At 40.1% G+C, this 62,667-nt stretch overlaps 2 protein-coding genes across 2 annotated transcripts; both read right to left on the bottom strand.

Annotated features, from left to right (window-relative positions):
- Positions 1–25,962: 25,962 nt before the first annotated feature.
- On the bottom strand, positions 25,963–38,825 carry si:ch211-266g18.9 (transforming growth factor-beta receptor-associated protein 1). Its single transcript, XM_061233924.1, has 11 exons — positions 38,129–38,825; positions 37,441–37,635; positions 36,990–37,144; positions 36,188–36,270; positions 35,760–36,101; positions 35,020–35,077; positions 33,990–34,133; positions 32,068–32,205; positions 30,214–30,373; positions 28,493–28,914; positions 25,963–27,758 (listed from the first exon to the last, which is right to left on the bottom strand). Exons 1-11 carry the CDS (start codon positions 38,823–38,825, stop codon positions 27,609–27,611), a joined length of 2,544 nt encoding a protein of 847 aa, XP_061089908.1. The 3' UTR covers positions 25,963–27,608.
- A 2,566-nt stretch (positions 38,826–41,391) lies between these two features.
- Positions 41,392–50,521, bottom strand: fhl5 (four and a half LIM domains 5). The gene is made up of 6 exons (XM_061244884.1): positions 50,430–50,521; positions 46,658–46,829; positions 45,620–45,794; positions 45,034–45,203; positions 44,738–44,924; positions 41,392–42,680 (listed from the first exon to the last, which is right to left on the bottom strand). Exons 2-6 carry the CDS (start codon positions 46,814–46,816, stop codon positions 42,529–42,531), a joined length of 843 nt encoding a protein of 280 aa, XP_061100868.1. The 5' UTR covers positions 46,817–46,829; positions 50,430–50,521; the 3' UTR covers positions 41,392–42,528.
- Positions 50,522–62,667: the final 12,146 nt, after the last annotated feature.

Below are 62,667 nucleotides of genomic sequence, written 5' to 3'. Positions count from 1 at the left end.
GGATGACAGAAGAATTCTTTCCCTGGTAAAGAAAAACCCTTTCACAACAGTTGACCAGATCAAGAACACTCTCCAGGAGATAGGTGTATGTGTGTCAAAGTCAACAATCAAGAGAAGACTTCACCAGAGTGAATACAGAGGGTTCACCACAAGATGTAAACTATTGGTGAGCCTCAAAAACAGACTAGAGTTTGCCAAACAACATCTAAAAAAGCCTTTACAGTTCTGGAACAACATCCTATGGACAGATCAACAAAGATCAACTTGTACCAGAATGATGGGAAGAGAAGAGTATGGAGAAGGAAAAGAACTGCTCATGATCCAAAACATACCACCTCATCAGTGAAGCATGGTGGTGGTAGTGTCATGTATGGCTGCCAATGGAACTGGTTCCCTTGTATTTATTGATGATGTGACTGCTGACAAAAGCAGCAGGATGAATTCTGAAGTGTTTTGGGCAATATTATCTGCTCATATTCAGCCAAATGCTTCAGAACTCATTGGACGGCGCTTCACAGTGCAGATGGACAATGACCCGAAGCATACTGCGAAAGCAACCAAAGAGTTTTTTAAGGCAAAGAAGTGGAATGTTATGCAATGGCCAAGTCAATCACCTGACCTGAATCCGATTGAACATGCATTTCACTTGCTGAAGACAAAACTGAAGGGAAAATGCCCCAAGAACAAGCAGGAACTGAAGACAGTTGCAGTAGAGGCCTGGCAGAGCATCACCAGGGATGAAACCCAGCGTCTGGTGATGTCTATGCGTTCCAGACTTCAGGCTGTAATTGACTGCAAAGGATTTGCAACCAAGTATTAAAAAGTGAGAGTTTGATTTATGATTGTTAGATGGTCCCATTACTTTTGGTCCCTTAAAAAGTGGGAGGCACATATACAAACTGTTGTAATTCCTACACCGTTCACCTGATTTGGATGTAATTATCCTCAGATTGAAGCTGAAAGTCTGCAGTTAAAGCACATCTTGTTCGTTTCATTTTAAATCCATTGTGGTGGTGTATAGAGCCAAAAAAATGAGAATTGTGTCGATGTCCCAATATTTATGGACCTGACTGTATGTTATCATCTGGGACAATGTTAGTTTCCACCTGGCTGCTCTGGTCCACAACTGGTCCTTGCCCACCCCAGATTTTCCAACATTTGTCTCCAATTGAATAACTTTTCTCTGCAAGTTTACTACCAGAATCCACACACGCAGATGCCCCTTCTGCAAAAGGCATAAGCCTACAGATAAGTAGAGCTCTTCATAGCAGTGTTGAGCAAATCAGTGTCCAATTGGTTCACAGTAAGGTGATGCATGTGTGTGTAATTCTGACACAACTATTGTGATTTTCAGAAGAGGTAATATGGTTTTGACGGAAAAATTCCATTTAGCCAGAGATGTGTGCAATTTTTCCAGCATGGTTAATGGTATTGTGGTTTTTGCGTAGAGTTTTGAGAACTTGAGGTATGGTTTCAGAAAACCATTCATGGCTGTTACCTAGTTGTGTTTGCATTTTGGATGCTTCTATCAAATCATACCAAATCAAAATGCATTTATGTAGTGCATTTTTCAGCATTACACAGTACAAAACATTTATTATGCTTCACTGCATATGCTGGCTTAAAACCCGGCAAGTAGTGCCAATTTGCCATCAGTTGGAAAAACAGTGGAAATTATCGAAGCATATACACAGTAAAATGTCCAGTGTTAAGTCAACTCTAAGAGAGTACATATGGGACCATTTGGGGCCTGACATAAAGACATTTACTGTGTAGAGCTTATCTTTTTAAAGGAAAAAAAAAACACTTTCATATATAGTATACACAGGTGAATGAAGAATGACCATAGACATTGTTTCAGTGATTTATTTCTCATTTATTTATAATCCAACATTTATAACCCTACAGTCTTAATCAGTTACACTAGAAAAACATTATTATATCATATTATGAAATACTTTTTACAAATAATCAATGGATTTCTATTGCCATTGGAGTAAATTACTTGCCAAATCTACAAGCCTGAAGTTACCTAAGATCCAATTCTAAAAGCAATACTCAACTCTCCACAGCTATGCAATTTTCTGCTTTTCCTAACACTGAAAAAGATATATTCATACATTTTGAATTGAAATTCATATATTTTTGTGCTTGTCAGGCTTGATATTTAAGCAAAACTCGATTTTCGGCGGATTCATTACCAGAAAGAAAATGACCAAGGTCTATCATATCACAGCAAACTGTATATAAAAGTAATCAAATCTTAAACTATCTGGATCGATAGATAATTCTCTTTGTAAGCGGAAACATTTTTTTATTTGATAACATTTGCAACTGTGCTGTGGGTTCACTTTTATTGGCATCTATGGTGGTATAGTTGGGTTGAAAGATCTGAGCACTAATCATATGAGTCTCTATATTCATCCATTCATTCATTCATTATCCTAACCCGCTTATCCAGAACAGGGTCACAGGGGGGCTGGAGCCTATCCCAGCATACATTGGGCGAAAGGCAGGAATACACCCTGGACAGGTTGCCAGTCCATCGCAGGGCACACACACCATTCACTCACACACTCATACCTATGGGCAATTTAGACTCTCCAATCAGCCTAACCTTGGACTGTGGGAGGAAACCGGAGTCCCCGGAGGAAACCCACGCAGACACGGGGAGAACATACAAATTCCGCACAGAGAGACCCCGGCCAATGGGGATTCAAACCCAGGACCTCCTTGCTGTGAGGCGGCAGTGCTACCCACTGCGCCAGTCTCTATATTATTTAATATAATTAGTTAAAAATGATATATATTTTTAATTAAAGTCTTCTCCGTATAATAAGAGAATAGGTATTGCAAGCACATCCCATCAGATTGTGGCATTCAGAATTACATTCATTCAACAAAAAGCCATTCAGATGGCTCATGACAAAGCTATTAGGATGACATGCATTGCATTAAATTATCAATATTATCAATGTCTCTGTTATCAATTGTTAAACTCACTGTTTCCGTCAAACTCACTGTTTTCCCAGTGCCGGCCAGTAGCAGATGGGCTCCCCCTCTGAGCCCGGTTCTGCTCAAGGTTTCGTCCTGTTAGTCAGGGAGTTTTTCCTTGCCACTGTCGCCCTAGGCTTGCTCTGGGGGGTCTCAGGCCTGGGTTCTTTGTCAAGCTGCTTTGCGACAATTTATGTTGTAAAACATGCTCTAAAAATGGAATTGAATTGAATGGAATCAATGAGAAATACAATTTCTGCACTTTTATATATCAGGATCTGAAACAATTCAGGTGAAGCATCTTGCCTTAAAGGGCACATCAACTCCGCCTCATCTGAGAATTCAACCTGAAATTCTTAGTTCCAAGCCTCTTAACCACTACATGCTGATGCCACTTGAAAATGTTTTCCCACTCCATAGATATAACAGCTGCCTCTAACGTGTATTCACACACACTTATGATGATGACTACGGATCATCCATGCAAAAAACCAGTATCGCCCTGAGGTCAAGGACAATGAGCCCTGCTCCCCCAACATAAGCATGTCTATTCTTCCACAGACAAGCCAGCTGACCACAATTTGAGAGAAGGGGGTTATGAGTCAGACACACTGTAATTTCTGCTAGCACCAAAACTCTACTTAATGACTACTGTCAGGGAACTTTTAATCCTGAGAGATCAACAAGAGAGGCTTTCTCTTCCTCCCAACGTCATCATTAGAACATGACTTCAGTGGCTTTCTTTTTCCTTTTTTTCCTTGAACAAAACTCCTACTGGTTTTATCACAAGCCACAGTTGAAGACAGTGTTTTGTGCTTGCCTGTTGATGCTTCGTTCCACACTGCGGCTACAGTAGCTACCGTGTACCTATCTAACTGTAAAATGTCATCAAATTGACCCAGAGCCTAGTTCTATTTTCCAAAAAAAGAGGTGCAAATCCACTAATTTATTCCAGTGTACCTCCAATACTGCTATAGGTTTGACTATGTTATATATTATATACATATATTTATACTGCATTGTTGTTGTATATCATGAAATATGCACAGTAAGTAAATTGGTGAATTTAACCATAAAATGAGAATAGTGAGTTGATCCTACCCTGGCACAGTTAAACACCACAGCTGACCACACATCTCTTAACAGTTTATGAGCGTATCAATGTGTGACAGTTTGCTTACCAATGGACCACCACCAAAGATGGCATGGAAGGTCAAACCATGTATATCACTGCTGAAGAACCATAATCGCGCTCACACTTGCAGCCGTGAGATGGCTCAACCCGGTAAAAATACATTTTTTTTCCAGGAGCGTGTTACACAAGTCTATGATATGACCTTTCTCCAAAAAATGAGATTTAGCTCCTGTGACAGGACCTTCACCTTCACACCTGGACCATTCTGAAGCAGATCAGACCAATGTTCGATTAGCAGCATCACCCTGTGAGACAAACTCCTTCAGTCCTCCAGGCTGACTAATGAATCCGTCTCTGCAGCTTCATAAATATGAAAAAGGTCACCACATTTTATAAAGTTATGCCTGTAAATGTTTTTCTCTTGTGGAAGCAGTCCTTATCCAGTCGCCTGTTTGCACTCATATGCCGCTAAGCAAACCTGAAGATCTAAATCCATCCTGAGGCTCTGAGACAAATGAACTAAAATACTTAACCTAGCAGACCGAGAAGTGCTTTTAAAGACCCAGAGAGTTCACATTTCGGTGTGTTTACAGACTTGTGAGCGTGAGTCTAACTGATATTCCAAGCACCTTGGCTGCTTTTTGCAGTTTTGTGCGGTTAAATGAAACGGTGGGTTATTACCGCAGATGGATGCCGCTGGCTATTTTAAATTTGTCTCTAAATTCAGATGAGAGATCTCCGTTGTTCTGTCACTTTAAATAAAGGTGACTTTTTCAGTCCTTTCAGAAGAAAAAAGATTCCATGGCATGTTAAATGGCAAGTTAAATTCCAGACACGGAAAAACACTTTCCAGCCCGAGGCCATTAAAGGTTGCAACAAGAGAGAATGAAGGGTATTATCTCACACCATCACAGCCATTCCATACACTCTTTAGCTAGAGTAATAATGTGAATTAAAGGATTTTATCTTTAACTATTGTGGTCACTTTAATTGGATTTTTTTTGCTCCCCGTTGTTAATGAGCTGTTGCATCACTTCAAAAAGCAGCTTTCAGGACTTCTGTTTTTCTGCTCAGGCTTCAGACACCCTTTGTGATGCTGTTCCTATTTGGGTCATTCTGGGTTGTAGGTTTTACAGGGTCTTTGTTTCAGAACTCATGGGTTTAAATGTTTTTTTTTTTTTTGTATTCACATTTGTTTGTGAGAAGGATGGATTTTCCATTTTCAAATCACAAAGTGCTTTGCTCTTAGTTGCAGCTTTCTGCAGCTTTTTAATTTAATGAATTTGTCAGAATTACATAAAATAAGTCAACCTCTGTTAAACCTGGGATGGACTTAAAAAGGGAGAGATGTGGCAAAAACTTTGAGGCAAAGCATATTGGGAGGTACAAAGGTTCGTAATTTATAAACTCCCATCTCCCATCAGCTGGAAAGGTGCTTTTCCTCTCAAACTAAACTTTTATTCTGCTTGCAAAATTTAACGCTACATTAAACCTACAATACCTACACATCAGATTCTATGGTACAGTTCTTAGATTATTCTGTCTCAGCTGTTTCCTTGCATCCCTTCTCCAGTTCCTCCTGCTGTGAATTTCCGATAGATGTTCACTTCTTGACTTACAGGATCACAGGATGTTTCAAAGGTCTGGCTATTTGAGTCAGGAGCTCATCAAGCACAGACAAGGGTGTTTCTCAAAATCCCAGGCTCTGGGTTTCATCTCCTATGTACATAACATATATTAACTAATTTATAAAGATCAGTGTACTTACAATTTGCTTATTGCATATAGTAAAGTAATATAGCATATAGTATTGCATATAATAAATTATTGTAATACGAATAGAACATATTACATTCAAAAAATGTTTATTTTACTGTTTTTCTTCCCAATCATGTTTTAGATTCCAGTCCCAGTTGCCTTAGCGCTAGCTTCTTTGCTTTTTGTAACTCCCAGCAAATACTTGGCTGCAAGTTGCAAGGTTGAACTTGCAGTTTTTTTTTCACATTTACACACTAACACAGTGACTTGAAGCAATGATCACAACTTTATCCGTATGTAGTATTTCTACAAAGCACATTACTATATATATATATATTTTTTGTTTGTTTGTTTGTTTGTTTGTTTGTTTGTTTGTTTCACACTAACATAATAATAGGGCGGCACGGATGGTGCAGTGATTGAGGTCCTGGGTTCGAATCCCCGTCGGCCGGGGCCCTTCTGTGTGGAGTTTGCATGTTCTCCCCGTGTCTGCGTGGGTTTCCTCCGGGTACTCCGGTTTCCTCCCACAGTCCAAAGACATGCAGGTTAGGCTGATTGGAGAGTCTAAATTGCCCATAGGTATGAGTGTGTGAGTGAATGGTGTGTGTGCCCTTCGATGGACTGGCGACCTGTCCAGGGTGTATTCCTGCCTTTCGTCCAATGTATGCTGGGATAGGCTCCAGCCCCCCTGCGACCCTGTTCAGGATAAGCAGGTTAAGATAATGGATGGATGGATGGATGGACTAACATAATAACCAAAACCTTACACTCATGTATCAAACCCCTATACTATTTCTGCAAAAATATAAGCACATTCTTTTTTCCCTCAGATCACAATTCTAAATCAGACTTTTTGTGAAATTTTACACACAATTCTTCTCTACTTTTGGCACAATTCTCATAAATGTAATTTCTTCTATTCGCACTACTATTCAAAATGCTGAAGACAAATTGCAAGTTGACTATCTTATCTCCTTACCAGTTTAGACACTAGTCGCATACATTTTCTATTCGCACAACTTACACTTGAATAAAAGGGCCACAGGTACGTAGGCTCTCCTGTATTGGTGAACAATTGATGCCAATGCTGCAGTGAGAGTCAGAGAAAGCATAAGAGATGGAGGAGGGGTAGGCGTTCTCCAACACCATGCCCACCTTGGCCCCTACAATACTGCCCATCTGCTCACCTTTTGGAAACCCTCAACAACATCATAATTTCACCAGCATTGATGGCTGGGCCAGAGCAGCCAATGTATGTTATCATCTGGGACAATGCTAGTTTCCACAGGGATACTCTGGTCCAAAACTGTTTTCTTGCCCACCCCAGATTTTCCAACATTTGTCTCCCACCATATTCACCATTTTTTAATCTAATTGAAGAACCTTTCTCTGCATGATGATGGAAAGTTTACTACCAGAATCCACACACACACAGATGCCCCTTCTACAGGCAATGGAGGTGACATGTGGTGATATTCCTATAGAAGCATTCAAGGGTTGGTTACGTCATGCCAGGAGATACGTTCCACTGCTTGGCCAGGGAAAATATCACCTGTGATGTGGATGAGGTCCTGTGGCCAGACAGGAATGAAAGACAGGATGCAGCCAATGTTTTTTTATTTTGATAGTTATAATTTAGTCTAGTGTGTACAGTATTTGTATTCTCTTGTGTAGAGAACACCTTAAATACCAAGACCATGTGTTGAAATATTTACATTAGTTTTGCAAAATAAAAAATATTTTGTTATTTTATTGGTGTGTTTGTTTTATATTTATAATATACAGTAACATGTTCTAAAATCAGTTACTGTCCATAGTTTGTATGCAACAATGAAAATGCATGAAAAAACCCTACTGATTAGTGAAGATATTCATAATAATGTTTTTCATTGAGTGTTCAGTGTCCAATTGGTTCTCAGTAAGGTTTATTCATATGACATAACATTACATTACATTATTGGCATTTTCCAGACGCTCTTATCCAGAGTGATGTATAGTTGATTAGACTAAGCAGGAGACAATCCTCCCCTGGAGCAATGCAGGGTTAAGGGCCTTGCTCAAGGGCCCAACGGCTGTGCAGATCTTATTGTGGCTACACTGGGATTCGAACCCCCAACCTTGCCTGTCCCAGTCATTTACCTTAACCACTACGCTACTAAATAATAGAAAAAACTGCAATTTCAACCATTCCAGCACACTATGTACTTTTGAAAAGTCAATGTACTTTTAAAAAAGATTATTTTGTCGTACTTGTGAAATATAGGCCGAGAGGAGTTTTCTCTTTAAGAAAGTGAGTTGATCTCAAATGAAAGGTCTGTCTACAAGGTGTGCTCTTAGAATCCCTCTAGGCCAACCCAGCAATTTTCATGAAATTACAGCTGCTTACTTAGTGGGCTGAGTTTTAAAATAGGTGCTCAGCAGTTAAATGCGAAATAATCAGAACAAATTCAGACTGCACCCAGTATTACTCTTAATCTTGTTTATGAAGTAAGCCCTGGGCCTAGCAACCTGTTTTCCTCATGTGAAACCCTGTTTCTTTCCACTCAAAGTTTTAAGCAAGTCCCCCAAAAATTATAACACAAATTTAATCTCATGTTTTTCCACAGTGGAGTTTTATAATACTTCACAAACACATCTGATGCCCGTATCTACCATTTACCAAATGGGTTTTCGACACGTCTACACTTCCTTTTAAGTGACAGTTTTCTGATCTTATTTTCTGTCTTATTTTCACTATCTGGCAACCTTCATAATTTATCTATTATAGATACTTACTCTATATTATCCAGCTCAAATATAGCCCTGTAGCTTGTTAGCATTGTGTGCCATATGCATTTACATACCCTCCAGCAAGGGGTGAAACACAAATGATATTCCAGAGGGGAGAACGTCAGGCTTGGCCATGCCATTCTGTTTTTCACTTGAAGCTAGTTGGGGAGGGAAAGGAAGAGGAAGGTCTTCACCCTGAGTTAAAGCATGGCACAATCAAAATTGGTGTTTTTTAAAGGCAGGTACAAGTTACAGCCAATCAGAAGAATGCACAACTTCAACTGGTGCAGAAGGGGGCGCCAGAGTTTAGAAATATTTCCACTTTCACGGTGTCCTTCTGAACCCACCACCTGTCTCTGTCAACAAGGAGGTGGGAGGGGTGGAATTATTCTGAAAGATGGACACGCTGGCTGTAGCATTCAAATAAGCACATTCTGTAAAATCTGTTTTAACCTTTCCCATCGGTTACAGCAACAGAGTGGCCCCCAGGAAACATAATCTCCCATTTCTGATACTATGAGATACATGTGATCTGAAGGTGGTACTTTGTCTTGAATTGTAATTTGCAAGAGTGCAGCATATGAAACTGAACAAAAATACTACTTTGTGATGACACAGAAATGCAATGCTTGCTATTTTTAGGACAATTAATTGTACCATTCCCTGTGCAGATAAGGCATCCACGTGCAAATTAATCAGAAATGGCTATTAGCAACTGAATTAAACATCCATCCATCCATCCATTATCTTAACCCGCTTATCCTGAACAGGGTCGCAGGGGGGCCGGAGCCTATCCCAGCATACATTGGGCGAAAGGCAGGAATACACCCTGGACAGGTCGCCAGTCCATCGCAGGGCACACACACCATTCACTCACACACTCATACCTATGGGCAATTTAGACTCTCCAATCAGCCTAACGTGCATGTCTTTGGACTGTGGGAGGAAACCGGAGTACCCGGAGGAAACCCACGCAGACACGGGGAGAACATGCAAACTCCGCACAGAGAGGCCCCGGCCGACGGGGATTCGAACCCAGGACCTCCTTGCTGTGAATTAAACAGAACTAAAATAAATGTGTTTCTTTTGATTTACAAAAGAAAACCCGGAACATAGGCAAACAAAGAGAAATGTCTGATTACTGATGATTATATTAGAATTTCTAATAACACTCAAGTTCTACCATCTCAGTGCATCAACCTCTCTTAATTATAAATATACTGCATTGTATAGTTTTATGAACTGAAAGCTGTCTATTTAAAATTTTTCCAGGGCAGTAACGTGGTTCACTAAAAATAATGGGGGAAGTTTTTTTACATGCTCTAAAGTTTAGGAGCTACACTGTGAAGTATGAAAGTGGAAAAAGTGAAATATGAGGTTGTTTGACTTTCAATCCATATGCTTAATTGAAAGGAGAGCTCTTACACAATTAGAAACTCATATTAAGATAATTAAAAACTGATTAAAGTTCAAAGGAGGTGCCCCTCCAGCATCTGGATGATAAACCCAGGCAGTTGGTTTAAATGTATTTCACTGCACATGCGCAAAGTAACATGTATTGCAGTTTATTCAGTGAGTGTAACTCTTGTACAGTATTATTGTAAAAAGCTCAACGAAATATAACGAAATATAAATTAAGGTACACTGCTTAAAATAGATTTTTGGCTGATTTGTAGATGGCTGTATTGAGATACTGATACTTTACTATATGTTGCAATTTGGGCTTGGCATTTATTTGGAAAATGTATTAAAACACAATAAGAAATTTCATGGAATTAAAGAAACGTTGGCCACAGTGAATCCGAATGTCATTCTTTTGGCAGCCTTTTCTCTGGGTGTTCCCAATTATTGCTCAGCATGCACTGAGACAGCTTGCCCATGCATTACCTCTACCTCTACGTGAGCTTCAACTGCACTGGATAAGCTCTAGTAATTTTATGCAACAGTGTATTATTAGACAGACATTAAAGTTCTCAAAAATGCATGCACAAGGTTGGGTACAATGATCAATTAGCAGGCACGAGTACAGCCTCAAGCGCCGTTTATAGTAACAACCTGAATATCCTGAAATGGTATTCTAGTATGGATAGAAGTACAGACTGCAAGAAGCAGTTTAAAATACTATTGCAAACATGTACTTTGGAGTGTTTAAGTAAGCATTCCCTTAAATCTTTTAGACAGAAAATTCCAGTTTTCCGCTGAAAAATCCAGCTGTGTAAAGCCTTGGAAGGCATTTTGGATCGCAATCAAGCTGTTAGGCAAATTAAACATATCGGTAATTGCGGTGTTTTTAAAATAACATTTCTATTTTATATCTGAATCTACTTTGAGTCACATTTTTTGTGGTTAAAGAAGATATTCCCTCATTTATACCCCTGTCAACGGATTGGGCGTAAGTGGTTTGCGCCATTGAAATTAAACAAATTATATTCTTGGCACATTTTCTCCCCATCTGCTATCCCACTGACAAAAAGAGCAAGCTATACTTTCACCGCCTATTATCATTCCAGGTTCAGTCGCTTTGCTGAAACAAGCATGTCAGACTTAAAAGTGATGAGACAAACCAGGGATCATAAGGTATGCATTTTCTGAATTTTGTACACCAACATGGCCTCTTCAGCCTGTTTTAACTTGAGGTTGGCAGTGGGAACTCATTGACTGTCGTGTGGGAGATGACAGATCCTAAATCAGTACTTTGGGTTCCGCAGCAAATGATGTACAGACAGGTGCCTTGTGTAATTTTCCCAACAGGTTGAGCCTCTTGAGGGTTAGTTGTACACAAAATTCCACTAACGTCAGCTGTAAGTGATGGCATGAATTCCAGCCAACTCTTTTGCACAATCATCAACATTCCTATCACAGCCATATCATGTATGGTGCAGTGGGTAGCACTGCCACTTCACAGCAAGGAGGTCCTGGGTTCGAATCCCAGTCGGCCGGGGCCTCTCTGTGTATGTTCTCCCCGTGTTCATGTGGGTTTCCTCCGGGTACTCCGGTTTCTTCCCACAGTCCAAAGACATACAGGTTAGGCTGATTGGAGAGTCTAAATTGCCCATGGGTAAGAGTGTGTGAGTGAATGGTGTGTGTGCCCTGTGATGGACTGGCGACCTGTCCAGGGCGTATTCCTGCCTTTCGTCCAATGTATGCTGGGATAGGCTCCAGCCCCCCTGCGACCATGTTCAGGATAAAAAGGTTAAGATAATGCATGGATGGATGGACGAAGGCAAGTGTTTCTATATAAGTACTGACTGGAAGGCGGTGACTGTAGAAAGGTTACAATTGCAGTAACATGGAATCTCATACTTACCTGGCACATGATCTGTAAAGTGGCTGCTGACCTGTAGGTGGCAGCGTGGAGTAGAGAATGTGTCATGTCATCAGAATCTTCAAGAACAAAATTAAGAATAGCTTCATGATTTTATATGACGTTGAAATGGTCACAAACTAAAACTAAAAAATGGCTGTGGAGACATGGAAGAGTCAAGCTACCACAAACCAGTTGCTTTTGGAGAATAAAGAAAAGCAAAAGCTAAATGAAAAAAGGGTCTGTATGTTATTTCTGGATGAAAGAAGAAAGTGAAGTATCATTTTCATCACATTCAAAATGTGCAGTCTTCAATACATTGACCTGGGTTCAATAAACATCTGTCCCTAACTTTACACACAAATTATGTGTTTATTTTTTCTTCATAAACAATAAAGTTCAAAGCAAATGTTGATCAATTCCAAACCATACACATCAAAGTTGAAGTCTTTACTGCATGATTCCAACAAACTGTGTACATAGAAGAACACACTTTACATTTATTTAATAAAAAAATGGTGCATGCAATGTCAATAAACGAATACTGTCTATATTTATCCAGGAGTGCAGACTGTTATGTCTGGTCATGTCAGTTTGTCTGTGGTCCTCAGAATTTGTTTGCTAGTTTGGTACATGGGTTATTTCCATGTTTTATTTTGCATGCAGTGGTTGACAGATTTAGCGCATAGTGCATTTAGTTTTTTACCATCATGCCAGCATTCAATTGCTACAAGTCTTGTAGCATGTGAGATTTGTCTTTCATTTCACACCGATGGAGCGGAAACATATGCTGTATATGACACATGGGTAAAGATGACAGGGTGAACAGTGCAGATTGGTGTTGGGTTTTGGATCTGGCGCAGTGAAGAGATGATTCTGGAAACCCCGGAGGTTTCACAAAAACGACTTCCATTTAAACAGTCAAGACTTATGAATTAAAAAAGGACCTAAATAGAGGGTAATCTTATCTGTATACTTTAGCTACTGCAGTATTCCAAGACCTTCCCAGAACATATTGAAACCTGGCCTCACAAGTGACTCAGTTTCCAATGGTCGGCAGCAATGAGATTGTGAGTTTGAGTTTCGGTTGAATACTTAACCAAATGTGGAGTCCACAGGGCCGGACACAATTGGTTATGTTCTGCTAGTGTGTGGTGCATTTAAAGGGATATTTCGGCATTTAACTTCAACTCTATGTGATAGTTCAATAAACATCCTCAACATTAATCTATTTTTATCATACCACAAATGTTGCCATCCATAAAGCCTCTAAATCTGGGCACTAGTGACATAATATGATACTACAGGCTAGTTTTTTAGTTTTTAGTTTCCTGGTTTACTCCAACTTTAAAGGAGAATGGTCTGTTGCTAGGATCCTCCTCCCTCTTGTTTACTTTGTGTCAGCTGATAACCTATTTAGCTGACTAGTGTTAAAATGTGAAAAAATAAAGTAGCAATTAAGATTGTCCTCCCCTAAACCCGTTCGCCCCTCCTCCACAACTTGTTTTATTTATTTCAATTATTTATTTATTTTATTCTCTTTTTTTCATTTTTTCATTTTGTGATATAGTTTGTTGTATTAGTGCCAAGCAGTTTGATATGTTATTGTATATGCACATTTTTAGAATAAACTAATGAGACACCAGCAGTTGTAGTAACTTTAGTTTGGTTCATTTTTGGTGATTGTGAAACCAAATTTATCTCTGTCAATACTATACCATTTCTACACTCATTGAGCACTTTATTACACCTACTTATTAATGCGATTATCTCATCAGCCAATCATGTCACAGCAGTTCAATGCATAAAATCCTGCCGATACGGGTCAGGAGCTTTGTTCACAACAACCATCAGTATGGGGGAAAATGTGATCTTCGTGACTTTGATTGTGGAATATTTGTTGGGGCCAGGCAGGGTGGTTTGAGTATCTCAGAAACTGCTGATCTCCTGCAATTTTCATGCACAACAGTCTCTAGAGTTTGCAGAGAATGGTGCGAAAACAAAAAACATCCAGAGAGCAGCAATTCTGCAGACAAAAACACCTTGTTAATGGGAGAGGTCAGAGGCGAACGGCCAGACTGGTCAAACCTGACAAGAAGGTGACAGTAGCCCAAATAACCACACATTACAACAGTGATATGAAGAAGAGCATATCTGAACACAGAACGCATCAAACTTCTAAATGGATAGGCTACAGCAGCAGAAGACCAATTAGTGTAATTAACACCTAATAAAATGCTCACTGAGTGTATATGTGACTGCTTGTTTGGATCATGGTAACTAACTACATTGACTTTAGATCCAGTTAAAAAAACCCCAAAGTATTCTCTGTTCTGGGGGTATAGAAACAAGAAAAGTCGAAAAAAGGCTCAATAAATATTTGTTCTAAAGTCTCCAAAGTAATGAGAGAGTTCTTTTCTCTACATCACTCTAGTTTAAGCAAGTTCATTTTGATGTTTGCACAACTCAGCAAGCTGTGGAGGGAATGGGGGAAGAAATAATATTTGCATTTATTTGAAAGTAAAAACTACAGACAAACCTTGGTTGAATTCAGGCTATAATGGTTCAGCTGAACAATATGTGTTATTTACAGTGAGACTCCCTGTTTGTCTTAGCAATCACAGCTCTCTTTGATTATCCCAGAATGATTCAAATGACTGCTGCGGTTGCATGACCTCATTCTACATCTTTTTTAATAGTCCTATCCCCTATTATTGTGGCAGGGTGTGTTCATCTGTGGAACGTGTTGGCGGTAAACTTGTAATTGCACACAAGATTCTCAAGTTTTCATATTTTATGTATAACACAGACTGTGTTTTGGCCTAGTCTAATGGTGCCAAGCCGGTGATGGGGAAGATGGAAAGAGAAAAGGGCGAGGGTGAAACATAATTTGGACGAAAACGAACTTTTTGGCTATTGTATTACTATTATGGAATCCCCACTTAAATGAGCAGGTGTGCATGAGAATTGAGAATTAGGATAATTGACGCCCCAAACATGCTAGGTGTGTCCGGAAGATTAATTCCGAAAAATGGCATCGAACCCCAAGCTGTCCGTTTCATGGGCGGTACTGTAAATGGTAAAAAGTTGGCATTTATATAGCGCCGTTATCCAAAGCACTGTACAGTTCATGCTTCTCATTCACCCATTCATACACACACTCCAACGGCAATTGGCTGCCATGAAAGGCACCAACCAGCTCGTCAGGAGCATTTAGGGGTTAGGTGCCTTTCTCAGGGTAACTTAGACACACCCAGGGCGGGATCGAACCAGCAACCCTCCAACTGCCAGACAACTGCTCTTACCACCTGAGGCAATGTTGCCCCACTGTAGGTGGGTTCTGTCAGACAGATGGCTCAATGAGATCATTATGAACAAGGGATGCAGTCTACCATGGAACACTGGCAGCACCTGCTTTTGGCAAAACAATATGGCAGACCGTTGATAAACTGTCACTTATTCCTCCCATACAGTCCACTATAATACGTCTCTGAAAGGTGAGAAATAAGTTATGCATTTGCTGAATCTTGATTCATATTTGATCTGCAATGCCTAGTTTGAAAGTTTGAAGTTATGTCAGCCAGGTGAGCTGTGCTAGATATATTTCATTTGTATTCATGCAATTACAGAACCATGAACATACCACAGCACTTGCTGGACTGCGCCCATCATGCACTGCAAGCCTCAAAATAATTTAAATTAGTCATACAACAGGTCGGGACAACAAGTTTTATTCCTACCTACGAAACAATTCTAAATATGAGAAAATTGGTGAATGTGCCAAGCTTTCTTAAATCACTCGTACAAGTGATTTAAGAACAAATATGTTTGTACAAGTGGTTCTTGCATGCGGCCCAGTGTGTCACTGCAAATTTGACTGCAGTTTTAAGGTCAGACATTTCTGCCATAGTGTAAGGGAAACATGAATGCACGTCAATAGCAAAGGGCTTTTATATGAATTAGTGATAACATTTCTGAAGATCAGAGTATTAGAAAATATGAAAGTCATATGTATAGTGCTCAGGGAGAGAGGACTAAGTCTGGATTGATGCAGTCTTAGGATCCAGACCCATCCAAGTGGTCACTGGTTTGGTACTGGTTTTTATAATGGTCAGTGGTGAGCTGCATGAATTCCACTCCTGCAAGTAGCAGAAACGCATTGGTATCCCTGTAACCAGCTGTGTCTAGTGGTGAGTGAAAATAAAAGAACCAGTGCCAGGATGTTGCAGATCTTGGTGAAACACAGCTATTGTGCCCTCGAGTTAGATCTGCTTACCGTAATATGCTTAAAAAGTATTTTATTTGCCAAAAGAGACATTTCCACACCAAGATTTTAAGATTTCCCAAGATATTAAACCTTTGAGATCAGGTAGGCAGATACGTGAACACTGGACATGATACTGTACATCCTAGCTTGTGTCTCAAGCTGAGAAGCAGGCATCGACTTGGAGGTAGTTTATTTTTTTCTTTCCTGTTCTCCATACTCAAAAGAGCATGCTAATTTTCCTCAGTGGCCTGGGTCCAAATAACAGTCTTGTTAAAAGAGTTAAAAAATAGATGTTTTGATCACATATAAGCCTATTTATTTATGTTCCCATGCTCTGCACAGCTATAAAATTAGTTGCTTTAGGAGAACCAGAATTTTTAAAAACATTTTTAAAGGGTCTGTCCTTTAGGTTTTCTTGTACCTTACCATTATTGGTACCACGAGTCACAAAATAAGATTCTCGTTGCCTTTCCCCGACCACTGAAACAGAAAATGCGTCATGAGGGATGCGACGCAGTAATTTGTGGCCACTTTTCTAAAAATGGCACAGGTTCCAATGTAGTGTGTCTCATGGATTTTTCTTCTCCCAAGAAATCCTGTTTATCCACCTGCACTTAAAGGGATATTTTTAAAACGATGTGGTCCCTTCCATGAACACAAGGAAAAAGATTATTATAAAGACTGTAATGCCTTTTTTCTTATTTCTTATTTGTGATGACAGGAGGTATCTGCTGGCAATCCTGGACCAGCCATTTAAGACTGTTTTAAGTGAAATGTTTGCATTTGCTGAAAGCCTGAAAAGATAGAAAATTAAATTGATCAGCCTTAACACTAACATCAACCTGGGTATATCAGTCAACTGCTATACAATCTTTTTTATTTATCAAAATAATAATATGTTGCCATTTTGCTATGCAAATAATTGGATATAAATGAGAAAGTATTGTTCTTCACAAACTGAATATAAACTACAAGGCTGTAGTATTGTCAAAGATCTGTACTGATACACCTTGATGGAGAGCAGGCTGATGTTAGTGTTATGGCTGATCAATTTAATTCCCTTTAAATGCATTTTCAGTCAGGCTTTCAGCAAATGCAAACATTTCACTCAAAACATAGTTTTTTTGTGATTCATTTCCTTAGATTTTACACCGGGAGGTTCAATTAGTACTTGATAGGTCATGGTAAATATGCATTCAAAATAAAACCCTTGGCTGAGAATGTATATTAAATAATCTATATTAAATAATCTACTACTAAAGTAAATACCATTCTTCTCATTTTCTCATTTTTGCCAGTAGATGGCATCAGCAAAGTAGTATTTTGCCATTCATTGATGATACATTCTTGGTTGAACTGAGTTCTCAACCCAAGGCTTTGTTTTCGTAGCAAGTATGCATAATGATGCATGATTTAAAAGTATAGTTAGCGTCATTGTTTTCCATTTCAACAAGAATGCTGCTGTCTGAAACTGTCATTTCTTCAGTCAATTCGTAAGGCACCAGTTGTCTGCCATCAACACTGTATTTGCATATTATTATCTTTCTGGCTCCTGAGGTTGATCACTAACTACTTTTAATTTTAATAGTAATCTAATGAACCAACAGAGCTGGCGATTTAGCTGTACGTTTTATGTTTATGTACGCCAACCTAGCTGGTCTATTTTTGGCTGCCCTTGCTTTACTGTATCCGATACATTTTCACAAATTGAGTGCATGCCATGTTGGACAGTCAGTGTGACTGGCTGCTGCTAGCCTGTCAGTGTGATGTGTAATGTCATCTAGCTAGCTACCAACTGCACGTGATATTGTTTCTGAAAAATAACGGTCTCATGTTCATTTAGAACTTTAGATTAGCCTCATTCATGTTAGCATTGTGGGTCAGTTTTGTCTATGGACAATTTAGCGTCGAAATTTAGAATTTTGAGGTCTAATTCAAATGTAATAAAATGTACTGTCATGAAATCAGAAACAGCATGTATATTTCAGAATTTCCAACAGAATGAGCGGTCTTCTGTTGGGATCCGTTTGATTTAAATTGAGTTATTTTCACGCAAAAAAGTGAACTTTTTTTTTAGGGGTTCATAAAACAGAAATGGCACAACGTAGCAACACCAAAATCAGTACTTGGTGAGCAAAATGGCATTGAGACTGAATACTTTATGATTTACATTTGGTTTAGGTAAGAGTTTCTTTTAAGTTTAGGAAGAGTTCCTGAATATATACACAAATAAAAGATGTTATGAATACAATCAAAATCAACTTTTAACTGGACACCATATTCCATTGAGTTAAAATGTTTTCCAGCACATACCATTTGGTTCCAGAGTTACCATTGTTTTTTTTGTTTGTTTTTTTTCCCTCTAACCTATATTACCATTGGAACCACCTTACATTTGCATGTAAGGTGATTCATAACATGAAAGTATGAAGATACAATCATCCCCTGTTCCTCAGTGGTGTAAGGCAATTCTTCTTGAATAAGTTTCACCCCTTATTTCTTTCTCAATTTCTGCTCAATTTGAAGTCAACAGTCCATTCACTGTTATTCTGGGCAAGAAGCTGTGCAGCTGAAACGCATTCAGCTGCAGAGTCTTCCAGTGCTCTTCCCTGCAAGCCAGAGCATTACTGACACATTACTGATGGTGAGCAGTAGCCGGTAGGTACAAGCAGAAATTCTAGAAGGAACTAGTGGCAGAAACCCAAAGAACCCTGGGTTTATTCATCACACCCTAGCCCTGCCTGAACAAAGGGAATTTTGTCCTTGAGTCAACCTATTTTTTAAATTAGTTTTTGCCAGATAAAGACAAGAATGACCTAATCAAAATATATGATGGTTATGACGACATATTTGCATTTGGGGAAGGGACAGTAGGGCTTAAATGTCCTCTCTTCAACATCTACTATGAAAAGTAGGCAAATTCTTATTTTTATTATTATTTATTTGAGACTCCATTAATGAAAAGTGCATACCTGTTGGTTCCGGTACACATAATGTTCACATTAAAATAAAATATAAAAATACATACAACAAATTTCTATGACCTTAGAAAGGGTTTAAATCTTTAGTTCAGGTCTCTTCACCAAACATCCATGACAGTAATATAATTTTGTGGGCTGGTGGTCAACACACTTATGGCCTCTTCAGCTCACCCATAGCTAATGTATTGGTTTACCAAGAGAAACTCTTGCACACACAAGCATGCAAGCACACACACACACACACACACACACACATACACACACTGTTTATGAATGAAACAAATGGATAGGTGTCTTTGCAGTGTTTATGCTTGTAATGTTAAAAATATATATTTATATTTGCCTAGCTTGCCTTTTCCCACATCTTGATGGCTGAAAATTACAAGGAAACGGGGCCTGGTGTTTTCTTGCCTCACCTCCCCACACCCCTCCCCGTGGCGCAGTTGTTTATGAGCGCCAGCTTGACGGCCGGCTCTCGACCATAATTTGCTCTGCAACTGTTGATCTGTGCATCCTGCCTCCCGGCTTTGATGTGTGAAACGAACGCGGCGGAAATGGTCTTTACCCCCGCAAGGAGCCTGGGCACGTGCCAGAAGGCACCACATATCGCCCAGGCGAACGACTTCCAGGCTAAAAGAAGGCGCTTTAATCACTAGGAGGCGGCAAGCGATGGCGGCCGCTGATGATAACGAACTCGAAAGCCTCCGCACCACTTCCAAGGCTAGGCGAGACTCGAAGATGTGTCATTGCGATGGGAAAGACACGCAGATTAGTGCTTCTATTTTTTGAATGGGATGAGAATGGATTCACGTGTCTCTGCCAGGCTGGGATTGAAAAGCCTGTTGACAAGTTTTATTTCCTTTTATTTGTGAATGCGATACTTCTTCAGTAGAACAATTGTATTTATGGCAAGAAGCAGCTGTGTGAACAGACTCGACAACATTAAGAAATAGTGAGCATGGCTGACTATTAATATATTATCATAATGAGTTAGGGTAGTCGTGAGGGAGATGGACTAAGAGTCTAAGGACTTGTTTCAAGTCCTGATTTGAGCATTGCTTTTTTCACCTCATACTTATGTTAGTAAATATATTCTGCTTTATAAACTGATACTGTCTTTAATATGTCTTTAAAATGCATTATACTGATAATGCAGTTTTCTCTTGTTTTTAATTTAGGAGTGGTCGTGTATACAGTGTACATTCTATTGAATGTCCCTGGCCAATTTACCTCTGAACTCTGGCTCCTACTGCAAACCGCACACTCAGAAGAGAAGTAACAAAAATACCTTACTGCATTTAAAGTTGATGAGAAGATAGTGAAGAGTAAAACCCGGAACCCTCCCCAAAATCGAGAACATGGATTGAAGTAAAAAGAGCTGTTCTAGGTTTTACTCTGTGCAGTTATCCAGCTACATCAGTAATCCTGCTTTGTGGAACAACCCGTGGCTTGATCTGTGCTTATGCACAAGGTTGTGTATTTATTTTTTATTTGGCATTTTTACACTATAAAGCCTCCAAACTGTTGCTGCCAGAGCTTTCCATTTTCAAATTAAAAATCAAAATGTTACATATTATTCCTCCACCATACCTTATAATAGCCTGTATTTTACTTCATGTCTGAAATTGGACCCAGATACTCAGAGGAGGCCCTTAAAATGGCATTTATGGCAAAAAAAAAAGCTGGGCAGAAATTTCAGCACAGACCTACAAATTCCTATTTATGTGGATAGGCTGAGAACATGCACAGGGCATGATACGACCCGATCCAGGTAAGTTAATGGTCAATGAACCTGTGCAGCATTTTCTCACTGTTGTATTAACACAAAATGGTGGCCGGGATTCGATCAGCATTTATCTTTAACTCTGATTCACAATTTAATTACATTTTCTTCAGAAACAGCCATTTAATAGCATTTTAACAGTTGTAATCATTTGCTCTGTCTTGAAGCTAGAAACCCTAAAGTGAATGAATTGATTTGAGGGCACTTCATTTCTTAAACTCTGCATTTAATTGCTTTTTTGGAGCCACTCAAGCTCATTTAACATCCCACTGGTGTCTAGTTATTGAAGCGGTTGGTGTGCAAGATCACAGAGTGAGAGAACCAATCCACCACAAGGGCTGTAGTTCCCTCCCATCATCGCTGAAATTCAAAACAAGCCATGCAAATGAAAGGGAGAACACTGACAAATTTAGGGTAACATATGCTGGAAATGGTTTTATTTATTTTATTTTGGGGCACAAAAGTGTCTTGTAATTTATTCAATGGCATGTGGAGCCATTCCCTGGAGCAAGCTACATTATCCTTTGTGGATAAATTCATTGTGTGACTGCGTGAAAAATAATTTATAAATTTCTAAATTTATGAATAATTTTTTATTTTATTGACCTTATCTAACTGTTCATTAAAATTGTATAAAGTCAATGGCTAAAGGAAATACAATGCCTGACAGTTGCATGCACCCTAATCTCAGCCTAATGGTCATTTTAGGTTGATGTTAAAATGGTTTGTACTGTACATTACTGACTGTTCCATTCCGTTTCCAGTATTTCCATACGCATATCTATATGTAGAACACCATATTCTAAATAACAGGCCAAAATAAGGGTCATACACACTTTCCAGTCAGTCCTCCTTAACCAAACACTTGGAGCCATGGAACTTAAGCAAACACTGAAAGGGGGTTGCCATGGATACCATTTGATTTACATACAGTATGGTATAACTCATGATGCAATAGTTTCAACATTTGTCTCTTAATCCCACCATTTATTTATTTTTTCCAATTATTAGACTATTTTGTGAGATTTGGTTTTCTTTCAACGAATCTGAAATATTCTGCAGTCATTGTCACCAATTCAATCAAACAAATTAAGCTTGTGGCTGGTCTAGGACTGCATTAGCATGTTTCTTTTGAAAATATTGGGGTAAAGAGTCAGTCAGTCAGTTGATCATTTAACTTCTTTGTTACCTTCATTGTTATGAAGCACGTAACAGAGTGAGTTTTCTGGGAAGGCATTAGGCAAGCACAAATGCAAGCACAATGGATATACAGTTCTTTGCATTTGATATTGCTGATATCTTTTCATTTTGGAGAGTGAACAATCAAAATTATAAAAAGGCTTTAGTGTGTTTACAACAGTATACATCCTGTTTGTGTGTGCCTGTGAAATCATGTTTTGAGTCAGTCATACAATGCAACATTGCCCTCTACTGTTTATAATTAGCATGAACTGACAAGAACAACCATGTCTAATTCTTTATTTTTTTAGCAATATTTGGCCAAAATTATTTTTTATCTTTGTGTTGCATGGTATACATTTCATATACTCATAGACTTATAAATTTTGCCTATATTTGTATGTTTTGATGAGATAAATTCAAGCCTTTCAACATATATGGTTCACGTCCTGCAATATGTGAAAATGTACCACTTCACTGTAGATGAATGCTACAACTAAAAATGTGATTACTTGGAATTTGTTAAACCCAGAAAGTGCTACAGAGCAGACTAATGCAGTACTGCATATTGTCCACGGGATGGGGGTGAATACACAGTTATAATGCCTTTTGTAAAATGGCCACTGGGCGAGTAAGAAGAATGCTCACTGTTTTCATCCTGTTTAGCACAAGCTTCTTACCACAGCTCTACAAATACATATTTTAAATTGTACCTCACCTGGATATTTTTCCCTCTTTTACATTGGATAGAGGATCAAAGTTTCCCCTACTCCATCCTCCATCCCCATAGAAAAAAACCCCAGTTTTTTCCTACTGTGTTACATTGTGTGCATGCTTTATTACATTACAGTAATGGCATTTGGCAGATGCTCTAATCCAGAGTGACAAACAGTTGATTAGACTAAGCAGGAGACAATTCCCCCTGGAGCAATGCAAGGTTAAGGGCTTTGCTGAAGGGCCAAACGGCTGTGTCGATCTTTTTATGGCTACATCGGGGATTGAAGGTGCCTGTAATGTACCTTAACCACTACGTTACTGGCCACATGTAAGAATGACATTAAAGATTATTTTTAACTTACAATACAATAGGCCTATATAAATAAGAGGCCTTTATATAGATGCCATGAAAATATTTCCCTTTTCAGAACAAGGAATTGTGTTCAGCACGTCACAGAATTAAACACACCAAAACCACTAAAAGTACCAATACATGTCTCCCTAGCTCTGAAGTGGGAAATGCTTTCCTGTAATTGATTCAAAGATGATGACACTATGTTTGACACTATCAATGCTGGCAGATGGCATTTTGTATTCTCTTGGCTATTTGAACTCTCATATGCATTCAGATGGCTACAGGCATGGGCATGGTGCACATTGAGAGAATGAACTGTATCCACAGGGACCAATGATCTGCCAACATCCTTGTGGGCAACAGCCTGGTGTACAAGATGTTGGCTGGTGTGTGACTTCACCCTGGCCAGGCTGAGGACAATGACTACCACAACCTGAAAAAGCAAGGGGAGGTTTGTCTCTGAGACGGACTGGAGGGATATAGCAATCGTTTCCCCTGAACATTTCACAAACTGGCCAGCAGCCCTCCCCTTGCCTTCCATACTGTATCAGTCCAGAGGATGTTAAACGATCCATTTTTATTCAAACCTAGATGTTATAGCACCTTTTGTCGCACATGTCATTAATCTGTCTTTAGAGCAGGGGTGTTGAGCAGAGGTGCACAACAAGGGCCAGTCCGTTTCAGCATTTTATCTATTTAATTGACTCAATTATATCATATCTGACATGTGTACTAGTACCGGCTACAGCTGCAGACTGCAAGGGTATCCTAATGATTTTAATGTGCTCAAGTACAGGGTCATTTATAGAGCTGCCAGAAAATTAAAAATAAGGCAATCAGTCGGAATGAAAATCAATACTCAGACCAGCCCTCGATGACCAGAGTTGTGCACCCCTGCTTTAGAGCAAGGTATTGTTCCAAATTACATTAAAGGTTCAATAGGTAAAAACCACAACACTGTTTATCCTGCCCCTTCTCCGTGAATGCACTGACGTTGAAACGCCATTGGCTGCGGCAATCAGAACCAATTTTCAACCAATGAGCTTGAATTATAGTACAGCTATACAATGTTTTGGTACAGAGTGCCGGCCCGTCAACTGCATATTTTGAAACCTGAATTTAAGGACTATAAACACAGGCAGAGGGTGAGTCAACATGTCAGTGGGCCTTTTTCAACGATAGGAAGGGATTTACAATGGTCAGTAACAATGTTTTAACACATAAATCTTACCTATTGTCCCTTTAAATGTATATTAATGATATGAAATCAGTGTGTAAAGAGAATTTTAGTCTCTCCAGAGGATGAGGGCAGGTTGCAGGCCATTCTAAATGAGGAAGATTAGGGTTTGGCTAATAGACAACAAATTGTTTGGATCATAACCCAGGAGTTGCAGTAGTCCAGGCGGGACAAAACCATCACTTGGAAGAGGAGCTGTGTCGAGTAGGGGGTGAAAAGGGGTGGATTCTCCGTATGCTGTATAGGAAGAACCTGCATGACCGGGCCACCGCCGCAATGTTCTCGGTGTGGTATCCCCTAGGGAAATGGAGAGATCCAGATGGGGAGAGGTAATAGCAGAGATGAATATCACTTCAGTCTTACCTGGGTTGAGCTTTACATGGTGGTTGTCCATCTAGCTCTGGATGTCATTCAGGTAAGCAGAGATATGGACTGAAACCTGTGTATCAGATGGTGGGAATGAGATGAAGAGTTGGGTATCGTCCGCATAGCAGTGGTAGGATAGACCATGTGCAGTGATAACAGGGCCAAGGGAACGAGTGAAGTGGAACTTCCAGAGGAGTGGTGATACGCATGTATACCACACTAGAGCTAGCATTGCTGAACTGTGCTTGCTGAAGTTTAAAACCAAAATCGGTAAATGTTGTTTGAAGTTTTGTGGAGCTGTGAACTGGAACAAGTTACCTTTGCATATAAAAAGCACAGGAACCCAACATCTGAAACATCTGAATTGCTGCAAACCTGCCTTTTTTAAAAGAACAGGAATGATAGCCAGCTTATAACAAAATGTCAGTCTCAGTCTGATTCTGCCAGGCTTGAACAATTGTGGAAATAGTATAGAGGCACTGATAAATTCTTTCTTTTAAAAAGATGTACCGTATGCATTGAGTGGCCCCTGACAGTAGCAATTTCATCAAAACACATTAGACTTGTTTAGGCCACAAGCTGTATGAATGTCATGTGTATTATAGTTTGAGGTTCATATAAGGTCACTTGCACTTAGTGTATGATTGATGTTGCACTTATACTCACAGGCCTTGGAATATTAATGGCCGGGTCTGGCACTGTTGCTAACATAAATCTGGTGGACACTAATGTTCGCCTTCATAAGTAACCATGGGAAAGAGCATCTGCTAAATGTATGTAATGTAATGTAAGTTGAAGTGCTGTCCTGAAACAATGGCTTGTTGTAATGGTGGATTGATTCCACTGCATTCTCAGATTTGTTCACAGATTATTGATTTTAAGTATTTTGATTTGATTTGATTTGAGTGTGTATTGAAAGTATGTATTGAAAAAGCTGGTCGCTGTTAATTTAAACCTGGTCATCACTGGATTTTAGAGCAGGGGATCTAAATGCTGTGGAAACAGAGGTGTATACAGGTGATCCGACAAATGCCAGATCTTTTTTTTTGTAATCAAATGTTTTTTTATTCAACAGAAATTTTCCAACAGAATATTGAACAGTTTTTTTCCCCTTAAAACACTCTAGATGACACTCAACGCTGCCTTGAGAAATGACAGCTCACAGCTAACAGAAAAAATGTTTAGCATGCCAGCAAAGCAGCAAAAAACAGTAGATTTTCTCTAATCCAGTGGGGTTGCTGGAGTTATGCTGCGTTTTTATAGCTAAATGATAATATAAAGTTGATGAACTATTTTTCTTACCTTTATGTAGTTATCAAAGCTGTCAGTAACACAATTGCAACTCAGCTGAATTCATACTCTTTCCGAAATACTTGAGAAAACCCATCTAATCCAAACTTCGGATAAATCAGGCTAGTTTACCCCTTAAATATCACCTTTTTTCTTAACACAAGCTTGAAGTGTAAATACCCAGCATAAAATGGCTACTATTCTTGAACCCTTTTGACTACAGGCATAATCCTGGTATTTTCTGAAAGGTAACCCTGACTCTAAGAACACAGCACCATGAAAGAAACCTGGAAATGTAGTCGGCCAACTGTACAGGTCAGCCAAGGAAGACACCTGCAATTCATGACATATAAGCTGTGAAGAAAACCCCTAAAACAGCTGTCAAAAACATCACCAGCAGTCTCCTGAGTGTGGGGGTGGAAATATCACATACACAAGATACTTAAACAGTAGAGCAGAGGCTCCACTGCAAGGTGACCATTGTAGTGTGAGACAGTTCTACCTACCGAACATAGCACCTGAACAGCAACTGAAACTGGACTAGACATAGCCACTGGACGAAACATCTCCAAGAAAAACAGTGAGAGACTTTAATAGTTAGTTACTGGTTGTAGTTATTTAATGTTAGTTTGTAGGCTAAGCCATTTTGGAATCTTTGTTTTGAGGTAGCGGATAACATTAGCAAACTTTGACTAGTTTTTAGTTCTGGATAGCAAGATAAGTTGTTGTTAATTGTGGTGCTGATAAAATTATTGAAGCAAACCAAGAAGATTTAGGGACGTTTAGTGACAGCTGTTGTGTTAGCTAACTTACTCAAGCCAATAAAAACAATGCAGCGGAACAACTGGACTAAAAAGAAAGGTCTCGACTAAAACATCTGTCCTCATTGTAGCGTAAGCTAATATTACCTACCTAGCCAGTTAGGTATCGTCTCTCTAAGGTAGAATAATACAGCCAACCTTTTAGCTAACTTCTTAATTTATTTTGCGACAAAGCTAGCTAGTTTGCTGGTTACTGATAGCTAGATTTTGTGGTTAAGGGTTAAAAAGACAGCTGCTGGGTTGTCTGAGCCTTAAAAATGTTGAAGCAGTGAACTTGCGGAGTCCGTCACAGTTCAAATTGGAGGCTCTCCACCATCAAGACATTCGACTGGGACAGCACGAAACTAAACAAAATCTGCTCATTACAGCAGGCTGTTCATCATCTCTCCAGTCAGATGCCTTCCATGACTGTACTGGCCCGGGACTCCATTGCTGCCTCTCAGACCACCAGTTCGGCCGCAGGCCAAACCATGCCCTGGGAATTTCCGGATCCTCGTCTGCCCCTACGGAGAACAACTCTGGATCCTGCCGGGCTTTTCTGGCCCAGTGCTCACTTGTGTTTGAACTCGGTAATGCATGTTCATGAATGAGTTTGTGTATACTTAATTGAGAGTGTACATGTGGAAGTGAATGTGTGTACAAGGTCCTGTTGTTATGCAGACGGCTCCTCATGACTCCAGCAATGTGTGTGAATAAGTTCTCCTTTAAGACTACGCAGAAACTCTGGTTCATTTAGGTATCTCCCACACCTCTGGCAGACCTGGTCCCTCTCCACTTTAATCATTCCTCGAGTGAGTGTGGTCTGTTGGCATGGGAAAGGTAGAATTAGGGATAGCAATTCGAGCAATAGCCAATTCTCATCAATTGAATGAAAGGAACTATCATTTAACAGCAGCCTTTTTATCTTACCTGGAGTTAATTTAGAAAATATCCTATGACCCTGAAATTCATGTTTAAATCTCAAAACGTCTGCGAGTATGGACTCGGTAGTACACACCAAAGCACAGAGTAAACAAATAAATGACTGTTTCCATGATGACCCGAGTTAACTGTAACATTAAATCAATTATTATAAAACTCTTGAGACTTGACATGCTCAGTTTTTGAAACTCCAGCCACCGAGAGCCAACCTTTCTAAAACTGGACAGTTCACACCAATAAAACGTTCTTCCAAAGATGTTCTAAAAGCGCCTTGTCGTGTTTGGTGGAGACTAGGGTTTAAGCACCACTGCGCTGAAACCTACACTACAAGGGGCATTCAATAAACATAAATTAAGGCATTTTCTTTCTTATCAATGACACTTTCATCATGTAAAATTGGTTATAGTGGTTAATTTTGATAGAGAAATATTTTTTTCTCACATTTTTCTTACCAGTTTTTTATGAAACACAACTATAGTCCCATCCCATTAGCTTGTGGTGGCAGTCATGGTAAATCTTAGCCTTAACTGGCCTATGTTTTCATTGGTATACTGATATAAAAACTCATAGTATACTTTCTCTGACACGTAGAAAGATCAAAAGTCTCACTCTCACCCTTGTACACTTGTGCCTGAAGTGCTCCACCTTTGCTAGATTTCTCTCCACCCCTCCCATTTTCCTGCGGTGGACCAATCCTCTCACAGACTCAGACAAGAACCTGGACACCAGGGGCATTGACCACGTCCCAGGCAGCACCCGGAGGACAGCGACAGGGTCGAAGGCTTCAGCGTTGCGGTTCAGAAGGTCTGTGGCTTTGGTGGCCAGCTGTGGTGAGTCCAAGTAGATGTTGAGCAGGAGATGATAGAGGGGGCTACCAAATTCCTTTGCTTGGTTACTCCTTGCCATCCTGCAGTAGTCTTCTGCGGCCTGGAGATCCTTCTCCCCGTGGACCAGGACCTCAAGGGCTTTGCGGTGCTCCCCTGCAACCCCATGTAGGATAGCTCTCTCCAAGTGAAGGGAAGTTGCCTGGATTTGTTCTGAAAATCAGTTAGGAATGATGTGAATTGATGTGTGTAAGTGTAGGGTTTAAAGGCTTAAAGGCCAACATGCATGTTTTGCCAAGCTGTTCTTAAAATACGATTTTGCACGTGACATGTTTTTTCATAATTATCTGATGATGTTGTGCAATATAAATTTCTGAGCTCCACTTAAGCTACACTTTTGCCACTGTCTATGATAACAGAGTGCTGACCACAGGAGGCGAGGGGGAGGGGTTAGGGACTTTTCAGACTTTGCAGACATTTTGTTGGCATTTTAGATACTAATCTAGTAACATTTTTTTCTAAGGACAGGCAACTGTCATAAGATAAAACCCACAAACCCACACTTAACCTAAATTAAATTACTACTAAAATGATAATATATTGATAAAAACGTGATGTTTTTCAAGGGGCTGTTTACTATCAGTGAGCACTTTATTAGGTATTTGTTAGACATTTTTTAGACTTATTAAATCTTCTGCTGCCATAGCCTATCCACTTAGAGGTTTGACGTGTTGTGTGTTCGGAGCAGCTCACAGAGATGCTCTGCTCACTGTTGTAATGTGTGGTTATTTGCATTACTGTCACCTTCCTGTCAGCTTCGACCAGTCTGGCCCTTCTCCTCTGATCTCTAACAACACATTTCTACCTGCAGAAATTTTTTCACCGTCTTTGGCAAACTCTAGGGACTGTTGAGCATGAAAATCCCAGGAGATCAGCAGTTTCTGAGATACTCAATGTATCTCACTGTATCTCACCAACAATCATTGTGGTCAAAGTCACTTAAATCACATTTCTTCCCCATTCTGACACTTGGTCGGAAAAACAGATGAACCTCTTGACCACATCTGCATGCTTTTATGCATTTAGTTGCTGCCACGTGAATGGCTGATTAAATATTTGCATTAGCAAGCTGATGTGCAGGTCTACACTGAGTGTATATTTCCTGTAATATTTCTCGCTGAGTATCACATGAAAATAACAAGTTGTTGACAAATACAATTTGTACATAATGGTGCTACTGGTGCTTTTTTCATTGAAATTAGAATTATCAACAATAACTTTGGGGAATTAATAGTATAGTAAAGGTATGTTTCAATACATTACAATACTACAATATCTGGATATCTTGTATTCATGATTGTTTTTACATGCATGATTTAATTTAACATAAATTGATACATGAACCTGAAGTTCATACTTCTATGCTTTCTAGGTAAAAAGCATGTGTCAATTTCATAGACTCTTTGACTTCATTTTTAGGAACTGAAATGTGCTGTGCTCTGTTGTACTGACCCTGAACTGCAACAGTGCTGTATAAGGTTGACTTCCAGAGGAATTGCTGCAGTTTTTCCCTGGTTGAGTTTGCAGTTATGTTTGAACCCTCTCCCTTCTCCACTATGCCCAGTACTTGCGTGACATATGTCATGGCTAGAAGGGTGTGGTGCCTCTCTTTCTGAAAGATAAAAGTCAGTGTTACATTGAATTTATGATGATGTTGGTGATGTAGATAGTGATGACAATGATGATGGATTGTATTTATATAGCACTTTGTATGGTCTTGTCACATGGGAAACTCACCTCAACCACCATCATTGTATATTCCCACTTAGGTTATATGTGGCAGCCATCTTTCAGCAAAATGCTCACTATGTGTGCATCAACTGAGGCGAACAGGAAATGGAGACTGGGGATTTGTTATGTAGAAGGCTGAAAGGGCTGGTTTGGAACTCTTCCAGAATACTGGGGAATCCTTGGCTCTTTATGATGGGAGTACGATGGAACATTCCAGAGGCAAGACTCAATTTCATTTCTCATCTGAAAGATACCATCTCTTCACCACAGTGTGCCGGTAACTGGCGCTAATTTGGTCCAGAAGACAAAACATTTTAGGCCACCAACATTACTTCCATCCACCACATGAAGTGCAACATTGGCTCAGGCGGTAAGAGTAGTGATCTGGCAGTCTGGTTTCCGGTTTGATCCCTCCCTGGGAGTGTTGAAGTGTCCCTGAGCAAGACATCTAACCTCCAATTGCTCCTGATGAGCTGGTTGGTGCCTTGCATAGCAGCCAATCGCCGTTGGTGGGTGAGTGTGAGTGTGTGTATGAATTGGGGAATGAGAAGCATCAATTGTACAGCCCTTTAGATAAAGGCACAATATAAATGCCAACCATTTACGAATAGTCTTACAAGTCTCCTATCCAAGTGCAATACAAGCCGATGCCTGCTTAACTCCAGTCCGTTAGCAAGAGCAAGGTACATGATGGCAGGCCTGGAGACAGTAGCATAGTCTATGTCCTTAACCAGTGTAACTTGCCTTCCAGTTATTCACTATTATTTTAATTATTATTAATCAAAGCATTCTGAACTGTAAAGCCAGCTCTGCCTCACTGAATTTTAAGTAAAATCTCTTCTGTCCATAGCAGCCCAAGCATACAGCTCTCCTGTACTGTTGCAGTACTTAGGTGTTCCTAATGTAACAACACCTTGAGGACAGCAAAAATGGGCTTCTAAGTGGATTGTTTGTTCAGGATGCTGAGAGTCAGCCAGGAGCTGAAGCTGTGCTCAGGCTCTGACATTGTCTGCTGATTTTGAAGTCTGCTGCGGAGGCTCACAATCATCTTCGTTCTGCCAGAAGTAGGGCGAGTCAGTCAGAGATCAGGGATAGGTCAGTTTCTTGGGTTACTGCTGTATTAGTTCTTTCCAACAGCACCAGCCCAGTTATTATGAGTTAGAGATACGGCTCTTTTTCAGTTAATACTGCGGAATGTCCCCCTGAGACCCAGCAGTAGAAAATAAAAAACACTTAAAAAAAAAAACAAATGTTTTGGCTAACACAAAAATATTGCAGTAATTTTTTTTATTATAGTGTAGGCTTTCAGCATAGAAGATACAGTTCTTGAGATTAAGACCAGAGACTCATATCCCCTACAGAAGACAGAAATAAACTGCCAGGTCTCGGGAGGATGAAGTGACTAGCATGGGAAAATGCATTGTAGCAGTGTGCGTGCTTCAGCTGCAGTGTCCTTTGCACAAGGTGCAGGTAGAGATTCCAAGCTGGGAAAAAGATTCCAGCAGTTATTGGATTCTATATTTCATTTTACTGAGAATATCCTAGTTCTATGTGGGGATGAAATATGGCACCTACCTTGCTTTTCAGAGCGAAAATTAAATGCTCCAGGTACAGTGCCAAAGCCAGGTGATGCTTGTTCAGAAAGCTCAAGACTTCTTCCTCCTCAAATGGAGCCTGTTCTTCCTCTCTACTGGTGAATATCTGTACCCCTACCTTCAAAATCACAAATACATTTGTAAGATGATGGGATTGATCAGTTGTTCTTAGTCCAATGATGTGGAAAAAAAAAGATAGATACACCATTCTGCTTATATCAGCATGTTACTGGTTTTAAGAAGATAACTAAATGATCATCACAACCACTCATAAATTAAGGATTTGAATGCCAGGCTTACAGTTACCTTCTGTAATGTGGGACCATAAGGCTGTACAGTGTGTACAGAACATGTTATGACATTTACATTGCATTCGTATACTTTAGCTTCCACAAACTCAAAAGGACAGAGAAAAGTTCTGTTTTGTTAGTTTCGTTTGAATAATTAAAAGAATATATGAATACTCTTACGTTCACACTACGATAAGGAAGCGCAGTATAATGAAGATTGCATATAGGTAATATTCTTTAATGTCAGTTAATCTGTGCAGCATCTCATTACAGATGTGCTCAGGGGCAGGGCTATGACAGTATCATTGATAATTAATGTAGCATTTCTGCCCTCTATTGTTCAGTCAATGTCACTGCAATAGATGTTTTTCAAGGTTATGCCCTATTTCACTTTTGTGAATTGCTTGGATCAGCGCTCAGCATGATGCTTGAATGGAAAAATGCTTATGCTGATTCTTGGCTCATTCCCATTGTTTTTTTTAAAAACAGAATCAATGCATCTTTGGCCTTGTGAACATTAATCGGTCTCAGAAACCTTGTGAAAAAGGAACACCTGAATCTTCCGAGGTAAGAAAGACCCAATTACTTTCAAATCATAGTGTACCCACATAAATAATAGGCCTTCATTTGAACAAAAATTGACTCTAAATCCAAACAGTCTCCTTCTTATTGTGGGCTTAAGTGTCACCATGACAATAAACAGCATGCAGCCTAGTTGTCATGCCAACGGCTGTGTCATCTGTGGCTCTTGTGGCTATAAGAAGCCAGATATGAGAATATCTGCTGAAATGTTACTTCACTATGCTAAACGGAACTCAGCAAAGATATTTTTCCTGATCAAAGTCAATTAGACTTAAACATTTCCGACTCTTACAAGGCTGATACAGTAAAGAAGCTTTTAATTGTGTGTTTGAACTGAATTATTTATTCACTGAGAAAGAGGAATGTAGCCCAGCGCATTTTCAGCATGCTGTTGAATAAGGACTGGCAAAGAATGTTGCCGCATTCTATGTGCAGCAAAATCCTATTACTATTAGTGTTCAGCACGTGCTGTGATCACATCAGTGTCATCCTGATTGTTAATGTGGCCCATGTCTCAGTCGTTAAGCTGAGCAAAGGCGATTACACTTCAAGGATTTACTTGTGCATTTATTGCAAAGTAAAAAGAAAAAATTTGAGAGAAACAGATGGTAGCAAATATACATTATGTGTTCAGTAAAATGATTGAAATGTTAAAGTCACTGTATAATATGGCTAAAGCAGGCTAGTGTAACTAAAGTAATACAGGTAATACATTAAATTAATTGGAATTTAAAGCAGGTTTTAAAAAAATAATAATAATAAGTGAAGCTCTAATACCCTTAATTTTATATGATTTACATGATATACAACTGTATATAATTTATAAGATTTGATTGTAAATTTTTTCATGCACACATACTGTACATATGTAAGAATATCTACTCTATTTAACAGACAAAATGCTGTATGAAATGTAGGCCAAAAACACAAATGCAAATTTTATGGGGATTGATTTCTCAGAATATATTAAGCCAGTTTATCATCAGATATACCTGTACAAAAACCAAAGTCTGAGTTTCTGAAAACCCACCTCCTGGCTCTTCTGCAGAGCCCAGTCAGCAAACTTCCAGACCAGCTGCCTGCTCTTCTGTTGACGGAGTGCATTTACGACTTGCTCATAAGCAGCAGAACTCATACCATCTGGATCATCGCCATCCACAATATTCACCCAGGTCTGCAATACCAGAACACCCGTACATGCACTTAAGACCTCAAACAAATTCTGACAGTGCATGTAATTACTTAAAATGTTTTATGTGCAGCAGTTGGGATGCAATAAATTAGACGAAGAACATTTACTGTGACAGCCTTTGTGAAGAGATGCATTATGGCTGCTGCAATAAGTTGATTTATTCACATTTCCTCTGACTCATCCATTCTGTAATTTTCAGGCTTCAAGTTGTGAAATTGTTTCATTTTTCTCCATTACATACTCAATGGTTTTTCATTTTTCCCTGATCACCATACTTCTAAATGCAAGTAACAAATAAAGGAACACAGCTTCAGTTGTGTAACTTACAGTAGTTTGGGACAACACACACATAAAATGGTAGGCATTTATATAGCACCTTTATCCAAAGCGCTGTACAATTGATGCTTCTCATTCACCCATTCATACACACACTCACACACCGATGGCGATTGGCTGCCATGCAAGGTGCCGACCCGCTTGTCAGGAGCATTTGGGGTTTAGGTGTCTTGCTCAGGGACACTTCGACACAGCCCGGGCGGGGGATCGAACCGGCAACCCTCTGACTGCCAGATGACTGCTCTTACTGCCTGAGCCATGTCGCCCCCCATATACTGTATACTATATATATATATATATATACAGCAGTCACTTTTCAGTTACATTTATTACATTTATGTACAACATGCCTATGAAAAGTGCTACATAAATATGCTATTACGATGATGATTCTTATTATTAAACACATTCGTAGTAGTAGAAGGTGTATTAGTAGTATTAGTAGTAGGATTAGTAGGAATAATAGTATTACTTGTTCACTTGTTTGTGTTTCACAGAACACGCTTACAGATTTCTTGCTTGAAATGATTACCTGGATTGCATTCTCATCTTGGCTATGGCTCTGATACAGCAGACCAAGGGCATAGAATCTTTAAACACAAAAAAGAGGACATCATGCACTCTGGGGAGGGAATTGTGAAGGTACATTAACTCATGTCTTCTAAGGACTGTTTTTTGTATGCTTTTTTTTAGGTCGGGACTTGTAAGGAACTATTCACGTCCTCAGGAGTCATTGCCTTTTTTGCTCTGAATTCAGACTCAACCTCTTTGACTGGCATGCTTCAGGGAGGAGTTAACTATGGTCATGCTTTGCTTGCAAAATGCCCCTCTGAGCATGTTAAAGCTTTACAAAAATCTTCTATTGGTTAAAAATATTTATTTAAAATTATTTCTAAAAATATTTATAATTATACAACAGTAGGGTTGATTCTAGAACTATCTTTACATGCCAGTGAACATTTTTGAGGTGAAAAGTTGGCGAAATACACTCAATCTAGATTCCTGCTTTTGCTCATTGGGATAATTTGGTGAATGTTTGAATACTTTCGATTGAATTCAGGCAAGAGTGTTAACTATCCTCTGCTGTAGAGACTGTTGCTTTCATTATTCCATTCACTGCTCCTATCATTTTTGCTTTGAGAGTCACTCTGGTTATGTGTGATAAATAGATGAAAAAATGTAATTTGCACAACACAGAATATTGTTAAAAATTACAATGGGGAAAAACAATTGACATTTCAGGATTTTTAATAACTTTTCTCTTCTGCTCACCTTTTGTGGCACTCTAAATAGGGTACACACGTATTGAGGACGCAGGCATTGGCAGAGGACAGGAGTTCCACAAGGTCAGCTTCATTTCCTCGTTCCAAGTATAGTTTAAGAAGCACTCCGTCAACATCCTGGCGGCAATGATGGCTCTGGTCAGACCACTGCACCTCCCTCAGGAAATTAGTCAGGAAGCTCTGGTATCGCTCAAATGTGGCACAGTCTTCTTTCAGTGCCCGGAGGTCTTTGGCATTGAAGACAGGGGCATGCTGGGAAACAAAGTCTTTGCAGACAGGATAGTGCTCGGGGTACAAGGCAATGATTTCTCTTGGGTCCAGATTGCCCTCGCTGTGAAAAATAGATCAATGTATAAATGCATGTACATGTACATCTGATTTTTGGTTATAATGAATGGTTGGCAGAGGTTTTCTCACATGAAAAGGTACTTGGCTTCAGAGAAACGTTCCTGGTAGAACTTCACAAATCCCAGTGTACAAGTCAAATTATTGTGTAGGACCTGCAAATTGAGCCATTCTTCATCATCAGGAATACATTTACCAGGAGCATTACAGGATACTCCACAGACCACTAACCCCCCAACCCACCAACCCCACCCAATAAATTCCCACTGGGGAAACATGTAGTATTGCAACAATGAGAACACATCATAAAATATGGTGCCTGATGTTAAGCTGGTAATCTTACATCATTTTACTTGCCAATTGAACAGGATAGAGATATAAGCTTGTGTTCCGGCTGACTAAAAAGAAACAAAGCGACCAAAAACGAAATTGCATCCGTGGGATGATTTCCTTGAAATCCCTGATGGTTACCTTCTGAGCTAATGCCTCACTGCAGCTCATCTTCCACACCATCTGGTGCGCGTGTTTTATAACGCACTCGATAAACAACAGAGCTGCTTATCCTCACTGACCCCGGTCTGCCTAGTGCATTATGGGGAAACGGCAAACATGCTTCTTTCTATTTGAAAGGTATATACTTTCTCATGGCTTGTGCTACTGCCATAGGGGCCAGAAAGCAATAATAAAAAGATGTTTTCCTACTGAACTAGAGGGAGTTGAGGCGGAACTGGCAGAATTGACTGGCGGAATTCCATATGAAGGTCAGCTCTTTTCATTAAAGGCATTATGGGAACTTCAACATGGATTATATTTTTTACAGGCCAGGAGCGGATCATAGAATGATTTTCTGTGTTCTTCCTCTTGGCAGATATACCTTGTAGGTGTCCTTCGATAACAGGGATTGCACCCCCTGGACAAAGTCCAAAGCCGCGTCCACGTGTTGGCTCGCCACCAGAGCCTTGATCTGCTCCTCCAAAGCAACAGGGCTCAAGCAAAGCACCTCTCTTTCTGAGAAAGCAAACACCCTTTCTAAAAAAATAAATAAATGGCAAAACAAAACAGAGATTAATTCCAGATGATGCAACAGGAGCATCCACAGGATACAATTTGTGTAAATTAATTATATTTGTGATCTGAGTAAAAACTAGACCCGTTTCTTCAAAGTGCTTCTATGCAATTATCAACTGAAGGCAGGAAAAAAGATTGGATTGGCTGATTGTTTTGCTTCATTAGATTCTTCATGGACTGGCTGCTTTGTCATTGACTGGCTGATTAGTGGATTGGTGGAGATGTTGCTCAGAGGAGCTGAGGGGGTAAAGCCAAACCTGGGGTTGAGAACAGGCCCTTGGCTCTGCTCAGAGGAATGGTTTGCTTGATTCTCTGGTCCAGCATGCTGTAGATATGAAGAGCTTCGCTGCACAGAGTCAGCACATAGGGGAAATGCACCACTGCCCCCAGGACCCCCTCTGACCACTGTATAGGGGGCCGGCCAGACACTCCACTTCTCGTTACAAACATGCCTAATGAATGAATACGTGAATAAATAAATAAATATACTCTCTTCTTGCACATTTTTATTTGAACTGTAAGCTGCAATTTGTTTGGTAAAAATTGAGAATGTATTAAAGTCTATTAATATATAAATATAAATATAGTGATTTAAAAAAGATCAAAAATGTAACTTCATTTCTCTCACTAGGGGCTGCAAATACTGAAGGTATACAAAAGGTTTGACATGCATGCATAGAATATAATTTATAATCTTGTGAGATTTTGTGTGTGCATGCTTGTGTGTGTATATGTGTGTCTTTTTTCTTTTTTGTCTGTGTTATTTTATCCATGACCGTACTTAGTTTCCAGAAACACTTTTCAAAGATTCTCAAAAAAGTATTTTGGCTGGTCTGTTAAATAAACCAAAACAAAAAAATATTTCCAGTTTCACATTCTTCACAGTTTTTAGCTTTCATTGGGAGGTACAGTAAATTCCACATGCACTTTAAAAACGGTTCTTACCCAGAGACCCCGGACCATGCAAAAGAAACTCTCCTTTTCCGATAGCATTGACGATGACGCCTTGCTTGGGCAGGTCATGTGGGAACAGGTCAAGGGTCGCCCCGGCCTCGTGGTCATGAAGGAAGTACCTGTCACCCGCGGCAACACAAAGACTGCTCCTGTCCACAGCCAATGAGAGTGGCTCCTGGGGGAGGGACACCTCCCTGAGACAATCCCACCGATCCACCCATACGCTGTGGATGTTCACTGACCTCCTCCGGGCCGAAAGAGTGAAAAGCTCCACTGCGGGGGACGGCTGAGCGGACACGTCGGCCCCGTGGAGGTGGAAGAATGAGACGCTACGGATCCTCCGGAGACCAGGAAGGGGTTCCAGGGAGAACATGTTCAGTGCGCTGAGTGAACCATCGCTCAGCACCAGCAGGTGGTTCAGGAACGGGATGGCCCCCAGCTGCGAGATGGGGCTCCGTGACCCAAGCTGCCTCCTCCGCACCTCCCGAATTCCTGCGCTCTTCCCTTCCATTCCTGGCCCCGGCCCGCCCTCATCCATCACGACAAAATGCTGGATGAGAGAGTCCTTGCCACCGATGTAGAGGTTCCTGCCGCAGGCTTCAAGACACTGGATGCTGGACTTGTCCCTTTCTTTGCCCGTGGTCGGCTTCTCGAGAACCAGCGACGGGATGAAGGCTTTTAGACTCATCATCTGACATTCAGTTCAAAGAACTAAAATTGTGGTGACCAAGAGCGAAACCTGAAACAAATGCCATGACAGATTGTCACCCTCAACTTTCTCCATAAATATTCATACTATACTTACCCAATGTTGGGCAATGAAACATACAGTGGGCTCCAGATTTATTGGCACCTTATTGGCACCTTCGGCAGAGATTGGTTGCGTCTTGAGGTCACCAAGTACCAGCAAACTCTTTGGAAGACAAAGACAGCCCTTACTGAGCACAATAAACAAAACCGAGCATCTGGAGGTTACCACAGCTCATTGGAATTATGACTGGAAGAGAGTGCTATGGTCAGATGAGACCAAAAGTTGAATGTTTTGGCTATAAACTCAATCAACATGTTTGGTGGCAAAAGAGGAATGCATGTAAGGAGAACCAGTGGCACTATTTAAGATCAATGGCAAAATGAATTAAACAAAATCTTAACAGAAAATCTGGTCGCCTCTGCTTAGAAGCTGAGACTCCAAACATACATCAAAATCCACACATAAATGGTTCAGTGAAAACAACATCCATGGTCTGAAATTGCCATCTCAGTCTCCAGACTTAAATCCCATCAAAAATCTGTGGGGGGTCCATAAGCACAAACCCAAGGATATCAATGACTCCCTCCAAATGTGTTCTCTGAACTTACCACAAATGATAGGAAAAGACTCATGACTGTTATCTTTACCAGAGGTGTCTGCATCTATTAAACCAGGGGTTCCAATAATTGTGGAACCTGTTTTTTAGGGAAAAAAAATATTTAAAAAATAAATTTGGTTGATTCAGTTGGATCATTAATAAAGCCCATTATTTTACGCACGTTTAGTTTACATCACTTTTTGTGCATACAGTATTTATTTAGGGTGCCTAATAATTCTGGAGCCACTGTGCTCATTCAATGCAAAATAATTGATGAATAGCTGATCAAGGGTCGAGTCCAAATTCCCAATTTAGTTTGAAGTTATAGTTCTGAAGCCGGCATACTTATTATGTATTGTATGTATTATGTACACATTGCATGTGTATGTGGAATATCAACAGCATATGGTCATATTTTTCAGTATAACATTATAACGGTAACATCTATGAAGTTAAGAGTAATAAAGGTAAAAGTTTCGAGTCAAATTTGACATGCCGGGTTTTGACCTGGGCTTAACAGCCTTGGCTACACCCCTGCCAGAAATACAGTGTCTATAAACTGCTTTGGAAACAAATAAAAGTTGACACTTCAAGATTTATTTGTTTCAATCACATTCAATTGATAGCGTCTAATGTAACTCAGAGGTAGCTCCAATTAAAATGAAAAAGATGAGCTGTAAGAGATATCACAGAGATTTCAGGAAAAAACTTTATAGCTTCTCTTGCAGTGCAGACAACTATGAAATTCAAAATTCCACCACAATTAAAGTTTTACCATTTTAAACCATGCCATGACATCATTCTCTCCATACAGACAGACAATGCATCTAGTATGAACTGAGAAATACAACACATTGTATATTATAATAAAATGGCCATACCTTACAGAGCAGCAGACACAGTCTTTCAGGAAGAGAGAAACTGCTGCTCAGCTTGTGTATTTTGACCTTGACCATGTGACTCTCCTCTCCCGAAAGGAAATGCTGGTCAGCGGTTTTTATGCCACAAACACTTCACAATCATTACAGCTGGACACATTTTAACAATGATAATGGCTCACTTATGTACAGAAACGGCTTCTTATAAAAGGGTTTTGCTTGCGCAGCTATTGGGGGTAACTGACTTCAAGGATACTATATATTGCTTTTGAATTGGCCGCATAGTGCATAAGGCAAAGCGTCCATATATATTTGGCAATTTCATTTCCAGAATATCTATGTAAATTTCCACAGTAAGAAATTCTGTTCTGTGTCCTTCTGTCCTTTTGTTTCTCCTCCAGGAAATTGAGCAAAATTGTCACCACGTGTGCTTGAATTGGGGCTATATTCGTAATTATTCCAAGCACACAACATAGCTCTTATCTGTGTCAAATTAAAATAATACCCCTGACATTTATTTCACTTAAAAATGTGTATGTGCTCACACTGGTCTCCTAGCAACCTTTGTCTGATGACTACTCTTGCAGAATGTTCTTGAATGTTAATGCTATCAACTGTTAAATGCCATGCAAGTCAATGGCCTTGTCATTTTCAAGGCAAAAAATAGAATAAAATAAAAATCTCATGAGGTTTCGGTTGTCTTTCAATCAAAACTCAATTTTTACCTATTTTGTAGACATTTGAGACATTAAATGAGTGGATGCCAGAAATTTTTTTAATGCAATCATCATACATTCATTGTTCAAATGCAAACATATTAAACAGAAAAAGGCATGAAAGACAGCAACAGTACTGTGCAATAGTTTTATTAATTTCAAAGCAGTCAACAGCCAGTGGCAATAAAATAATACAATTTTATTTTATTATTACATATTATAAGATCACACAAAGTACAATCAAATTGACATTCATTGCATGCTACCATCAATACACAGTGTGTGATTATCATATTCTGTTATTGAAATGTAAAAAACTCTTGTTTAAAGTTTATATGGAAGTGGGGCAAATTGGACTATTGGGGGGTGAAGGGGAAGTACTCCACCCCCACCCCCACCCCCCAATTAATGTTTGAGGATGCATTCTCTTCTTAAGTTAGAATTTTTGGTGTGTCTCACTGCAAGAATAGTCTGTTTTAGCCATAGCTATAGAACACCATTGTTGTTCCTTCAAGTCATTTTGTCTGTGTTGGGTTATATTAATTGAACACCCAAAAATCACTATAAAGAGCTCTATAGCAAAAATCACATATTTAACTCACTTCACAAATGGATAGATTTCGATCAACCACCTTGAATGCAGCAGCTCATTCAAAGATAATCCACCATTTATTGCCTGGTATTAGTTTTTAAACCAAGTACTAAACAAAGTAATGTGTTTCAATACACAGGGAGTAATCTACTGCTATTCTGAAAAGCTGTAATACAACACGTATCATGGCCCTTAATAATGCTAACACTCTCCACTAGGGATAGTTTGACAATGATTAGCTGAACCAGGTGGATTCACTGCTGCCCTCCAGCATCAGGGTAGAGTAGCCCTACTGAAAATGTTGACGGAAAATCAGCATACACAGGATTGATTTATGGAAGGCCTGTTTTAAAGAGCCCCTTCTAAGCTCTCTCTGGTTTATTAAGAGAGACAACTGACTAGTAAACAGAATTTAAAAAACAAGCAAACAGACGATACCTCAAATACATTCAAAAGCACCAGTTTCTCTTTGAAGATCTACCCAAAACACACACTGATATATGATCAACTTCCCTTCCCTGATCCTGTCAAGAAACATCACCCGTAAGCGCACTTTTATTATTATTATTTTTTTTTTTTACTGTTGTAACATTCCAAAAACATACAGCATTTCCCTATCTTATCTCCCCTTCCTTAATTATAGCTGCATCTATAAATAGCTGCTGATAATTGCGAAGCACATTTTTTAACAAAAATACTGTAAGCCTATTTCTGTTTCATAGCTGCCTCTAAGATCATAGCCGCAGATGGTGAGAGAAGCTAGAAAAAAAAAAAAAACTACCCCTGCTTTGACACAATCTGCTCTGTACATTTCAGAAGTGATGAGATCCAAGTTGCGACAGGGAACGGGGCCTGTTCACTTGTCCCGCCCGCAGTCAGTGCACAGGATGTCATCGCGATGGGTAAGGAAACCCCTGCCAGTCAGGGACATGGCACACTTCATGCAGTTGAAGCATTCGCTGTGCCACTGACGCTCCTCGAATGAGATGTACTTCGCCCCTGACAGACCTGAGACACGCACACACGTACGCACACGCACACACAAACACACAAACAGTACCATTTGACCCGATATTCTATCAGGCTTCATTGTTCCTTTTGATTGTCCAAACACTGTTGTAATTGTAAGAATTTGTCTTGGTTTCCTGTGTACAGTAACCAAACAACCAAACCAAAAACTCACTGGAGCACATAGTGCAGTCTGTAGTTATTTGGACAGTGACACAATTCTTGTTATTTTGGCTCTGGACACCTGGGGTCTGTTCCACAAAGCAGGATTACTGAGTCTGATGAATAACTGCACAGTGTAAAACCCAGAACAGCACTTTTTACTTCAGTCCATGTTCCAGATTTGAGAGGTTCTGGGTTTCACCCAGTGCAGTAATCTGGCTAACTCAGTAATCCTATTGGATTTGAAATGAAGCAGTGGGCATAATCTTAAATGGAGACTCCCGGATTTAATGTAAGGGGATTTGCCTCCATATCCAGGCTTCCATGCAGGAATTACAGACCTTTTAATACATAGGCCCCCCATTTTAGGGGACCAAAAGTAATTGGACAAATTAACATAGTCTTAAATAAAGAAGTCATATTTAGTTATTGGTTGCAAATCCTTTGCAAGCGATGATTGCCTGTAGCAACCCACGGATATCAACAGATGCGTATTTTCCTTGGTGATGCTCAGCAAGGGCTGTATTGCAGCCATCGTCTACATTGTTCGTTTTTGGCACATTTTTACATTTTGTCCTTTTCAGTCTGCAATTCCAAATTCAAAATATGTTGTACTTGTTCATAATTTTGACACCAGGACTCCAGTTCTACAGCATTGGCCCCAAAAAAACATATGGTTGCGCTACAGAGCACCAAATATGAACAACAACAATGCCAATTCAAATTTTGTTTTTTGCAATCCCACATCAGATTCTTACTGTTGCAATCCTACATCATATTTTTAGTGTTGCTATCCCACATCAGATTTTTACTGTTGCAGTCCCACATCAGATTTTTACTGTTGCAATCCCACATTAGATTTTGTCTGTTGCAGTCCCACATTAGATTTTGTCTGTTGCAGTCCCACATTAGATTTTGTCTGTTGCAGCCCCACATTAGATTTTTTCTGTTGCATGTCTGTCTCATATTAGATTTTGTTCTTACTGACAGAGAAAAGGGGCAAATGAGAGGGCTTGATTTCTGTCTTCTATCTTATTGCTGGTCTGTTCAGGGTAATCACATGATGCAGTAAATATGCACTCTGTTTGGCTGAGACTAGCCCTGGGATGTGACAAAGGTCTGATAAACAATCAGAACAGCATCAGCATTCCCACAGTCTGCGCACTGGACTGTGAATTATAATAGGATTTAGTAGGGCATTAAAACATTATCCTCGTCTTCTGTCAGTTTCAGTTTCTTTAATGCACTCTGAAGGATATCTAAGCTTGTTCCGTGAGGAAAATGAAACCAAGAGAAAGTGTTGTGTTATGTACAGTATGTGCCTCACAAAGGCCAGTCACTAGGCACATCCAAGTGAACCCTTTACCTGGAGTGTATTTTCAGATGCACTCCATTAAATGCAGATTTGTATTTATTCAATTAATCAGCATATGGTTAAAGAGTTTAAATAAAAATAACAATTATGGCTCTTCCTTTACAGCTCTTGTATGACATTTCTAAATGCTCAAAATTATTTTCATATTCCTGTATAACATTGAAAAATCAGTGCTGAAATAGCCTACCAGTACACTTTCTGTTGGCCAAATATACCTAGAAAATAATATTGGAATTATGAATAATATATGAATTATAAATAATTATTTGAATCAAACTAGCAACTACTGTTCGGCAAAATAAATACTTAGACAGGGGCAGCCCTAATAAATATACAGGTCATTAAAGACGCCTCTGGGGGTCTTTATATAATTGCTCAAATTATTTCTCAGATAACAAGCCAAGATCTCCTTCAAGAGTATATTTTTAAGATACACTTTTGGCATTTCAAGTAGGGGAATGTTACTTCCCTGCTGGGAGCACTGAAGCCGATTAGATAACTGAGGCAGGAGATCACTTACTGGAGATGGGCTTTGCACAGCCAACACACTTCTTGGCATAGAGGTTGCCGAAGCAGTCCAGGCAGTAAGGGTAGTTCTCTCGGGAAGTGAAACGTTGCCCTGCCAGCTGCTTCTTGCACCCAATGCACAGAAAACACTCGCGGTGCCAGGGCTTATCGTGGTAGGTCACCCCACCGGTGGTTATAGCCTGTGAAAGCAAGGCATATTCTTCACCCTCACAGTACATATTAGAAGGTCTTGGGGGTGAGTGGCATAGTAAAACTGTCATGACCACCGTTGCCACAGCAACGACTGACCTTTTTGCAGGAGGCGCACTGGTAGGCGAATTGCTTCTCAAAGCACGCCAGGCAGTAGTAGCTGTTGTCCTTGGGGATGAACGACTTGGTTCCTATTGGCTGCTGGCAGCGGTGGCACATGAAGCAGGTCTCATGCCAGCTGTTGCCCTTGTACTCCATTTTGCGCGCACCTGAAACCAGCGGGAGACAAAAGTATACACTCGCAACAGGAATGCTATTACAATTGGATGGCATCCATGATCTGAAATCCTTTGTTAAAAGATTGTTATGTTTTTTTTTTCAATGTCACATTTCAAATACTGTAGCAAGCAAGTGGGTACCAGAGTAAGCCTGGGAGGAATCTTCAGAACGCTGTGGACTTTCATGAACAAACTTTCACTCCTGTTTGCTATGGGTTTCACATAAAATTTTTATTAACAAAAGCTAACAACTATATGTGTTCACCTCAAAAGTTTGCATCTAGAGCCAGTTGGTGTTGTAAATAAACGTATTTGCACACAAAGTAAAATACTGTACGTTACACATCTTTTGACTCCTTAAGTTGCCCTTAAGGAGTAGGATAAGGGGCAAATATGTGTTACCGTACCAGGCATGATGGTTTTTTTGCAGGTGTTGCACTTGGAGGAGTATTCATTTGCATAACAGTCTGTACAGAGCAGCTTGTCGTCCTTGGAGGCAAAGGGCTTTTCCACCAGTGAGCGGCTGCATTTGGCACATTGGAAGCATTCTTCATGCCAGTGGTGGTCCTTATAGGACAGATCCTTCCAGAAGCATAAAGAAACGACATACACACAGTGAGCAATCAAAAGTAAAAGCTGCCATAATTTCTGAAAAGACGAATGAAAAGTGAAAAGTATATCTTGTTCTTTTTTTTATCAGGAAATATAACATCAACCATTGCAAGTCACCATCCATTACAGGTTGCAATGCATTTGATCTATTCCAGTCTTTTTAATATAATATAAAAATTTAATAAACAGTCAGTGAGCACTTTATTAAGTAGGGGAAAGCGGGACATATTGTCACAAAATTTCTTGGGGACAATATATCACAGTGGAATAAATGCCATGCCAAATGAAGGCACATATTTGTATGTATTACATCTTCATATCTTATTTGAAGATGTAATGCGAGTTATAGACAGTTAAGTAGAGGGTTATAGTAGAGTAGAGTTCAGAGTGATAGACAGCTAAGTAGAGGGTGTGCCCTTGTATAAACTTGCCCCATCAGTTGGTGTCACAATGACATTGGATGTTCAACAAATAACACAAGCAAGTCATTGTGAATATCACATTTTTTTACAGAATACAATGCATCAGCATAAGATGTAGTCACAAATTTAACAAGACCCACAAAAGCAAAATCAGAGACTTCTACAATCTAAAAAGTATCAGTATGGGTCAGATACCTTTAAGAGATTGAGACTGAATAGCAACTGTATAATTTAAATTCCTAGCTACACTGACCACTATTACAAATCCCACAGCGATTTTGAAATTTTTTCAAAGTATTGACGCTAATGATTAGCCACATTTGTTTTGACACTACAGTCTATTGTTAGCTGTGCATGTACTAGACTGTATTTTTCTAAAATCTTAGCGAATGGTCACCTCTGACTCCCTACCTTGGAGTTGCATCCAATTGGAAGGGAACAACGCTCACAGCAGTTAGAGAACAGGTTCTCATAGCACTTGGTGCAGTACTGAATGTCATCCTTCAGGATATACTTCTTGCCCAGCAAGGAGTCCTTGCAATAATGGCAATCAAACCTTTCACTGGACATCTTGGCTCCTCACCTGTGGGTCATACAAGGCAAAACAGCCGAGTCAAAAAAGGCAAGCAGGAATGCCAAAAGGAAAAAGGAAATTAAGGGTTAAACAAGAGGTTTAGGAAAAACCCTGCTGATTGACAAGGTGCTCATGGATTACAGTACATACAAAACCAGAAGGAAACCTGACTAAACACAAAACACATTAACACACATTTTTTTCTATTATTAAATTTATTGAATGACAAAAGTTATCAAACATCCATATCACCCATGTCAAATAGTAATTGCCCCCTTGTTATTACTGATTGCACCACCTTTAGCCGCAATAATTGCAACCATACACTTTCAATGCTTTGATATCATTCCCTTCTCATTGCTGTGGGGCTCACTCTTAGTTTGCAGAATTCAGAGAAATTTGTTAATTTCTCTATTGTGTTCAAGTAAGAGGTTTGACTAGGCCACTCCAAAACTATAACTTTTCAGATGTGGACTTTTGTGTTTTCAATCATTGTCTTGCTGTAAAACCCAATCATGCTTCAGCTCACAGACAGATGACCGAACATTCTTCTTTCCTTCAATAGTAGCAAGTTATCCAGGTGCCAAGGCATCAAAGCATCCGCACACCATCACCATTTCCACAACCATGTTTGACTGTTGGTAAAATGTTGTTACTGTAAAATGTTTTATTTGCTTTATGCCAGACATAATGGGACCCGTGTTGTCAAAAAAGTTACACTTTTGACAAATCTGTCCATAGAACATTATTCCAAATGGCTTGGGAATCATCCAGGTGATTTTTTGCAAATGATATTTTCAGCATTGATGTTCGGTAGCTTTGGTATCTTGCCGTCACCCATGAATCATTTTTGGCCAGATTCTTTCCGATTGTGGAGTCATGAACACAGACCTTAGCTTAGGCTAGAGAGGTCCACAGTTCTTTGGAAGTTCTTCTGGGATCCTTTGTAACTTCCTGGATTCCTGGAATTGTTGCTGTGCCTTTGGAGAAATTTTGGCAGGCTGGCCACTCTTGGGAAGATTCACCGCTGTTCCATTTGTTCTCCATTTGGAGATGATGGGTCTCACTGTGGTTTGGTGGAGTCCCAGATCCATAGAAACAAGTTTTGAGTAGCCTAGTCAAAGTCTTTATTTGAACTCAACAGAGATGCTATGGCAGGACCTGAAATGAGTAGTACATGCACAAAAATATACCAATTCATTTGAATTAAAGCATTTCTGCAAAGAAGTGGACTAAAATACCTCCAAAGTGACGTGAAAGCTTGATATCAAATTATAGGAAGCATTTGGTTGCAATTATTGCAGCAAAAGATGGTGCAACCAGTTATTCATTTTAAAGTGGCAATTACTTTTTCACATGGGTAACATGGATGTTTCATGACAGTAATATACACTCAGTGAACACTTTATTAGGTATTTATTAGACTTCGTTTAAGACTTCTTCTACTGCAGCCTATCCACTTAGAGTTATGATGTGTTGTGTGTTCAGAGTACTCTTCTTGTGTGTACTCTTCTGCATACCACTGTTGTAATGTGTGGTTATTCTGTCACCTTCCTGTCAGCCAGTCTGGCCATTCACCTCTAACGTTTCCCATTAACAAGGTGTTTCTGTCCCCAGAACTGTTGCTCACTGGATTTTATTTTGTTTTTTGCACCATTCTATGCAAACTCTACAGACTAGTGTGTGTGAAAATCCCAGGACATCAGCAGTTTCTGACATACTCAAACCACCCTGTCTGCCACCAACAATTATTCCACAGTCAAAGTCACTTGGGTCACATTTTTTCCCCATTCTGATGGTTGATGTGAACATTAGCTGAAGCTCCTGACTTGTATCTACATGATTGTATGCATTCCACCGCTGCCACATAATTGGCTGATTAGATAATCACATGAATAAGTAGGTGTCCTAATAAAGTGCTCAGTGAATGTATACATTTTAAAAGTATAGTTTTTTAAACTGGTTCCTTTAGTCTGTTATTACATTTTGTCTAAAGATATGAAACCATTCAGTGAGATATATGCAATAATAGAGTCAATCAGGAAGGGGAAAATACTTTTTCATGTCACTGTATCAAATCTTTTTCATGTCACTGACGCCACTTTATGCAAGCTTGGCTGTAGTCTTCAATGTAAAAAAGCAGCTGGTGACCCCATGCATTTCGGAGAACAACAGATGTCTAAATTCCCAAATAGGCAGTGTGGTTTGCACATGAACACGACTGTGGTCTGAGAAACAAGAACAGAGCATAAATTGCTAAATGACTCCAATTACATTAAACTGTTTGATTCTATTGTGATGTTAAGCACATAACCAAAGAAATAGGACAAGCAAACAGATGAAAATATGTATGCAACTTTCTGCTTTCCTGGTATGAAATTTTCTGCAGTAAAATGTTATTACTGCAAGATTCACTAAGACAGCTTTATAATATACAAACTTGGGAAATACAACATCCATAAAAATGCAGGTGCTGTTTCAGTCGACTGCAAAGTATAGCCTCAAAGGCAATAAATGGCAAAATGGTCTGCACTTATACAGCACCTTTATCCAAAGCGCTGTGAAATTGATGCTTATCATTCACCCATTCACACACCAATGGCGATTGGCTGCCATGCAAGGTAACTCGTCAACTGGGGGTTAGATGTCTTGCTCAGGGACACTTCAACATACCCAGGGTGGGATCGAACCGACAACCCTCCGACTGCTCTTACCTCCATTTTTGTTCTATTCTATTGCCAAATGTTTTAATATGATCATATAACAAAGGTTTCAAGCGAACGTGTTGAAGTGATCATTAAAAATAGTAACTGTTTGGCAGAGGTCTGCATGGTGAATGCCCCTTGCCAGCTCTTAAACCTAGAATTAGCTCAGACAGGTGATGATTGGTGGTATTATAAAACAAATGGAGATGACAGACCTCAGAATCAACATGCATAATCACAGCAAAATGTACCTGAAGTTACCTTTTCTCCCAACCTGCCAAAGCCTTTATTGAAATAATTTTATACTGAATAAAATTTGCCTAAGGCTTGCATTTTCACACAAACACAAATAGACTGTGTGGGCTAGGTAGACCGCCCAGTCATGCTACACCATAACTCTGCAGTCGGATTGATTATTACATCTCTACAATACCATAACTGAACTGTTCTTCTAACTTTGCATTGATACCATGCAAAAATACAAATTGAGCAAACAGGCAGTTAAACTTGCAATGGCCTCAACAAGAAATCACCCTTGAGTGATCTAGGATATACCCACAGTCAATGAATGAGGTGCAGCACAGTAGTCTAGTAATGACTCGCCCTGCTCAGCTAGTTCTGCCTTCATAGAGAGCTATCGCAGGCATCAAACAGTCCAACATCAAATGGCACATCAGTTTCCCAGCTTTTCATTCAGGGTAAAGTTTTACACAGGCAGCATTGCATCAGCAAACACATTTTAGCATGCTTTCATCATAATGCATTATGCAGGAAACTGCCAATGCTCCTCCTTGAATTAATCTTCTGTTCCCCCAATAAAAAATCAAATTATCATTCAGGCCTCCACTATTGTCAGAACTCTCCGTGATTGCAGTAATGTGTAGTAAAGGGTTGAAAACACTACCTGATTTGTTTAAGTTTCTTAGAAAGATTCCCAGAGTCCGCAGAGAGCAGCAATGGATATTGTGATGGCGAGTTGGGATTAAACAGGATGCATGGAACTGACCATCTATAAATACAAGTGCCTCTGATTAGCCATAATCTCCAGGGAGAGGAACCATGCTGTCGGGCACATTTCTGCACCTTTTAAGGGAGCAGTTTATTTGGCGCACACATACCTATTTCCTAGTCAATGGACTTCAGTGCTGGCAGTATGATGTTGGTGAAAAAGGAAAGGGAATGTGAAGACTTTGAAGCTTCAGTGGAACAATTCCTGCTTTGGCATTTCCTAAAAGTGTATGCATCCAGTGACAGATTAATGTGTAATGTTTATTTTGGGCACATGCTGCTTGTTTATATGATATTTTCTCTGGTTTAACTGCAAAATGTACACTGAATCTGAAAGAGATTGAAGGCAAAAGGTCAAGGCTTTCTTTACATGTAGCTATTTATATAGAAGTTATTGTGGGTGTGTTCCTTTATAATAATAGAATGAAAACATTTAAGCAAATATGCTACTGGCACTGATTTACTGAACAAATGCATAGTGTGCAAACATTTTCTCGGGGGTTGTTTGGCCAATCAGGAGTGTACGTTTAAATATAAGGAATGCTGTGCCTTCTATCAGGGTCTTTATGGTTATCTGGTGCCAACATAATCAAGGCAAGTGGCCATCTCTGAATCTTCTTCTCTCCCCACAAGGACAGCTGATGAAGCCTTGACTCAGGCCTCAGATCAAAAGGTTATGGCACCCTTTGAGACAGATCCTATCCAAAAGATCCAAAGGTTTTCCATGATATGTATGAATACATATACTGTATGTAATAATCATGATATATGATGTAAATCTAAGTATAAATTTGAGTATGGAAAATAAATATATATATATATTTTCCGTATTTTCCATGCTCAAATTTATACTCACATTTAACTAGAGAACCAGCCATTACTACCCATTTTAGTACATATTTTATTAGCCCAAAGAGACTAACACTATGCTTTTAGACTTCCAGTTTTCCAAGAAAAGGCAATCATAGGAACCATGCTGTTGTAATACCTTCTCTGCCCAACTGCTTGTGCTTGTTTCTAGAGCTCCCAGCTAATTACTGATGAATCTTAGACCATCTGTTCATATCATTTTTCAGGAGGATCAGAAAGCAATCTTCTTATAAAAATAGCCTGAAGACCACCAGCCCAGGGATTTTAATCCTTCGAACTGTACATAAACATGCGCACACTAATATACTCACACAGCAAGGTTAGTGTCGGTGGACTGCAGAGACAGTAAAGGGTTTGCCCCTCCCCACTGTGTGATGAGAACCCCGTCAATAAATCAACTCCCATACTTCTATGGTAGGATAAATTCATGTATGCTTTTATTGATCATTTTTAACCATGTGTCAACAGTTAACTTTACACAATCAAATTGTGGCACCTTCTGCTGCTTCATCTCTGATTTACTGGTTTTTCTGTGCCTATATTACTATGCATATCTGATACTTACTTTATAAATCTCACCATAGTAGTAGACAAAACACAGTGAGCAATTTATCAGGTAGACCTGTACACCAGCTTGTTAATGCAAATATTTAATCAGCCAATCATGTGGCAGCAACTAAATGCAAAAAAGCATGCAGATGTGGTGAAGAGGCTGAGCTGTTGTTCAGACCAAATGTCAGAATGGAGAAGAAATGTGATCGAAGTGACTTTGACCATCGAATGATTGTTGGTGCCAGACAGGGTGGTTTGAATATCTCAGAAATTTCTGATCTTCACACACAGAAATTAGCTGTGATTTTCACACACAACATTCTCTTTGCAGAGAATGGAGCGAAAAACAAAAAAACATCAGTGAGTAGCAGTCCTGCGAGCATCTCATATCTGAACACACAACGCATCAAACCTCAAAGTGGATAATAATAAATACCTAATTAAGTGCTCACAGTATATACTTAAATGAGTATATACAGTATATAGCTGCAAGAAGTGATGTAGGCGGCCAAGCACCAAGGCTGAGCCAGAGCGCATTGCGGGGTACTTGGTCATGGACTGCAAACCAACTCAAACATACTTTGGTGTGTATTGCATGTAAGGGTACATCTGTAATAATTATTTGAAAATTGCAATTTTTAATTGATGTTCACCTAAGGTGGTACTGGCATGACATTTGAATAGAAGCTGGATTTAAAAGAGGTGTGGTCATGTATATTTTACACTATGCATATTTATATTTCATTTTCATTAAGGATCTTGTGCTGAGGGGTGAATTTTGTAAGAATCAAACAAACATTGTAGTACAAAAAGATTTTTTTAATCTAAATGGCTGAAAATCCAATATGGCAGGGGTCGGTACACGGGGACAGGTTCTCATACGGTCCAGGGCTGAGCTTTCCTTTGGGTAGTCAGACAGGCAGGGGTCAGGCACGAATAGGAACCAGCGGGTGACACTGGCATTATTTTCTACCCCAGGTAGTCTGTGTCTCAAAGTCTGAGGCAACATTTCTTTGGGTTCACTGTCAGCCCCGCCCCCCGCAGGGCTCGCAGCACAGCGGTGATCTGCTGGAGATGGGTCCCCCACTCCTCCCCATGTATCCCAATGTCGTCCAGGTATGCCGCTGCATACTCACAGTGGGGCCGGAGGACCTGGTCCATCAACCTCTGGAAGGTGGGTGGGGCCCCATGTAATCCGAATGGCAGCATAATGCACTGGAAGAGCCCCTCCGGGGTACCAAAAGCTGTACCTGCCAGTACCTCTTGATCAGGTCGAGGGTGGTGATGAACCGAGCCCTCCCTAGGCATTCAATGAGCTCATCAGTCCTGGGCATGGGGCATGCGTCAAACTTGGAGATGGCGTTAAGCTATCTGAAATCATTACAAAATCTTATTGAGCCGTCCGGTTTGGGGACTAGCAAAATAGGACTACACCATTCACTGTTGGACACCATACACAGGCCTCTCTCCTGGATTCAGGGATCCAGTAGGGTCGCAGCTTCACCTTTTTCCCTGGCTTGGTGATGATTCGGTGCTGGATCACATCGGTGTGGCCGGCCTCTGTCAAGTCCCTGTTCCGGTTGACCAGCTCCTGGGGGTCCTGTATCTGGCTCAGGGCCAGCTCTTGCTCCATCGGGACCTCGATCGGCACGGTTTTGAGAGCAACCTGAGGAGGAGAGAGTGAGAACAGCACATCGCATGCCACCCACTTCAACCTATAATTCACCTCCACCACTTTCTCCACGATCTCGTAGGGACCGTTCCATCTAGCCAAAAACTTGCATTCGGAGGTGGACACCAGGGCTAACACTCTGTCGCCGGGAGCGAACTCTCTGGGTTGGGCCCCTCGGTTGTAGACCCGTGCCTGGGCAATTTGGGCTTCTGCCATGTGTTCTCTCACTATGGGCCAGATGGTTGCCATCCTCTCTCTTACCTCCTCTACATGTTCCAACATTGTCTGATATGGAGACGGCTGGTGTTCCCACGCCTCTTTAGCCAAATCCAAGTGTCGTCTCCCGTAGAGCAACTCGAACGAGGAGAAGCCAGTGGACGCCTGGAGCACCTCCCGAATGGAGAACAGCAGAAAGGGCAGCAGCTCATCCCAATTCCTCCCATCCGCTCCCATCGCCTTTTTTAGCATCTTTTTCAGTGTCTGATTGAACCGCTCCACCAGCCCGTCCATCTGTGGATGATATACTGAGGTTCTAAGCTGTGTTACCTTTATTAATTGGCAGAGGTCCTTCATGACATGAACAGCGTGCCCTGGTCTGTCAGAATCTTCTCCGGCAGCCCGACGTGGGAGAAGAGCAGCATTAGCTCCCTCGCTATCCCCTTCGTGGCCATGCACCATAGTGGGACTGCCTCCGGATAGCTGGTGGCGTGATCTAATATGACCAGGAAGTACTGGTGTCCTCAGCTGCCCCAGGGCAGGGGCCCCACCAGGTCCATGCCTATCCTACTGAAGGGAACAGATGCAATAGGTCGAGGAATGAGAGGGCTTCGTAGGTGAGGTCATAGGTGAGGTTGCCTTGATTCTCTCCAGGGTCTTCTCCATACCCAGGTGGGCCCCTAGCAGATGCGAATGGGCCAACTGTAGCACAGACGGAATAAAGGGACGGGGCACCAACAACAGTTCCTGCTGTACCCCTGTTTTCATTATTACTCGGTACAGCAGTTTATTTTTTCTTTATTCTCCACAATATGTGACAAACTCCTGGATGGTAGGAGTAGTGACTAAATAAAATGTCCACGCCAGCACAATTCAAGTTGATGCGCAAGTTTATTTCTGTTAGGTGGGGGGAAAAGGTAGAGTTTATTGTCAGCGTCAGCAAGTCTGTAATCCAAGAGAATCATCATTGTCCGATGCCAGGGGTCGGTACAGGCAGACGGGTTCTCATACGGTCCAGGGCTGAAGTTTCCTTCGGGTAGTCAGACAGGCAGGGGTAGGGCACGAAGCGGGTTCTCATACAATCAGGGGCGCAGGCACACAGCAGACTTGTCCTTACAAAACAGATCATACACAGCATGTTACTAAATTTCTCCAAACACAACACTCCACAACTCTCTCTCTCTCTCACCAATACTCCACCTTAGTTTTGCCTAAGCTCCTCTTATCCTCCTCTGATTACCCCGATGATTCGCTGCAGCTGGATTGCTGGAGCCTTTCGCAGGTGCGGCAAGATGCGTTGATTTGCCGATAACATCATCGGCCCTCGTAATATGGGCATGCAACTTCTCCACTGCAACCTGACGTATTGTCCATCGATTACCTCTCCCTGGGGCCATCCCCGCCGGCTGCCACAGTTCTAGCAGCAAATTTATTCAGGATGAGGAGGGACATGTGTACAAAATTTGATGAATTGGGAATGGGATGGGCATAATAATTTTTTAGGTTGTAATTTTGCAGGTTGCACTGTAACAATGCACCATGCCTGCCAAATTTGAGTGTGAGAATGTGGTGAAAATTTAGCGGGGAGGTAGAAAAATAGAAGAATGCTTGCGAAAACAATGGGAGTCCTGCGCACTCTTCAAGTACTCCTCAAGTGGGTAAAATGTAGCTAATTAATGTGATTCTTGTTTAACTGTAAACAGTAGATAAAGATGTTCTTGAAAGGCACTTTCAGCTGTAAGTGTGGCACAGTAAGTAACAGTATTTATTGCTACTCCATTCCCAGCAGTCTTTGCATTGCAAAGATAGATGGTGCTATACCACAGAATGTAATGCATTCAAAATCTATACTGAGACAATGAAACATGATGCTATACAGTTGGGACTACACAGCACCAATAGAAACCACTGTGCTAGATGGTGTTTCATTTAAGCTATGTTAGTCCTTACCTTTGACTTACAAGTGCAACTGCTCCTATGTTCTTACAACAGTTTGGTCAATTGGTTTTTAGGACACCACTGTGTTTGTCATGGGAAAAAATCTGATTCTTGCATTTATTTTTATTTTTGCAGCAAGTGAGCTATTTATTAGGTAGACCTGAACAGCGGCTTGTTATTGCAAATATTTAATCAGCTAATCGTGTGGTAGCAGCTAAATGCATAAAAGCGTGCAGCTGTTATTCAGACCAAATGTTAGAATGGGGAAGAAATGTGATCTAAGTGACTTTGACTGTGGAATGATTGTTGGTGCTTGACAGGGTGGTTCAAATATCTCAGAAACTGCTGATCTCATGTGATTTTCATGCAAAATAGTCTCTAGGGTTTGCAGGGAATGGTGTGAAAACAAAAAACAAACAAAAAGAGACAACACCTCATTTACAGCTTTTTTATTTATCTTTTGGCCACAGCTACTGCATTTGAGAATGTGCTCAGTAGTATATACAAATCTTGGCTACAGTCCTTTAAAAGGTATTTTGAATAAAGCCCATATTCCTTTTTTTGGGGGGGGGTGCTGCTATTTCCCATGGTTTTGAATACCATTTTACTTCTAGTCAGTCAAAGTCAAATGCAGATTGGAACACTGCTACCTGGGGATAGAATGTAATTTGAAAGAATATAAAAAAAACATTAAATCTCCTAATGAATGTTGATTGAAACTGTTGATTGAGCATTACATTCTCATGCATGGATACTTCCAGGTAAGGAGACGGTACTGATCAGTGTACACTGAACAGGAGAAATGTCATGCAGGGTGACCAGGTTCAATCCCAGTATCATCAGTGCCAGAGCTACACTCCCAGCTATAAACAGACATTAACACAGTGTTGGTTGCTAGGCATGGCAAAGCCTATCTCCTATATTTCTCTGTAGCTAAAAACAGGACTGCAGTGTGACCTGCCATATGAGAGGTTTCAGTCGTGCTCTTTATGTATTAAGCCATTCTCTCTTACTCACTGTATTTAGTTACTCGTCACTTTAACGCCATTGGTCAGAGTGGGTTTATTTGCATTCATTCCTTTTTTCCACGGTGATTTTGTACAGTGATTTTATTTTGTATCTTATTTTATGGGATGAGAAAACAAGTATGGGGGGGACCTCACCTTCTCTGCATTTTGGAATCATAGCAAAGTCAGTACTCTTTTCATGAGAAGGGTCCAGCGAACCAAATCCATGATAGTTTCTAATTATAACATTACATTACATTATTGGCATTTGGCAGACACTCTTACCCAGAGCGACGTACAGTTGATTAGACTAAGCAGGAGACAATCCTCCCCGGGAGCAATGCAGGGTTAAGGGCCTTGCTCAAGGGCCCAACGGCTGTGCGGATCTTATTGTGGCTACACCGGGATTAGAACCACTGACCTCGTGTCTCCCAGTCATTTACCTTAACTACTACGCTACAGGCCGCCCTGTTATAAAGTGATAAAAACGTGAATAGGATGTCCACTGCTGACTGAATTGTCTTTTTTTCCCCATATTTTCCATTTCTTACAGGCTCTCTGGAACACCATCAGCACACCTACCAGGTCCACTGATCAGTATTGGAGAAGCAGCCGCATCGTATCGACAATGCCCACCTCTGTATGCAAGCAACTACAGTATAACTTCCGCTCTCCATACAACTGGCTAGGGGTGTATTATACAGTGATGACTGAGTAGCATCTTAGTTAATGAAATTACATTTCCAATGATGTATAGTTTGTTAGGCTTGCATAAAATAACATTTTTTCACCTGCGTAAGCAAACCGTAACCTTTTCAGTAAGCACGCTGATGCTTGTACTGGCAAAAACAGTTCTTGAGACTTTATGCCTAAAAAGGTTGACTTTTTACAAAAAGTATCTTGCGATGCCTTTGGAGGCAAAATCTTTCCTCTTGACTGCATATTCCTGAAGAGGACAGTGAAAGCATGATGGTGGCAGCATCATGCTATGGAGGTGCTTCTCAGCAGCAGGGACAGGCAAACTGGTAAGAATTGAGAATCCTTAAATGAATGCTGCCAGCAGAGATGGGGACTCGAGTCAGCTACTCAGACCCAGGTCACACCGAAGTCGCACATACACAGACTCCAGACTGGACTCGGACTCGTCCAAAAATGACTTGAGACTCGACTTGGACTCGTCAATAAGGACTTGTGAACAAAAAGATTCTGCCAAATGCCACTATGAAAAGGACAAAGTGAACAATGTCACAACCAATGATTATTTTTCAATTATTTATATGAAAAATAATCTGTAGTTAAAACACACCCAATGTTGTTTTATGTGCCACACCGTGCACCGTTCAGTTGCAGCCATAGCAGCACCCTACGCTGTATTTCTTACAGCATAGCTAGCTAAGGTTACAGTTCCACATGTTGTGACCTTTAGGTGTAAAGAATTCAGGCTCATCGAGCCAAACAAAATTACTGCAACTAGCAAAATGTGCAGAATTAAAATAAAAGATGCAGGAGCAACTACATCAAATCAAACTGTTGTGTTGGCTAAATGACTAAGAATAATGTTTGTGTCACCATTTAATCAGCATCATGGAAGCCTTTCAGTATGATCTTTAAACTCGATATGCAAGCATTGTAGCGAGTCATTTTGAATGTCTTGTTAGATGACGTTATGTAGTAGTTGGACATTGGACATTGTTTGGTATTCCAGTGTTATAAAAATATGAGCTGTATGTATTTTAGAGAGAGCTTATTTGTAATAGACGTTAACATTTAAAGCTACCTTAGAACACGAGTTTGGCATGTACTGTAGTTGCATGAAGTTTTGAAATGATTTATAATTTCCCTATGTATTTGTTAATGGCATTCTGACATTTGGACTGAACAACAGTTGAGCCTCTTCACCACATCCGCATGCTTTTATGCATTTAGTTGCTCCCACATAATTGGGTGATTAAATATTTGCATTAACAAGCTGGTGTACAGGTCTACCTAATACATTGCTCACTGAGTGTTTGTTTGCCTGGACTACTACAATGGTGAGAGTTATCAGATATGCATAGCAATATAGGCATATAATAACCAGTAAATCAGAGATGAAGCAGCAAAAAGTGCCACAATTTGATTGTGTAAAATGAAATGTTGACACATTGTTAAAAATTATCAATAAAAGCATACATGCCTTTATCCAACCATAAAAGCATAGGAGTTGTAATATGGGCAGGGTTCTCATCACACAGTGGGGAGGGGCAAAACCCTTTACCGTCTCTGCAGTCCTGTCTGCTAGACTTCCACTGACACTAACAGATGAACCTCTTGACCATGTCTGCATGCTTTTATGCATTGTTGCTGCCACATGATTGGCTGATTAAATATTTGCATTAACAAGCTGGGGTACAGGTCTACCTAATAAAGTGCTCAGTGCGTGTATATACATTTAAAATGAGAGTTTATTTCAAAATTAGGTTAAATAGAGCCCCGTTAGCCCTGTTAGGCAGTGCAATTAACGTTACAGGTTTATATATAGCAAGTTGTTTACGCACGTCTGCTCATTTATTCTGCTATGCGAACTCAATATTCCTAAACTGTCTATTGCCTAAATATGACACATTACACCTTGTTGGAAAGGGTAGGAAACTCCGTACAAGAAGCTTACCATATTTTACATTAGTTTTACACGAGGACGGATTAATGTCATGAGATTATATTCCACCAGCTGGATAAACTTTAAACCAGTAGACCACTTCATTATGACACCTAGGGTGGGTAATGTTCAGAAATTTTCAACAGAATTATTTTGCTTATTATTTGTGGAAACTTTTGTTTTTATATTAGTTTTTAATTAAGTATTATATTTAGTTCAAGAATTCTGAATCAAAATGGTTATTATTGAATGAAAATATGATGTTCTCACATTTTGAGATTTATCAACAACTCATACTTTAGCCGGAGTGTATTTGGAAACCCATGTAATGCGACAACGTTCTTTGTTTAAAAACCTTGTAAACACACTTCTTAATCCTAAAATCCAATGTTATCTGGAAAGCCACCCCTGATCATTTGGCCTTCTCACCTGTAGTATCAACAACCAGTTAGGAAACCCCTGAAAATGCCCACTTCCACTCCACTCGGGCCTTCATACCGTATGTCCATTATTAGAAATTTTATCTGTGCTATAGCTCAAAAGAAAAGGAAAGTCAGCAGAGATTGTCGGTTTTGACACCAAAGCTCAAAACTGTCAAATGAAATTGTGTCGGCAGATTTAGAGTCATGGTGGGGTGAGACCCCCCCACCTTCACAAACTGTCCGCGCAATGAGCAGACAGCTGTCCAGGCACGGTGCTGACAGGATAAGTGGCACTACTGGGACCGGATCGGGTAGCTTTTGATGTCATGGACACGTCGTCGCCCCCCACCCACGCACACACAAAATCTGTTCATCTGCTGCGGCCGATAAGCTGCTCCACCACGTCTGTGGGGAACTCCAAGTTTTCTAGTGAAGCACTCAACTGGAACGGGATAGTCTCTGAAGGACTCCAGAGAGCGAGATCCACTGTGCCAGGCCCTTGGATATGCAGAACTCAAAACTCCGACCGGGATGGGGGGAAGGTGTCTGTGAAATGTACTCTCTCACACCGCTGCCAAGACAGTAGCCCTCTAGTGACAGGTTCTGTCCCAGTGCCAGACATCTAAATGACCTACCTGCATAAGAAAGCAAATTCACTGAATCTCACTTGATAGGGAGAGAAGGAGGGAGAGAGAAAGAAAGCAGAAAAGTGGAGAGGGAGAAACATTGGGGAGAGGGAGATGGAGAAAAAAGGGTTGGAGAGACAAAAAGAGACCCGGTACAACACGTCGGTCCGGATTCTCAGTCAGAGACAATGAGTGCCATTATTCTGTCCCGTATGAGCTCTGTATCACTGCCGATGCTCAAGTGTGTCCCTAAAGCCAATCCATCTTATTGTCCTCTTTGATTGTCCAAGCATCCTCTCAGTAACCTATACTTGTATATCAACCTCATTAGAATGTTATTAAATCTGAAAAGCAATTAATAACAGTTACACAGTAATTATTTATCTTGAGTTGCACAGATGCATTTTTTGGGCAAAAGTTTTAGATTATATGAAGAGTATAAACATTTTTGGAGAAACAATGCTGAGGTTTGAACATGGGACAAAGCACTAAACTTTAAGTTGCAAGGCTTTATACATATTGGTGACAACAGTAGTGCAAACATTACTGGCCTTGAGTGAAATTGTGCCAGCTTGCGTCATGAATACGCATGTGGCGACATTGCATCACCTGGAAAAGTACTCTTCTGTGTATCAAACAAGATTATAGGGAAAAGGCAGCTATAATTATTTCAAATATCCACCACATCCACATGGAAACTTAAACCAAACAACTGTGCCGCAGGGGCGCTACTGTGTCTAAAATTGGGCTGGACACGCCGTAATTTGTTACTGCTAGAGTTTGACAGTTATGCACTGACTACAAAAAAATTCTATACAAATTTCCTGTAGTGCTTTGACAGAAGTAGCAGTTTTGTTTTAAGTGTTACCTTGAATTATTTGTACATCAACAGTATAATGTGCAGAAAATTTTAATTGAACTTGAATCGACTTAACACTTGGATTGTAATTTTATCACATTTCCATAAGAAAATTACACAGATGTCTACACGTAAAGAGAATGCCAAAACTGAAGAGAAAAAAACTCTTGCCCAAAATATGTGTTGCTTATATTGACATTTTTACCATTTTGAAATGGATGACAAGTAAAACGAAGATGCCTGTTCTTTACCAAAAACTGACATGCATCAGTGGGTCTTGGCAGTGAAAGAAGCATTCAACAGAAATGTGAAATCAGAGCATGGTGATATAACAGCACAGTATGTTTAGCAATGTTCCCCATAAGAAACAGTCCTAGTTCCTTGGACAAAGTCCAGAACTGCAAGAGCACAAGCAGCTATAAATGCCAGGGTGTCAAGACACAGAGGTAACTAACAACAGATGGGCCATCTCATAGTTACTATCATAACATTTTCCCTGGGGTGTCATCAATCATTTTCCAGGGTATTCAACTTGCTTTTAGTTTGCTATTTATATCTGTGCAGGATATGTCAGTGACAAAGAAAAAAAAAATTCAATTTGACATATTACCTCATGATAACAGCTGAGATTTGAAGTTTGGCAGCCAGTAAAATTACATAAATGGTAGCTCTTATGAGTAAGTCTTTATGAATGCTCATACCTATTTTTAGTGGGGAAGATCCCCTTTGTGTAAACTAGAATATAACCTTTGATGTTACCCTGTTTCGCTCAGTGTGTGATACAGTGACACTACATTGTCTCGCACACAGTATATTACATAACTATGCCTATCATTTTTAAAATATCAAATTGTTGGCAGGTTTGAGTGAAGAGCTTTACAGGAAAGCTTACTTGTAATTCAGGTTTCATATTTCTATTAAAGAACAAACTACTAAAATAATGCAAGTGACATTTGATAAAAGGCAGCTTTTTGGTCTTTCAAATCTTCACAAAAACAATTATATAAAATAAAAATAAATACAGAAAATCCACAAAACAGTTTTTATATACAATAGAATCAGGTGAAATAAAGATGAAGCCAACAACTTTTTGTCATACTTTCTTCCATCTTAAATGCTATTATTTCTGTTGACAGGCTTACAGTCTACATATTTAAATGTTAAATGTCGCCAATGATGTAGTTGACATGCAAAGAACTTCCAGGCAATAAATCCACTAATATGTTATTTGGGAGGCAAGTCCAAGAGTAAATATATCAATTTTCAGACGTTTTATATTCACGTTGCATGCTAATTAATGTGCACTCTTTTCACACATCTAAAAATAAATGATC

This window comes from Conger conger, chromosome 1 (genome assembly GCF_963514075.1).
Source record: "Conger conger chromosome 1, fConCon1.1, whole genome shotgun sequence".
Classification (NCBI taxonomy): Eukaryota; Metazoa; Chordata; class Actinopteri; order Anguilliformes; family Congridae; genus Conger; species Conger conger.
Note: the sequence above shows the minus strand (reverse complement) of the source record. Positions and strands in the feature narration are given on the sequence as shown.

Coding starts and splice junctions, on each gene's coding strand:
- si:ch211-266g18.9 (XM_061233924.1), bottom strand. CDS start 38,825: ATGAGTCTAAAAGCCTTCATCCCGTCGCTGGTTCTCGAGAAGCCGACC. Junction 30,374..32,067: donor TTTTCGCTCTGAAAAGCAAG/GTAGGTGCCATA, acceptor TTTATCTTTCAG/AAAGAGAGGCACCACACCCT. Junction 28,915..30,213: donor CAGCACTGTTGCAGTTCAGG/GTCAGTACAACA, acceptor ACTGATTTTCAG/AACAAATCCAGGCAACTTCC.
- fhl5 (XM_061244884.1), bottom strand. CDS start 46,816: ATGTCCAGTGAAAGGTTTGATTGCCATTATTGCAAGGACTCCTTGCTG. Junction 45,795..46,657: donor CAATTGGATGCAACTCCAAG/GTAGGGAGTCAG, acceptor TGCTTCTGGAAG/GATCTGTCCTATAAGGACCA. Junction 45,204..45,619: donor CAAAAAAACCATCATGCCTG/GTACGGTAACAC, acceptor CGCTGGTTTCAG/GTGCGCGCAAAATGGAGTAC.